Source organism: Phyllobates terribilis, unplaced genomic scaffold (assembly GCF_046119375.1).
Source record: "Phyllobates terribilis strain yellow unplaced genomic scaffold, ASM4611937v1 Scaffold_9__5_contigs__length_417890890, whole genome shotgun sequence".
Taxonomy (NCBI): Eukaryota; Metazoa; Chordata; class Amphibia; order Anura; family Dendrobatidae; genus Phyllobates; species Phyllobates terribilis.
The window spans coordinates 367,299,547-367,360,494 of record NW_027362769.1 but is presented as its reverse complement, the minus strand read 5'-3'; the positions used below and the strand labels follow the sequence as shown (position 1 = coordinate 367,360,494).

Here is a 60,948-nt window from a genome sequence, read left to right as displayed (position 1 = left end):
TGTCATTTGGTGGTGATGAGAAGTCTGGCCCAATCCAGCCCTTGTTCATTTTGATAAGGGTCAGCTTGTCAGCATTGTCAGTTGACAGGCGAGTGCGCTTATCAGTTATAATTCCCCCAGCGGCACTAAAAACACGCTCCGATAACACGCTAGCGGCAGGGCAGGCCAGGACCTCCAAGGCATACAGAGTGAGTTCATTCCAAGTGTCCAGCTTGGATACCCAATAATTAAAAGGCACAGAGGAATCACGGAGGACGCTGGTACTCCCTCACCATCTTTTGAAACTTTCCACTCCTTGTGAGAGTACCCTGCGCCTCAGGGCCTGTAAGCTGGGCAGGTCTCAGAAAACTGTCCTAGAACATTGACAGTGTTCCCCTGCCTCTGCTGGATTGAAGTTGCGTCTGTCTCGCCTGTATGCCTTAGTTGGGCAGCGAACTGTGACCTCTGCCGCTAGCGTGTTCAGATGGGAATTTTTTTAATAGTTCTGCAGCAAGGGCCTTCTGGTACTGCCCCATTTTTGTAGACCTCTCCAACTCAGGAATAAGAGAGTGAAAGTTCTCCTTGTAGAGGGGGTCTAAAAGTGTCATCAACCAGTAATGACTGTCACCCAACATTTTGACAATGCGAGGGTCACGGTTAAGGCAACGTAACATAAAGTCAGCCATGGGTGCCAGACTGGTAACGGGCAAGACTTCTGTGTCCTCACCAAGATGACGACTGATAGTGTTGAGCGATCACTAAAATGCTCGGGTGCTCGAAGCTCAGGCCGAGCTTACCGTGATACTCGGGTGCTCGACCCGAGCAACGAGCCCAATGTTAGTCTATGAGAGACCCGAGCATTTTTGCGGCAGCACCCCCGGCAGTCTGTAGAAAGCCTAAAAAGTGTCCAAAACGATAGTGACAGTGCTCAAAAGACATGGGGGCAGCATGGGGATCGCCCCTGGAAGCATTTCTGACCCCCAGGTCACTGCTGTCAACAACGTGGTCAGAGGTATTAAGCCACTTTTGCGGGCTCACAATAAAACCTTCAAAAACGAAACTGAAACGGTTTTCCTGTGAAATATGTTAAGGAATTTCCTTTCCAGAGTAAAAACTTGTGTATAAGGGAAAATAAATAACCAAAAACAAAAATACTCCTCCACACCTTGGGCTATGTTCACAAGTAGCATTTTTCATGCGTTTTTGCACTTTTGTATTGCTTTCAACCGTGACAAATGCGTTCACCAGGAAATGTCATTTTAACATTTTACAACCTTATCTGGCCATGTGCTGTGTGACACATGCATACAGTGCTGAAAAGACAAGGGATCAGCATGGGGAAGACCCCTGGAAGCATCTCTGACCCCCAGGTCACTGTCTAAAAGTGTGCCCATCAGAAGTGATCCTTGCCGCATCAGAAGATGCAGACTTGCAACTATCCCCGTGCAAGTCCTTGTCCCAGGGCAGTGTTCAATTGTACCTCCCCCATTCCTTGCAATGCAAGCGAAAATATGCAGCCAACCACCCACCCACCCGCAGGCTGCAATACCATACTGCTAGCTTTCACTTGAAATGGGGCCTTTTAGTTTGGAGGAGGCCAAAGCTGGCCACTACCTCATGGCCGCTTCGGCAGCGAGGTATCCATACTCTGTCCCCAGCCGCCCGGCGGCCAGGTGTCCACGCTCGGTCCCCAGCCGCCAGGTGGTGGCCAGGTGTCCATACTCGGTCCCCAGCCGCCCTGATTTCTCCTGTCACCTTCCCCCACACTTTTCTTAGCCTGGCCTGCTTTAGGGCAGCATTGGACGAGCCCATCAGAGAACCAGACTCCTCCAGTGGGCCCTGGCTTCTCCATCAGGGGAGTTGAGAGTGCCTAGGTGAGGAGCATGATGATGATGATAGAAGTTAGCATCTGCTTTGTTTTCTTGGAATGCAAGCGCATGTATGTAGTAGCGGCTAGGCCTGAGGTGGTCCGCGTTTTGGCGCATATCCTACCTCCACCGAGGATTGCTGGATGTTTTCCTGCTACTATCCCAGTTCTATGACTCCCGTTAAAACAAAGCTTCAGGTGATAAATGATGGATGAGGTGGTGGCAAAGGAGAAAGAGCAGGAGGAACAGGGACCATTCACATCAATATCAGGTCAGTCAACCAGATATGTCTTGTAGGATATGTTTCTGTAACAAAAGGAGCGGTTCGGCTACACAGTTATAGGGCATACAGTGAGTGCAATGCCTACCAAAAATTTCGAGCCACTCCAATGCCCCTTGGAAATGACATGGAGGTCAAAGGGCGTTAACTAAACCTTTTTTTCGATTTATAGCAACTGGGTCTCCCGTGCACTGTTGGCCTAAGCAGTGAATGGAAGGCTTTCCAAAAATTATGAGGAACTGCAATGCCCCTTACAAGAGCCATGTGTGGCACCCCAGGGGTCTGGTCACCACAGTAATAGAGATATTACGTCGGAGAGCAAGTGGGAGGTTTCCTGGTCAGGATCCCTTAAACATGCAACATCCTCCTGCCCCAGTCCTGGGAGGGGAGAATTCTGCCCTTATAAACTGGATCTGGGGCGGGGTTGAGTGAGTCAGAGAACAGTCAGAGTCAGAGTGAGAGCAAGGGAAAGTAACAGCAAGGAGCTCTGTAGGAGCTAGGAGCTAAAGACCAGGGGCTGGAAGCTGAGCAGAGCTCGCCCTGGCAGAAGACAATAGGAACCGGGCACAGGAGTCCGAAGCTGTGAGGACTTATATATCCAGCAGCAGAAACCAGCCGGCAGGGGATTTCAGGTCCTCTGGCCATAGAAGCCCGGAGGCTCAGCCACAAGCAAGGGACCAGCACCGCCGTCGTGGAGCGGAGGCTAACAGAAGGCCCCAAGTCACCAGCCATACGGGTGAGCACTACACGGTACACTCAGGGACGTGGGCTACTTCTACCCGCTTACAGCAAGGTAGCCAGGAAGAGTGCAGACAGACAGGGAGGCCTACAACTCCACCTGGCCAGGGGAACTCCTGCTTGCTCACAGACTGCCAGGCCTCTTATGCTATCCAGTACTCCCGGGAGGGTCTACCTTATAATCATCAGTAAAGACCCTGAACTGCACTGCAAAGACTCTGAGTCGTTCCTGCTGCGCTCGTGCACCATCACCCCCATCATCCACGCTCACTGCCCTGAGGCTATACTCCTCCCGAGGGGAGTTATCCCATTCTATGCTGCGCACACAACACCAGCCTCAGCGGTCTGCCTCGCAGCGGTGGTACTCCCTGACCGCAATCCACGGGTGGCGCAGTCGGATAATTAACTTCAAAACCTAAGAAAGACTGCCACTGGTTTGACCAGCCTGAGCCACGGGACCGGGTCACCGCCACGGAGACTACAGACCACAGAGACCCGGCACCGGGTATCCCACACACGTGGACACACGGCCCAGGGGGCGCGTCACATGCAGTACAGCATATTACAAACATAAGTCCCATTATTGGGGAGTGGGTGTCCCATAGTATTTGCTTATGCCTTGCAAGCAAAAGCTGCCAAAAATTAGGACGGAGCAACTTGCAATGCCCCTTACAAGAGCCATGCAGTACAGCATATTACAAACATAAGTCCCATTATTGGGGAGTGGGTGTCCCATAATATTTGCTTATGCTTTCCCAGCAAAAGCTGCCAAAAATTAGGACGGAGCAACTTGCAATGCCCCTTACAAGAGCCATACAGTACAGCATATTACAAACATAAGTCCCATTATTGGGGAGTGGGTGTCCCATAGTATTTGCTTATGCCTTGCAAGCAAAAGCTGCCAAAAATTAGGACGGAGCAACTTGCAATGCCCCTTACAAGAGCCATGCAGTACAGCATATTACAAACATAAGTCCCATTATTGGGAAGTGGGTCTCCCATAGTATTTGCTTATGCTTTCCCAGCAAAAGCTGCCAAAAATTAGGATGAAGCAACTTGCAATGCCCCTTACAAGAGCCATGCAGTACAGCATATTACAAACATAAGTCCCATTATTGGGGAGTGGGTGTCCCATAGTATTTGCTTATGCCTTGCAAGCAAAAGCTGCCAAAAATTAGGACGGAGCAACTTGCAATGCCCCTTACAAGAGCCATGCAGTACAGCATATTACAAACATAAGTCCCATTATTGGGGAGTGGGTGTCCCATAGTATTTGCTTATGCCTTGCAAGCAAAAGCTGCCAAAAATTAGGATGGAGCAACTTGCAATGCCCCTTACAAGAGCCATGCAGTACAGCACATTACAAACATAAGTCCCATTATTGGGGAGTGGGTGTCCCATAGTATTTGCTTATGCCTTGCAAGCAAAAGCTGCCAAAAATTAGGATGGAGCAACTTGCAATGCCCCTTACAAGAGCCATGCAGTACAGCACATTACAAACATAAGTCCCATTATTGGGGAGTGGGTCTCCCATAGTATTTGCTTATGCTTTCCCAGCAAAAGCTGCCAAAAATTAGGACGGAGCAACTTGCAATGCCCCTTACAAGAGCCATGCAGTACAGCATATTACAAACATAAGTCCCATTATTGGGGAGTGGGTGTCCCATGGTATTTGCTTATGCTTTCCCAGCAAAAGCTGCCAAAAATTAGGATGGAGGAACTTGCAATGCTGGCACCCTGGTGGTATAGTGGTGGTGGAGGCTGAGGATAAGGAGAAGAAGATTAAACAGCCGAAACGAGGAAGCGTATACCCATGTGTGGGTGTGAAGCGGTGCATGTGAATACACCTCACGAAATAACACAGTGGATTTGACTTTATGTTACTCTGCTGTCATTTGGTGGTGATGAGAAGTCTGGCCCAATCCAGCCCTTGTTCATTTTGATAAGGGTCAGCTTGTCAGCATTGTCAGTTGACTGGTGAGTGCGCTTATCAGTTATAATTCCCCCAGCGGCACTAAAAACACGCTCCGATAACACGCTAGCGGCAGGGCAGGCCAGGACCTCCAAGGCGTACAGAGCGAGTTCATTCCAAGTGTCCAGCTTGGATACCCAATAATTAAAAGGCACAGAGGAATCACGGAGGACGCTGGTACGATCGGCAAGGTACTCCCTCACCATCTTTTGAAACTTTCCACTCCTTGTGAGAGTACCCCGCGCCTCAGGGCCTGTAAGCTGGGCGGGTGTCAGAAAACTGTCCCAGAACATTGACAGTGTTCCCCTGCCTCTGCTGGATTGGAGTTGCATCTCTCTCACCTGTACGCCTTGGTTGGGCAACGAACTGTGACCTCTGCCGCTAGCGTGTTCAGATGGGAATTTTTTTAAGAGTTCTGCAGCAAGGGCCTTCTGGTATTGCCCCATTTTTGTAGACCTCTCCACCTCAGGAATAAGAGAGTGAAAGTTCTCCTTGTAGCGGGGGTCTACAAGTGTCACCAACCAGTAATGACTGTCACCCAACATTTTGACAACGCGAGGGTCACGGTTAAGGCAGCGTAACATAAAGTCAGCCATGTGTGCCAGACTGGTAATGGGCAAGATTTCCGTGTCCTCACCAAGATGACGACTGACCATGCTCTCCTCCTCCTCCCCCCTGTCCTCAGGCCACCCACGCTGAACCGACGGTATGACACTTGTACAGGTACTACCGTCTACAACGCATGATAGCAGCTCCTGTTTTTCCTCCTCCTCTCCCTCATTGTTCCCCAATGCACGTTGGGATGAGATGAGGCTGGGCTGTGTGTAATCTCCCGCTACGGCTTCTTGATCCATCTCATCATACTCTGGCTGCAATGCCTCCTCTTTAATTCTCTGCAGAGAGCGTTGCAAAAGACAGACAAGTGGGATGCTGACACTAATGATGGCGTCATTGCCACTCACCATCTTGGTGGCCTCCTCAAAGTTTGTCAGGATGGTACATATTTCAGACATCCAGGTCCACTCCTGAGGTCTTATGTGTGGAGTCTGACCTGAATATCGACGGCCTTGTTGCAGCTGGTACTCCACAACTGCTCTCTTCTGCTCACAAATCCTTTGCAACATGTGGAGGGTAGAGTTCCAACGTGTGGGGACATCACACTCCAGTCGGTGTGCCGGAAGCTGCAAACGCTGCTGCAACACAGCAAGGGCGGCGGAAGCTGTAGCCGACTTGCGAAAATGAGCTGACAGGCGGCGTACTTTCACGAGCAGATCTGGCAACTCGGGGTACGATTTAAGAAACCACTGAACCACGAGGTTAAGCACATGAGCCAGGCATGGTACGTGTGTGATCTCACCTCGCCACAGAGCCGTCACCAGGTTACGGCCATTGTCACACACGACCATGCCGGGATGTAGGTTCAGCGGTCTCAGCCACAGATCTGCCTGCTCTTTCACAGCTGTCCACAACTCACAAGCAGTGTGAGGTTTATCACCTAAGCTTATGAGTTTCAGCACAGCCTGTTGCCGCTTGGCGGAGGCAGTACTGCAATGCTTCCAGCTTGTAACTGATGTGGTGATATCTGAGATGGAGGCTGAACATGAGGAGGAGGAGGAGGAGGAGGATGCGCAGGAGCTGTACACTGTGGGGGCAACTCTGACTGACATAGGGCCCGCAATCCTCGTGTGGGGAGGATGTGTTCCGTCCCAAGGTCCGACTGGGTCCCAGCTTCCACTATGTTTACCCAGTGTGCCGTCAGAGAGATGTACCGTCCCTGGCCACAAGCACTTGTCCACGTGTCCGTTGTCAGGTGGACTCTCCCAGTAACTGCGTTGTTGAGGGCACGGCAGATGCTTTGGGACACGTGCTTGTGTAGTGCGGGGATGGCACACCGGGCAAAATAGTGTCGGCTGGGGACCGAGTACCGAGGGACGGCCACCGCCATAAGATTGCGGAAGGATTCCGTCTCCACCAGCCTAAAAGGCAGCATTTCCAATGCAAGCAGTCGTGAAATGTGCGAATTTAGGACTGTGGCCTGTGGGGCGTTAGCTGCGAATTTCCGCTTTCGTTCAAAGGTCTGGGATATGGACAATTGAACGCTGCGGTGGGACGTGGACGTTGATGCTGTTTCTTGAGAAACTGCCATAACAAGTGAAGACTGAGAGGAGGGGGCATCTTTACATGCAGTATGGACAGGGGATTGCCTTGCACACACAACAGGGGGTTCTATTGCACGCACAACAGTGGAAGAAGCAGTGGTGACACCCGCTGACACTGGTCGTGGACCCTGGGTTTCGCCCCACAAAGCCGGGTGCTTTGCTGCCATGTGCCTGATCATGCTGGTGGTGGTCAGGCTGGTAGTTTTGTCACCCCTGCTGATGCCGGCATGGCAGGTGGAACATATGGCCTTTTTGGGGTTATCAGCAGAGGAGGATGCGCAGGAGCTGTACACTGTGGGGGCAACTCTGACTGACATAGGGCCCGCAATCCTCGGTGTGGGGAGGATGTGTTCCGTCCCAAGGTCCGACTGGGTCCCAGCTTCCACTATGTTTACCCAGTGTGCCGTCAGAGAGATGTACCGTCCCTGGCCACAAGCACTTGTCCACGTGTCCGTTGTCAGGTGGACTCTCCCAGTAACTGCGTTGTTGAGGGCACGGCAGATGCTTTGGGACACGTGCTTGTGTAGTGCGGGGATGGCACACCGGGCAAAATAGTGTCGGCTGGGGACCGAGTACCGAGGGACGGCCACCGCCATAAGATTGCGGAAGGATTCCGTCTCCACCAGCCTAAAAGGCAGCATTTCCAATGCAAGCAGTCGTGAAATGTGCGAATTTAGGACTGTGGCCTGTGGGGCGTTAGCTGCGAATTTCCGCTTTCGTTCAAAGGTCTGGGATATGGACAATTGAACGCTGCGGTGGGACGTGGACGTTGATGCTGTTTCTTGAGAAACTGCCATAACAAGTGAAGACTGAGAGGAGGGGGCATCTTTACATGCAGTATGGACAGGGGATTGCCTTGCACACACAACAGGGGGTTCTATTGCACGCACAACAGTGGAAGAAGCAGTGGTGACACCCGCTGACACTGGTCGTGGACCCTGGGTTTCGCCCCACAAAGCCGGGTGCTTTGCTGCCATGTGCCTGATCATGCTGGTGGTGGTCAGGCTGGTAGTTTTGTCACCCCTGCTGATGCTGGCATGGCAGGTGGAACATATGGCCTTTTTGGGGTTATCAGCAGAGTCTTTAAAAAAATTCCAGACTCTGGAAGACCTACCGCTTGTACTGGCAACGTCCCTCGTGTTGGTGATACGGGGAACGGTTGCCTGCCTTCTGTCTGCGGCCACCACACTGCTTCTTCCTGCCTGTTGGGGTACTCTGCCGCCCTCCCCCTGTGTGCTGCTGGCCTCACTCTGCATGTCCTCCTTCCACGTTGGGTCAGTTACTAGATCATCCACCACCTCCTCCTCTTCCACTTGCGCACCACGATCCTCCTCCTCACTTCCTGGCAATTGTGTCTCGTCATCGTCCACCTCTTGTGACAGATTGCCAACGTCGACTTCCTGTGGCCGTGGCTGTTCAAATATTTGGGCATCGCAACATGGGATCTCCTCTTCCACTACTTCAAGCGTATCAGGCGAGGGGCCCAAATATGGAAATGGACCAGTGAACAGCTCTTCAGAGTGTCCAAGTGAGGGATCACTTGCTGTCTGACGACACTCGGCATGGTGGGAGGAAGGAGCATCAGGGTGAGGAGGAGTATGCGGTCGAGACTCACGGCTACTAAGAGTTGACCATGTGGAAGACAGACCGGAGGTGGTGGTGCCCAGGTAACTGGAAGTATTGTCTGCTATCCAATTAATAACCTGTTCACACTGATCAGTTCTCAATACTGGTGTTGTTCTGTGCTTCCCTAGTAATTTGGTCAAGAAGTGGGAGCGAGAAGATGTGGCTGTTGGTTGTGGCACATTTTCACCTTGGCCACGGCCCCGTCCTCTGCACGAACCATCACCAGAACGTCCACTTCCACGTCCCTTGCCACGCGCCTTGCCCATTGTAAAGGAAGTAAAATAGCTTACACTTGCACTATCAATGGAAAAAGGGTAATAAAGAGTAGATTAGAACCGTGGAAGAGGAAAACCACAGTTATTGTTTACTGGGGTATACCACACTTTTTTAAATAGAGATATTTGCGGCTGAACAGTGAGCGACACACTCAAACTGCTTTTTTTTTAGATACCAAACGCCCAAAACTGGATAGTACAGCGATTTGACCCGTGGAACTGCGAAACCACACTGGGATGTCGGGCCTACACAAGACTATTTTCAACAGATATATTTTTGTGTCACAACAGTCAGGAGACACTACTGTTTTTCTTTACGGAAAAAACTAACAAAACCTGAATAATAGAGATTTTTTACCGTGGGATGGCAAAACCACAGTTATTGTTTATTGGGGTATACCACACTTTTTTAAATAGAGATATTTGTGGCTGAACAGTGAGCGACACACTCAAACTGTTTTTTTTAGATACAAATGGCCCAAAAGTGGATAATACAGAGGTTTGAACCGTGAAACTGCAAAGCCACACTTGTATTTCTCGGGCCTACACCAGACTATTTTCAACAGATATATTTGTGTCTGAACAATCAGGAGACACTATTTTTTACGGCAAAAAATGCCAAAAGCAGGATAATAGAGATGTTTTACCGTGGAACAGCAAAACCACAGTTATAATTTACTGGTGTATACCAGACTTTTTTGAATATATATATATTTGCGGCTGAACAGTGAGCGACACACTCAAACTGTTTTTTTTAGATACAAATGGCCCAAAAGTGGATAATACAGAGGTTTGTACCGTGGAACTGCAAAACCACACTTGTATTTCTCGGGCCTACACCAGACTATTTTCAACAGATATATTTGTGTCTGAAAAATCAGGGAGACACTATTATTTTTTTTTTTTACAGCAAAAAATGCAAAAAGCAGGATAATAGAGATTTTTTACCATGGAACAGCAAAAGCACACTTCTGTCTCTCTGGCCTACACCAGACTATTTTCAACAGATATATTTGTGTCTGAAAAATCAGGGAGACACTATTATTTTTTTTTTTACAGCAAAAAATGCTAAAAGCAGGATAATAGAGATGTTTTACCGTGGAACATCAAAACCGCAGTAATAATTTACTGGTGTATACCAGACTTTTTTAAATATATATATTTGCGGCTGAACAGTGAGCGACACACTCAAACTGTTTTTTTTAGATACAAATGGCCCATAGAACTGCAAACCACACTTCTATTTCTCTGGCCTACACCAGACTATTTTGAACAGATATATTTGTGTCTGAAAAATCAGAGGCACACTTTTTTTTTTGGGGGGGGGGGGGGCACCAAAAGGTTAATAGGTTAATAAGATGGGTATTTGTACATTGTGAAGGAGGAAAAAAAAAGAGGATTTAGATAAAAAAAAAAAAGGATTTTTCCTGGCCCCCGGGACCTGGAGCTAAGTCCAGCAATTTCAGCAACAGGAGCAGCACACAGGACTGTAATGCAGCGTTTGCTGGTATAACCACTGCGTCTCCTATACAGCCTGCCTGCCTGATATACCTGGGATGGATATTAGTCCTGAGAAGGACTGTTTGTTTGATCTGGCAGCCTTTACAGACCCTACACTAACTATTTTGCAGGATATATCTCTCCCTAAATCAGCAGCGCTGTCCCTACACTGTCTGATCCGGAGCGACTGTGTCCAAGATGGCAGCGCCCGGTTTTAAATACTCGAGGTGACGCTGTGCGGCCAGCCAATCACTGTAATGCCCACAAACAACATGGCTGCAGCATTACAGTGACTGGCTGGCAATCCCTGCATGTTCATTGGCTCTGTAAAGAGCGCCAAACATGCAGGGCGGAGACCCGAGCCCCCGCCCGAGTAACCCGGAAATGCTCGGTGCTCGCCGAACATCCCGAGTAGCGTGATGCTCGGGCGAGTACCGAGCAGTGTCGAGCATGTTCGCTCAACACTAGAGCCTATACATTCTCCTGCCTCCAATAATATATACCTGACAGGAGCCCATACATTCTCCTGCCTCCAATAACATATACCTGGTAGGAGCCCATACATTCTGCTGCCGCTGCCTGGGGCGGCGCCGGGGCCGTCCTCCACAGTGCGCACAGGAAGCCTGAGACTTGACCTCCTTTTCACGCACCAGCAGTGTCGCTCTGCGAAGAGGAGGCGGAGGGGCACTGCGGCAACAGGCAGAGCAGGGAGATCGCTCTCCCTGCTCTGCCGCTGCAGAGGACCCATCACTAATCATATCGGCAGTGCTTGGGGGAGTGGCCATAGGGACCCGGGGCCCACCGGGGGTCTTCCCGATCCTCCGGTGGGCCAGTTCGCCCCTGCTCACTACAACAAGCGCTCCACCATTACCTCCCGGGAGATCCAGACCGCCGTGCACCTGCTGCTGCCCGGAGAGCTGGCCAAGCACGCCGTGTCCGAGGGCACCAAGGCCGTCACCAAGTACACCAGCACCAAGTGATCTGCTAAGTCTGCTGCTCCGCCATCACCATCACCCCAAAGGCTCTTCTAAGAGCCACCACACCATCTACATCAGAGCTGTGGCTGCTCCTGTGTCCTCTCCTGTCTACGTCTATTCACGGGGTAAATGGCAGGTGGCGCTAGTAGAGCTGATTAAGCCCTTCTAGACTGATAGTGAAACCTATGAATGAGTTCCTTCACAGCTCTGATCCTTTCAGTAATTTTTGAGCGAGTTGTCGTGTGTTCAGTGGCTTTTAACTCAACCACTTGCTCCCCAGATCAGATATTCCGGGGTCTCCTTTATATATATATATCTGAGTCACAGAAGAGCAGATCTCACAACTTTCCAGCCTTTACTTAGTAATTTTCCTCCTGCTGAAGTCCTAGATTCCTCTTTTATTGCCCCCATAAAGTATGACACCCCATAAAAGTGTCCCCCAAACACAGTATGACACCCACAAGGGGAATGCCTCCACATGCACAGTATAATGAAGCTATTGTACCCCACCTCAAATCCCAAGGCAAAGTTTGGTGACCCCATCACAGTATGATCCCCCAATTGTGACCCCCACACAGCCCTCCATACAGCATAATGGGCTTACATACAGTATAATAGCCCCTACACAGCCCTCCAAACAGTATGATGGACCCCACACAAACCTTCACACCATATAATTGCTTTCATACAGTATAATGGCCCCCTACATAGGCCTCAAAATATTATAATGGCCCCACCTAGCCTTCCATATAGTATAATATGCCCTCCATAATCCTCCATATAATATAATGCGCCCCCCATAATCCTCCATATAGTATAATGTACTTCCCATGGTCCTCCATAGAATATAATGCACTCCCCGTAGTCCTCCATACAGTATATTACACACCCCATAGGGTAAAATGCAGCCCCCATATAGTATAATGCACCCCACAGTCCTGCAATATTATGGGCACCACGTACTCACTGATTTTAAAATACTGTATAAAGCCAACCAGAGTATAAGCCAAGGCCCCTAATTTTACCACAAAAAACTGGGAAAACATATTGACTTGAGTATGCATGGCCTCCTCATCCCCCAATCCTGGTATGGATGCCCCCCCTCATCCCCCAATCCTGATATGCGTGGCCCCCCTCATCCCCCAATCCAGATCCAGATATGCGTGTGTAGCACCCCGAGGACTCGGCTGCTACAGGGGTATTGCACCTCGACCCAGAGGTGTGGTATTCCACTCCCGGGTAAGGATGGAGTGTGGAACTGAGCTTAGTAGGCTGCATGCACTACATACATCCCATTTCCGGGGGACAGAACAACGGTACTCCCACCAGTATATGTGCAGGTACGACAGCGTCTGTCCCTGGCTGGAGTGGGAGGGGGGGTGGAACATCCCAGTAGTGTAGGGGCAGATAGGGGGAGTAGTCTGGGTAAAGCTAGGAGCCCATTGGGTGCTGGTCACCTGGGCTCACACATGGAGGGAGTATATAAGGTGGGCACCATCTTAGAATAGGGTCTTTGGTCAGAGAGCCTGAGGAGAAGCAGAGCAGAGGAGCTCAGCCAGGAGGGCTGACAGGGAGCTGTGGCTCCGGCTGGGCCCAGCTCCAGAGCAAGGCCTGCAGAGAGAGAGAGAGAGGAGTAAGAAGGACCCAGAGAGAAAGACAGAGGGAACCCCAAGAACCCAGAATCAGACCAGAAAGGGTGAAGGGTTGGCAGAAAAGGGCACCGGATCCCAAGCTGGCAGAGGCAGAAGTAACCCTTAACCAGGAACCGGAGGTCGTGGTCAAGTTTTGCCACGACCCTCACCATATCCACCAGGAAGGCACACCACGAGTAGGGCCAGGGAAGCCAGAGAAGGTTCAACCACTAAGAGGCCCGAGGGAGCCGGACAAAGGTGGATCCCTGGTGGGGACGGCCAGGAGAAAGAGTGAGAGGGAAGCTCAGGACCACGCTCCGGAACTGCCTGGGGGTTAGCCGAGTCCCGCACCTGGTGGACGCAGCACGGCTCGGGTGGTCACTCAAGGCCAGAGTGACTAAAGCAACATCAGTGAGTAAAAACCCTGAAACTGCACCTCAAGTCTCTGACTCTCCTTTCTACAACATAACTACACCCATCATCCACACCTGCTGCCCTGAGGCCATACCTCTCCCGTTGGGGGTTATACCATCACTGCTGCACATATACCACCGGCCTCATCGGACTGCTTTGCAGCGGCGGCTTCAAAGCCGCACTCAACGGGTGGCGTAGTCGATCAAATTAACATCTGCTGCCATAGACTGCCACTTAGTTTGACACCCTGGGCACGGACCGGGTCACCGCCACAAGGACTACTACCCCCATACAGATCCGGCTCCGGGTATCCCTTGAACATGGCCCAGGGGGTGCGTCAACTTTTGGCGTAGTCGGCAGGATTACGTGCCCGCAACCACCGGGTACTGCGTGCCTGAAGAAAAGTTCGCATTTACCTCAAAAAGAAGTCTCCCGCCGGTTCCGGAGGGTCCCCGCCATCGGACGCCATCTCGGATCGGTTCCCGCCATTTGCCCGTCATCTGCAGTCTTTTCCCGCCATCTGCAGTGTTTCCCGCCACTGGGAAGCGATTCCCGCCATCTAAGAAGATTTCCCGCCCTGGCAGAGCGGACGCCATTATGGGCGTGCCAGAGGGTGGCAAGAGACCACCTCCCATCGTGGGCCAGGTCGAAGAATGGCGCCAAAAGCGGAGACCGCCCCCACCAGCAGAGACTGCAATGATTGAGATGTCCATCAGCGTGGGGGGTCTGCCCCTGGAACTGACAATCACCAAGTTGCCCCAGGACCACCCTCAATGGGGGCGGATACAGAACAAAAGAGAGAAGATGGGAGCAGCTTGGAGGAGTCTAGAGAGAACACACCCGGAGATGGAGGGAGAGTCAGGCAGCACCGACCCTGTGGTCAGGAGCCTGTTGCAGGCCGCCACTACAGAAGGCCTGCTGGAGATCCTGGCGCAGCTCCCCGGAGATCGGGAGCGTGCACAGACCGCGCTGGAGGGCCTCGCACGGAAGATGGCCCGGGTACAGCAGGAAGCTCTGGCGGAGTGGAGCAAGGAGATGGCCCAGCAGGCTGGAACCCGCCAGCGAAGCACACCACCCACGACAAGGAGCATGTCCGCCTCTGAGGAAGGTGCAGGAGGGACGACGGCCGGAGACGACGCCGCGGAGGGAGTTGAAGAAAAGGGAGCAGGTAATGGGGACGACAACACCCCGTGCCCGATGGTCGCAAGCTTGCCCCCACTCACCACTCACGTTGCTGCATCGTCACCGCTCTGAGCTAGGCCTCAAGCGGCAGGAGCCGCGGCCACGCCCCCTGCTACGTCATGCGCCTCGACTCAGAGCGCGGCCAAGCAAGAAGCGCCCCCGGCCTGGTCGCAAGGCCAAGTACCCCCGGGCGCCGCCGTCTTCACAGCGCCCTCTACCTCCATCATGCCACCGGTCTGGTCGCAAGGCCTGGTAGACCCGGGCGCCGCAATCTTTAAAGCGCCCTTTGTATTCAGACTACCTTCGGCCTGGACGCAAGGCCAGGAGCCCCTGGGCGCCGCAAACACCACAGCGCCCTCTGCCTCCACAGCACCCCATCTGGGCGAAGACCGCTCCGCACAAAACACCACCCAGGACGGGCTGCTCTTCGTGTGGCCACCTGAATATATTCACCCTCGATTCCGGAGAGAACGGCCTCTGGATGAGCCTCTAATTCCGGCTCCTGCGCCCGCCAAACTCGATCCGCTTCCGTTGGAGGACGCCCAATTTGAGTGGGACCCTACCGGTGAGGACCTGATGGGATTCACCGAGGAGACCCGGGCAGCCGCAGCCCAGCGTACGGAGTGCTGCTGGCAACAATTGGAGGCTTTTGCGAAGGAGCGACGAGAGAGGCGGGTCCGCGAGGAGCGGCTCCAAGTCCAGAGCGCCGAGCAAAAGCGCCGGGCCCGCAGAAACCCCCGTACTGCCCACGGTCCCCGTGCCAGCGGGACTGTAATAAAATTCCAAATGGAGCACGGGTGGGGTTTTATACGGGACCACAGAACCCCCGGCGACGTCTTTGTCACTGGTGACATAGAAGAACAGTGACGACGGCGGCTCTTGCTGTAGAAGCCGCATGTAGACATGGTGTGACCCTGTGCCAGTATCCGCAGCCAGAAAAGAGTGTGAACAGAGACCCTGCCCCTCTTTATGAGGGCGGGATTACTGGGTGTTGGGTTGATTTCGTGAATAATGATTGGTCGCAGACATCACACGTGTTTTGGCGGCTCATGTTAATTTATGAACTAGCCAATAGAGTTGTAGGGAGCGTGTTCACATGACGCGCTAACAGGAGCAGAGGAGTATAAATATCCCGCTCTCCTCTCCTCTCCTCACTTCTGTTCTCCTCTATACAGAGCTATGGCCAGAACTAAGCAGACAGCTCGTAAATCCACCGGAGGGAAAGCTCCCCGCAAGCAGCTGGCCACTAAGGCCGCCAGGAAAAGCGCTCCCGCCACTGGCGGAGTGAAGAAGCCTCACCGCTACCGGCCAGGGACAGTCGCTCTCCGTGAGATCCGCCGTTACCAGAAGTCCACCGAGCTGCTGATCCGTAAGCTTCCCTTCCAGCGCCTGGTGAGAGAAATCGCCCAGGACTTCAAGACCGATCTCCGCTTCCAGAGCTCGGCCGTCATGGCGCTGCAGGAGGCCAGCGAGGCTTATCTGGTGGGGCTGTTTGAGGACACAAATCTGTGCGCGATCCACGCTAAGAGGGTCACCATCATGCCCAAAGACATCCAGCTGGCCCGCCGGATCCGTGGGGAGAGAGCTTAGATCCGTCCTACACGTCTGACTATAACACAAAGGCTCTTTTCAGAGCCACCAAATCCTCCATAATAACGAGCTAATCCCTCACATCTGCTTCTCTACCCTGATTATTGAATGTCAGCTTTATATAATCTATTTGGAGTCTGGACTGTGTTGTGAAAGAATCTAGAAAGCATGCGCAGATTTCTTGGTGTATATGATGCGATCATTATAGGACGTCCATTATCCAGCGCTATCTCCTGTGAACACTCGCTGACTCCTATCAGCCGCACGGGTCTGATCCTGAAAACGCATCAGGATTAAGAGACTAATATCCTCTGCGGCTCTGTAGTAGGTTTATCTAGATAATATTAACCTACATTTTATAAAATCCCCACCTCCTTCTTTCAAAGTTCTCTGTAAACTGCAGTATCTCGTTTCTTTATATTCCCGGCATATTGCTGGTGTGATGGAGTCACCATTGTTAGAATCAGTTCTGCACTTTGTGTTTATAGAAAGCGGATACTGTTCCCTGGATCCTGGAAAATGATAGAAATTCCTGTATGGAACCAAGAGACCATTGATCGCTCAACACAAGCAAATTTCCTGATATCCGACAGTCCTGAAACTACGTGATCCAGAAGGACAGAAAAAGCCATCAGCCCCTGAGCGGGAACTTCATATTCGGTAACTATTAACATTAGCTCCTCCCCTTCCTCTGCTGATTGGCTGAACACAGGACGTTAGGGAGTTTGAATTTCCCGCTCCTTGTAGTTTCCGCAGCTTCTACATGTAATTGTGTTACTACTTCTGCTGTGAAGAGAATTGTCCGGTCTATAGATAAAACTCCACTGACCACATTCATGTAATCACCTTCCAGATCACAGTGTATTCTCCATTGGATATGGGACCACTGGAATGAGAATCAATCAGCTGCTCAGTGATTTTGTTATTTATACGGTTCCTTTTTTATTTGACCTGAGCTGTTGTCATTATCTTCTACATGAAAATAACAAATGTTCTCTAAATGCAAATCTTCATATGAAGAAACAAGTGATATCTGAGTTTTATGATCTCTGACAATTACAATACAAGTGTTATTAGGAGAAAGTAAATATTGTCATTTCTGATGAGCGGAAAATCCCAGTGGTGGCAAAATATTAAGTATCTGAGCAGTGCTGCTGACCGCGGCTTCCTCCCTGCACTGTCCTTAGAAGAGGCAATAATCCTGGCTGCCACAATCCTCCTCAAATCACCGCACCCCAAGAGCAATTCTATCAGAAGTGACAAGCCCATCTTAGAAATGTCAGAGCTCAGTCAGGATCCTATAGATTAGTCACCGGGAGCAGCCAGAATGTCACATGTAGATTGTACAGAATGCACGGGATGATGAGGGGAGTAGTAAGGTGCGGAAATGACCCTTCCTGGACATTAGTGAATAGCATGTTACGAATATGCTGGTATGATGGAAGTGGGGGTTAATCACTGTCAGTGCCGTTATAGAGAAGCTGCACAATGAGCAGGAAATTCAAACTCCCCAACAGTTCAGTGTTCAGCCAATCAGCAGAGGTAGGAGGAGCTAATGTTGATTCTGTAAGACCCGCCCTGGAAACGCGTCATCTCTGCAGTCTTCTCTCTGGTCCACCCAGACGCTATATAAAAGAAGAGTCCGTGCGGTTTAGTCACAGTTTTCTGCTGACTATTTGGAAGATGTCTGGTCGCGGTAAAGGAGGGAAAGGTCTCGGGAAGGGCGGTGCCAAGCGGCACAGGAAGGTGCTCCGTGATAATATCCAGGGCATCACCAAGCCTGCCATCCGCCGTCTCGCTCGCAGAGGAGGCGTCAAGCGCATCTCCGGCCTCATCTATGAAGAGACTCGCGGTGTCCTGAAAGTCTTCCTGGAGAACGTGATCCGTGACGCCGTCACCTACACCGAGCACGCCAAGAGGAAGACCGTCACCGCTATGGACGTGGTGTACGCGCTCAAGCGCCAGGGCCGCACTCTCTACGGCTTCGGAGGTTAATTGTATTCTCTGCTCCATCCTGACAACCCAAAGGCTCTTTTCAGAGCCACCACATCTTCTAAGTGAGGCTACAATCTCCTGCTGGCGAGTAATAATCCCTGTGCTTCTGTGAATGTCAGTGCGAGATTTATACACTGTTTAATAGGAATTAAAATACTCAGTCATTGTTCACAAGGAGCTCCGAGAATACTGGCACTGAAGGGTTAATAGTTTCTTGTGGTTGGAATGATTTCTAGTCAATCACCGATTACGTCCAATACAGGAATCTGTAGATCTCCCGAGTTATGGAAGCAGTATCCGCTTTCTGTAATACAAGGTACATTCCTGCTCCCATCAATAGCGATGTTCCGAGTGCTGCTTGGAGAAAACCTTGAATGATGGTGAAGATTGTTAACCCGAAAATAATTAATAATTGAGGCCCACCCTTCTCTCTACGATCACTGTGATTGGGGTAAGCGGCTCTGCGCCGTACAGTGGGGTAGAGCTTCCCCCAGACCAGATAGCGTTCTCCCTACAAGCAGAGGAGCCGGTAATATGACAAAAGACAAAGAACGATTGAGCGGGAAATTAAAAACAGCCAACGGATCTGTGATCAGCCAATGACAGACAGACATCCTCAGGCGCCGATCAATACCGGATACAAGTATTTCTGCCACTGTTTAACTCTAGTAGCCGTGTGTTTTGTTGATCCCCACTCCGCACTTACACATGCTTTACAGAAGCGGGGTCTTCCCCAGACCCCACGACGCTCACATCAGGCTCCTTGTAGAACCTGTGAGACTTCTCCTCAGTTGGATCGGAGCGAACACCACAGGGTATCAATGTAGATTAGTGGGTGAATGAGGAGCCTCCTGGATGTGTAGATGGAGCGGAGTAGAAGCATCAGATCACTGCTGAATATACAGATAACGGCACTGAATGGAATTAACCCCTCTCCCGCCATCCCCTACTTGAGGATTGAATGGCGCTCATAGAACCCACTACCAAAATAAGTCAGATTTTTAAAAGTTCGCTCTTCTAGAATTAGGACCTTGTTATCCTCAGGTGATCGGGGTGTGTCACCCCAGGCCTGGATGCCACAAATATTATAGGCTGTGTCTGAGAGCAGGAGTTAGGTTCCCTGGTCAGGGACAATTAGCATACAGCACCTCCTGTCCCAGGCCAGTAGGTGGAGCTGGCTGCCCTTATAAAAGCTGGAACTGAGGGCAGGGTTAGAGAGAACTGGACGACCTAGCTCAGGACTGAGACTAGTCCCAGAGAAGGAGGGACAGTTCAGCTGTAGCCAAGGAGTCCGTGAGGCAGAGGAGAAGCTGCGAGCCAGGGACAGAGGCGACGAGAGCCGGTTCTGGATGAGAGAACTACACCAACGGACATTGGGGTCCGAGGCTGTCAGGGTTGCAAGCCCAGCAGCAGAGAACCAACCCGCGAGGGATTTCAGGTCCCTTGGCCAAAGAAGCATGGAGGCTCCGCCACACAGAGGGAAACGGTACAGCACGAGGAAGCAAAAGGTACCCAAGGCCCGAGTGGCAAGCCATACAGGCGAAGTACATGGCCAGCTCAGGGACGTGGGCTATTACACCACGAAAAGGGGGATAGTCAGCAAGGGCAGAGTGAGAACGGTAGGCCTTCACACTCACCCTGACCAGTGGGGCTCGCCCGAATGCTCTCAGACACCCAGGCCCATTCCTACCCGGTACTCCTGTCGGGTCATTAGTAATACCTACAATAAAGACCCTGGACTGTTTGAAGCGGATTCTGAACTCTTATTATTGCGGCCTGCACTATCACCACCAGCATTCACATACGCTTCCCTGAGGCTACACTCTTCCCGTTGGGAGTTATCCTATCCCTGTGCTGCACACCAGCATCAGCGGTCTGCCTTGCAGTGGCGGTCATCCCTGACCGCAACCCACGGGTGGCGTAGTCGGACATTCATAACTCTACAAATAGACTGCCACAGCATTTGGTCTGACCACCCTGAGCCACGGGATGGGGTTGCCACTACTACCCCCATCATCGCACTAAACCCCGGTTCCGGGTGCCCCACGGCTCAGGGGGCAAGTCAGGGGCAGATCTAAGCTCTTTTCCCACAGATCCGGAGGTCCAGCAAGTTGTCTTTGTGCAAGTTTGTAAACAGTTTAGTGAGGAAGGCTGTCAATTGTATGACTTACCTTATTAGCAGCCGCATTGTATGTATGAAAAACTGGCTTCTCACGGGCAAGGACCTAATGTTCACCCTTCCCCGTTGTCCCTTATACTCTTCAGTATAGACTATATCACTGTCCAGCATGAGTAAAGCAACCATTGCGCTATAACAGGAGTAACATGTACGAGGACCAAGCTATGAGTCCTCTGCAGCGGCCCTTAAAGGATCAACAGTCGGCCCTCACTATTGTTAGAGGGCCATCAACCGGCTATGCTTTGTTGTTCCCATTATTAAAAAGTGGGTCTCCTTTACTGTTATTGCGTATGCAGTAACTGTCAATTCCCGACGCCTGCACAATGGAACCCTGCGGTACAGTGCACGGCGAGACGGGGCCAGGATGAAGCAAAGCGCGCCTTATGTGAGCGGCATTTTGCGCATGCCCGAGTAGTGAGGTAGAACAGAGCTCATCACAGGTCCCTGTGACGTGCAGGGCAGTGGGATAATATGGTAACTAAGCATATAGGCGGATATTTTGGGGAACAATAAACAGATGGGGATTTATTGGTTTCCGGGGGACACCAATCCTGTGGAAAACAAAGTAGATGAAAGCACTTTTCTCTGAAATCAAACCTCTACTATGGGCCATACAGGTATGTATAGATTTTCTTTAACTTGTATGCCCATAGTAGAGGTCTGATATCTCCCAGGGGGTGACAGAATCCCTTAAAATAATGTGTCTGTTGTATTTCAAATAAAGTGTTTACTCTGTGTCTGTGTGTTTATTTAATTCTTTATTTTATTTAGGTTTGGTAATGAAAGGGTCTGATTGACATTGTGTCATCACGAAACAAAAGAGCTAGGTGTCAGCTAATCCAATTCACCCAATTTTCATCAGCACTCCCATTCATGTAATTTCTGGGGCAGCTGAAAGCTGCTACTTTTAGCCTAGGAAGGTGCCATTAGTCAAACATGTTCCCTGACTATAATAACAGCTCACAGTTGTTTCATTAGCCTATGACGTAGCATATTTTTTCTGTCTCAAAAACACGGTGTTCTATTGCCGCACTTTTGTTGTCGGTACATGTGAATCCACCGCATAAAATGAAACTTCAATCGGTTAAAATCTGCAGCAGAAACTAGCTACAGAAATTGACATGCTGCGGGTGAGTTTGGGGATATGGCCACGATCAGGAGCCGCTGCAGGTTTGACGCTGCGTGTTTTTAAAGGATGAAACCTGCAGCGTTGAGATGTTACAGGATAGTGGATGGGATTTCTAGAAATCCCATGTCCACTATGCATGCATCTGAGTGTGCGTATCACCCGTGGACATTGTCATGTGGCGCGTCTTTCAGGACCGCAGCATGTCAAATTCTCTTGCAGAGACGCTAGTCTCCGTAACCGAAATGTGACCTCTAGAATGCATTAAATGTGGTAAATCCGCATATTTTAGTGAACACATGTGGATTTACCTGCGTTCAAAAGAATGCAACGTTTTGGAAGAATATGTGTCTAAAGCCCTGCAAAGTCTGAATCATGGGCACAGAGCCTAAAATTTTTAAAAAATTATGGCATGGGCTCCTGAGTCATTTTTATAACCAGCAAAGGGAAAGCCGGCCGCTGGAGGCTGATATTAGTAGCTTGGGAAGGGGCCATTAGCCCAACAATGTTCCCTGGCTATTAATAACAACCTATAGCTGTTTGCTTAGCCTTTACTGGCTAGATTACAGTGGGATCCCAGAAAAAAATTGACATAGGGTCCCCCTATTAATTCTAACCAGAAGAGTCTATACAGACAGCTGCATGCTGATATTAATAGCCAAGGAAGGGGCCATGGATCCTGTCCCCTCCGCGGCTAATAATATCACCCCTCAGCAGTCCCAGAAATGGCGCACCCGCTTTTCTCACTGCCCTGTAGCAGTGGCGAGTGTGGTAATGGGGTCTGGGTTCATGTCAGCCTTGTATTGGCGGCTGACGTGAAGCTCAGGTTAGTAATGGAGGGCGTCTATAAGACGCCCCCATTACTAACCGTGTAGTAAAGTTTTCACCGCTTTGTAAAATAAAAAAAAGTTTTCACTGCTTTTTAAATTAAATAAAAGACAAGGCCAGAATAAAGTATTTTAATGAAATAAAAATACCCACGGTTTTAATATTTTTTTTATTATATGCTCAGTCCCCGAAACCCTGATCTTCAGCTGAGAGCTCATGTGACCTCAGGTCCTGGCGGCGCAGCAAAGTACACTGCTGGAAGCGAGCACTCTCCCAGCAGTGTACCGCCGGCCTCCGGGCTGAACACGTCACCGGGGACATTGTAAGGACCAGGAGGACATCGGGAGCTGTCAGACAGGTGAAGATAGTGATTTTTTATTTTTTCTTACACAGCGCGCAGCCCCGACTCGGCTGAGAACACTGCTGATCCCCTCAGCCGCGCCGCTCTCGCTATTATCAGCGGGACTGGTGGTCGGATGATGGGAGTAGTCGCCCTCCCCAGCCAATCCGGGTACCACTCTATGTGCGTTTCTGCAGCGTTTCCCGCCCATTGACTTTAATGGAACCGCAGCAAATCCACAAGTATAAATATTAGTAGATGGTGGCCCGATTCTAACGTATCGGGTATTCTAGTATATATATGCGGTCAAGCCGAGCGCAATCAGCAGAGCGTTGTTTAAATTTGGAGCCAAAATCACTGATTGGTCGCGACCGCCGACCGCGACCACTCAGCAAGGCGGTGTTTAAATTTGCATTTGTCAAAACCTGACAAATGCAATGGACGAGAGAGTTCAGAAGCTCCTTTCGAACAAGGGGTCCTATGTGCAAATGTAACATCACCTAGAATAAAGTTTTGAGTTGAAAACTGTTTGATTTCAGTTTGTAATAACCTGCTAATGCTTATAATTTCAAAAATGACCATTTTTTTTGTTCTTTATTAAAATGAAAAGGTTGAAAACTCTGCTGTGCATAATAATTTGGAACATGCATTTTGAGTGCAGTTTGAGTTTTTTATTTTTTTTTAAAATATACTGTTATCATAGGCAGTTTGTACAAAAACCTTTCAATCGTACTCTAATAGTTATTTGACTGGAAAATTACAATGACTGCAATTCATATAGGTAATTTGGGAAAATCTGAGAAAATATTATTTGCATAATAATTTGGAACACAGTGTATATAATTGTTGTGTAGTCTGTGCACTATATACAGCTGTGCTCTGTGTGTAGACGCTTCATTTTGTGTCTTCTCTCAGTAGTTCACCTTTTGCACAATAGTGGGGTGTACTTATATTACAGGTCAGGGAGGCCATCACCTGTGTTACCCTTCTGGGCTCTCAGCAGCTGCAGATCGTCTCCACATCGTACAATCCGCTTTCTGTACGACAGACATTATCCGGGCAGAGAAGCACAACTGGAGTGCGGAGCTTCACTCTGTTGGGAGGAGACGGGGCCCATGTTCAGTGTCAGTGGATAAAGAGGGAGAGGACAAGAGGAAGAGCAGAAGAGCGATCAGTACCTGAGCAGGAAAGAATCTCCTGAGGAGGATGTGATGACTGAGGATCTAACTGCATGCCTGACCTATACTGCATGCCTGACCTATGCTGCATGCCTGACCTATACTGCATGCCTGACCTATACTGCATGCCTGACCTATACTGCATGCCTGACCTATACTGCATGCCTGACCTATACTGCATGCCTGACCTATACTGCATGCCTGACCTATGCTGCATGCCTGACCTATGCTGCATGCCTGACCTATACTGCATGCCTGACCTATACTGCATGCCTGACCTATGCTGCATGCCTGACCTATACTGCATGCCTGACCTATACTGCATGCCTGACCTATACTGCATGCCTGACCTATGCTGCATGCCTGACCTATGCTGCATGCCTGACCTATACTGCATGCCTGACCTATGCTGCATGCCTGACCTATACTGCATGCCTGACCTATGCTGCATGCCTGACCTATGCTGCATGCCTGACCTATGCTGCATGCCTGACCTATGCTGCATGCCTGACCTATACTGCATGCCTGACCTATACTGCATGCCTGACCTATAGGCTCCTGACAGCAGAGTGTAATGTTTTGAGCAATGAACTCTCAGCAATCTGCAATCCACAATCGTACGAGTCCTGTCACAAATCTGCCTTTAGCTGTAGAATTGATCTGTAAATGGATTACTGGAAAACTGCTGAGGAGATGATCGGGGAGACATAATGAGATCTGCATGGGAAAGTAGAATTGATCTTTCTAGAAATGTTTCTTGTAGGATAAATCCCCGATCAGTATATAGTCCTCCACAATAGTGATTGTGATGCAATGTACTGAAGAAAAAGATCTGCTGCCCTAATCCCGAAACTCTACAGACTCCTGTATGTGATGTAAACGAGGAATAATCGCTGCACACATGCAGGTGTTCCCGATATCGGCCCGACATAGGACCACGTGTTATATGATGACAAAGAACAGAAAATCCATCAAGCACTGAGCGGGAATTCACCCATTGGTAACATTAGCTCCTCCTCTTCCTCTGCGGATTATGAATTTCCCGCTCATTGCAGTTTCCACAACTTCTAAATGTAATGATGTAATTTCTTCCTCTGTGAAAAGAAGTGTCCGGAATTATAGATAAATTCTACACAAATATCTCATGTTATTCGGAGAAACAAGAACTAACCGAATCAGGTTATACCGGATGGAGGAGACCCCGGAATATCAGATCTGGGGAGCAAGGGGTGGAGTAAAAAGCCACTGAACACAGGACTCGCTCATAAGATTACTGAAAGGATCAGAGCTGTGAAGGAACTCATTCATAGGTTTCACTATCAGTCTAGAAAGGGTTAAATCAGCTGTACTAGCGCCACCTGCCATTTACCCTGTGAATAGACAGAACACAGGAGCAGCCACAGCTCTGGAGACGGGAGAGGACACAGGAGCAGCCACAGCTCTGACGTAGACGGGAGAGGACACAGGAGCAGCCACAGCTCTGACGTAGACGGGAGAGGACACAGGAGCAGCCACAGCTCTGACGTAGACGGGAGAGGACACAGGAGCAGCCACAGCTCTGACGTAGACGGGAGAGGACACAGGAGCAGCCACAGCTCTGATGTAGACGGGAGAGGACACAGGAGCAGCCACCGCTCTGATGTAGACGGGAGAGGACACAGGAGCAGCCACCGCTCTGATGTAGACGGGAGAGGACACAGGAGCAGCCACCGCTCTGATGTAGACGGGAGAGGACACAGGAGCAGCCACAGCTCTGATGTAGACGGGGTGGTGGCTCTTAGAAGAGCCTTTGGGGTGATGGCGAGCAGCAGACGGAGCAGATCACTTGGCGCTGGTGTACTTGGTGACGGCCTTGGTGCCCTCGGACACGGCGTGCTTGGCCAGCTCTCCGGGCAGCAGCAGGCGCACGGCGGTCTGGATCTCCCGGGAGGTGATGGTGGAGCGCTTGTTGTAGTGAGCCAGGCGGGAGGATTCCCCTGCGATGCGCTCGAAGATGTCGTTGACGAAGGAGTTCATGATGCCCATGGCCTTGGAGGAGATGCCGGTGTCGGGGTGGACCTGCTTCAGCACCTTGTACACGTAGATGGCGTAGCTCTCCTTCCTGCTCTTCCTACGTTTCTTGCCGTCCTTTTTCTGAGTCTTAGTGACGGCTTTCTTGGAGCCCTTCTTGGGCGCTGGCGCAGACTTGGCGGGATCAGGCATGGTGAGTATACAACGATCACAACTCCGAGGAGAGAGAACAATGTTCCTGCTCCTCCAGCACAGCGGTATTTATAGCCACACATGCAAATGAGCACTGCTGCCTGCTCCTCTCCTACTGGGTAAGAAAGTCATGTGACCTGTGTAAGCTGCGCCCGCTGAGTCCTATTGGTGTTTCCACACGTCTGCTCTCCATTGGCGGCTTCAGATCCATCCAATGATAAGGTAGGAGGTCGGGGCAGCAGCGGATAAAAAGCGACTGAGGAGACAGAAGGGGCATTATTCTAGAGTTCACTTCTTTCTCTGCTTTTGACTATTTGGAGAAGATTACAGCGATGTCTGGACGCGGCAAACAAGGAGGCAAAGTCCGTGCTAAGGCAAAGACCCGCTCATCCCGGGCAGGACTCCAGTTCCCAGTCGGCCGTGTGCACAGGCTTCTCCGCAAGGGCAATTATGCCGAGAGAGTCGGCGCCGGCGCTCCGGTCTATCTGGCCGCTGTGCTGGAGTATCTGACTGCTGAGATCCTGGAATTGGCCGGCAATGCCGCCCGGGACAACAAGAAGACCCGCATCATCCCCCGTCACCTGCAGCTGGCGGTGCGCAATGACGAGGAGCTCAACAGGCTGCTGGGTGGGGTGACCATTGCCCAGGGAGGCGTCCTGCCCAACATCCAGGCCGTGCTGCTGCCCAAGAAGACCGAGAGCAGCAAGGCGAGCAAGAGCAAGTGAGCGCCGCTCCTCCACATCTGTTCGAACAACCAAAGGCTCTTCTAAGAGCCACCACATCCTCCTCATCAGAGCCGGCACCGCTGGTGGATAAGAGAACCATCGCCTGCAGCGTCAGATAGAACTACACGATACATTGTTTACTATAGAGTAGAAGCATTAAATGCACAGGTCGATCCTGCTACATGTTACTGGTGTGGTGATGGTGCAGCGATTACTTTTACCTGGCTGGGCAGTGATCTAGTATATTCAGCACATTATAGAAGGGATGATTGGTAAATATTTGCATAGGGGAAGATTAAGCATGGAGTCCAGTCATTTTTATTCCAATAAACCTATAAATTGGACGATTATTTTTGCCTGGGTTTTCTGAGCTCCACACAATCCTCATGTAGGGGGAGAGGGGGTTAATTCCAATCAATGCCGTTATCTGTATATTCAGCAGTGATCTGATGCTTCTCCGCTCCATCTACACGTGCAGGAGGCTCCTCACTCACCCACGTATTCTTTGCGGATTCCCTGTGGTGTCGGCGCCGATCACTCCACAGACTAAGACAAGTCTCTGAGGTTCTACCAGGAGCCTGATGTGAGCGCTGCGGGTCTGGAGTGGGGGAAGGAGCCGCTTGTGTAAAGCATGTGTGTGATCAGCAGTCACACGGCCACTAAGGAGTTAAACGGAGGAGGAAACCCTTATATCTGGTTCCTAGTCATTGGCTAAACAGATCCGCGGTCATCACATAGGAGTCTACATACCGGGTACACAGGGCGGCCATCTATCCAGCTGCCTCATGCAGTGAATATTCGCTGCCCCTGCGTCCTACACTGATCTGAAAAAAATATCATGTAGCAGAATCAACACATTCATCTCATGGCAAGACTTGGATTTCTGTTCTGTAATAACCGCATCACAGCAGGGTATGAGCTGTGTGCACAGAGCTATATGTATCACCACTCCCCCGCATCCACTGTGTGTAATATTTATGTTATAGATCCATAAGAAGACACATCACATCACCCAAAGTCAGCGGTGTCAGCTCCAGAAGTGAAAGACTGCGGAGCAGACACACCAGTACATGTCAGGAGTGTATAACAGACACGTCCCAGGCTGTAACAGCTACCAATATTACAGGCAGCCGCACAAAGGATCTCGTACTCTGCATATACACTGAGCCTGGTGCTAATCAGGACATACAGTCCACAGCTCTGCGCAATTATTAACGTTTCCGACTCCCCAGTATGTGGAGCACGAAACTTGATACCAGAGCGATCTACCAGCAAGAGGAGAAATCAGCAGAGCGCAGATCACCCCCAGCACAACAGGAAACTAGCCTCTCACTTAGATTTGGGTGGCTCTGAAAAGAGCCTTTGTGTTGCCAGGGTGGAGCATCTTGACAACCCAAAGGCTCTTTTCAGAGCCACCACATCTTCTAAGTGAGAGGCTACAATTTCTTGGGCTGGGCACTGATCTCTCATGTGCTCTGTATTCTTGCTGGTAGGAAGCTCGGGTGTCTGGTTCTCATCAGTGCAGGGTTCATGCTCCGCATACTGAGGTGTTAGATAATGTAAACAGTTGTTTAGATCGATGGACTGTAATTCTAACACTAATGGGTTAACTCTGATCCGGGATTCCGGTTAATGTCATGTGATGTGTATGGCGGTTGGTTCTGTGACTTGATGATTGGTTGGTTGTAAGATTTGAAATTCCCGCTTTGAGGCTGATTTTTTTCATACAGTGTGTGGTCAGTACTGGCGACTATAGGACGATCTGTGTTGTGTAACGATCGCTTGCTCTAGACTGCCTCTGGATACTAGGTCTCTAGGTTTTCCGGATTAGGGGAGCAGTATTCTGATAGAAGACCCGGGGTTCAGCGAGGGTTAATGGGTATAAAGACTGAAGCCGCATCAACCAGATGAGATGGTGTCTTGTCTGCTCCCCCAGTCTTTCCACTCTGGAGCTGACACCACTGACTTCGGGTGATGTTTCTTCCCATTGATCTATAACATAAATATTACACACGGGTGTATGGGGAGGGGTGGTCGTACATATGTACCTCTGTGCACACAGTCCATACCCGTTGTGATGGGTTTACCACAGAGCATTAGATCCAGGTCCTGCCGTGAAATGAATGAGTTGATTCTGCTACATATTTCCGGATCAGATCCGTGTGGGTTACAGATGGCAGCGAATATTCACAGTGAATATCGATGTATGAGGCAGATGGATGGATGGACGCCCTGTGTACCTTGTATGTAGACGCCTATTTGATGCCCGTGTTCTGGGAACTAAATACTGGGGTTGACGGCGGCCTCTGAAGGTTAATACCCTCACCAGAATAATGATGGCGGCTCATCCTCCACCAGCCGATCAGGGGAGCGATCACCGTGTTTGGGTGACAAGCGGATCCGGAGAGCAGGACCCTGTATTCCCAGTGGGTACAGCTGCCCCCAGACCGGATTGCTCAGATTGCGATCTCCACTACAAGCAGAGGGGCCGGTAATAATCCGACGGATTTAGAACAACGATTGAGGGGAAATTCAAAACTGTGATCAGAGAATGAACGAGAGACCTCAGCCAGCGCCGACCAATACCCCATACAAAGAAAAAACCTGGGAGTCTGAACTGAAACGTAAATTGATGTGCATGCAAAATGTAAATGCATGTTCACATAAGGCCACTAGACAGAGAAAAACCAAAGACAAGCAAAATACCCAAATAACTGGAATTAAATCGATAAATCTCAAGTGCATAAAAATAATGATAAATAATAAAGGGTATTTAGTTAACATAATTTTGATCAAAATAATGTAAAAGCCATCCCGCACGTCACGGCAACCCTTATGCGACAGTCCTAACTCTAATATTAAAACCTTACCATTTGTCAAGTGACATACATATGGATAAGGGCAGAGAGACTGAACCCTAGTAGAAGCATGGACCTGAGAGGCAGAATGAACCTTTCAGCTCAGACAAAGGGCGGCCACACCCTTATATGCACTGAAGCACACTAAACTACAAAGAAAAAACCTGGGAGTCTGAACTGAAACGTAAATTGATGTGCATGCAAAATGTAAATGCATGTTCACATAAGGCCACTAGACAGAGAAAAACTAGTATTTCCTCCATTTAACTCCTTAGTAGCCGTGTGTCTGCTGATCCCCGCTTCACACTTATTTTCATAAGTGGAGACTTCCCCCACATCAGACTCCTGGTAGATCATATGTGGCTTGTCTTAGTCTGTTATAGGATCGGCGCAGACACTACAGGGAATCCGGATAGAATATTACGTGGGTGAATGAGGAGCCTCCTGCCTGTGTAGATGGAGCGAAATAGAAGCACTGACAGGGATTAACCCCCTCTCCCGCCATCCTGTAACCGCAGATTGAGTATCGCTGGTAGAACCCAGATACAGTAGTTAGAATGATCTTATTGAAGTAGGACTCTGTGCAGTGATCGGGACAGATCTAATCTTTCTCCACAGATCCGGAAAGCCAGCTGGACGTCTTTGGGCATGATTGTAAACCGTGTAGCGTGGAAGAATGTGGATTTTAAGAAATGGCTCATTTGTAGACGATGCTGAAGTTGGTTTCTTATTCGTCCAGTTTCTTTTTTTTCAGGATTAATTACAAAAACAAAAAAATACAGTAATAAAATTTATTGCAGCGAAGTCCCCTTATGTGAATACTCTTAAAAGGGGCTACAGAAGTCATAAAACTGGCACAAAAATGAGCATCGAAGTGGGCAATGAAGGGCGATATTGGAAAGGTTAAATTACTTTGGGCGAAGGACTAGGATGCCCCACATCTAACTCAAGTTACTGCAGTCTGGCACAAATGGGTTATGGGCATCACAACGGGCATCAAAGTGGGCAACTAGCCACTTTTCACAGATTTGAATAAGCAACTTGTGTTTTCCATGGGTTAAATTACATTGGGCCACTGATAACACACCACCATTACATACATTCTGATGGCGCGCATAAAATTCAGATCACTCTAGGCTGGCCCAAAAGGGTTTTGGGCATCAGAACGGGCATCAAAGAGGGCAAATAGCCACTTTTCACAGATTTGAATAAGTAACTGGTGTGTTTTAGGGGTAAAATGATTTTGGGCCACTGATCTCACACCACCACTATATACATAGTGATGTCCCACGTCAAAAACAGGTCACTCCAGACTGGCCCAAATGAGTTCTGGGCATCAGAACCGGCAAATAGACATTTTTCACAGATTTGAAGAAGTAATTTGTGTTTTTCAGGGATTAAATTACTTTGGGCCACTGATCTCACATCAGCATTTCATATCTAGTGATGGCCCGCATAAAATTCAGGTCACTCCAGCCTTGCCAAAATGGGTTCTGTGTATCAGAACGGGCATCAAAGCGGGCAAATAGCCATTTACTAGTGTTTTTCAGGGGTTAAATGACTTGGGCCACTGAGCTCACACAGCCACTACATAAAGAGTGATGGCCCGCATAAAATTAAGATCACTCCAGCCTGGCCCAAATGGGTTGTGGGCATCAAAGCGGGCAAATAGCCAGTTTTCACAGATTTTAATAAGTAACTGTTGTTTTTCAGGGGTTAAATGACTTTGGGACACTGATCTTACACCACCAATACACAGATAGGGATGGCCCACATCATAAAATAGTATCTGATACTAAAACAACTTTAGTGCACACAGCTTTCAATATCACAATAGCAACAGAAAAAAAAACAAAAAACAGATTTTGTGCTCTGCAATAAGAAGCTCTGCAGACTGCGCAGAGCACAATTTCAACCCAACTAAATGAAAAGATGCACTGCGCTTGCTTGATCACATTAGCAAGTGCAAAAAAAGATTCAAGGTATACTGAGACATGGAGCTCTATACCAGCGGTGCACAGCACTATTGTATGGCACGGGGCCTCTGTTTCTGTCAGTATCTCAGTACTTGCACAAGAACATCAAAAATGTGCTGCACCAGCGGTTGCAGAGGTACACAGGCCAGGAATTATCTACACTATCTGACTACCACACAAGCGCCCATCTATCTAGCTCATATCTCTCATTACACAGGAGAACACTGAGCTGCGTCTGTCTCCAGCAGTGACATGGATATAATGGCGCTGAGGGAACATGGCCGCTTTTTATATTGAGAGGACATGTGATTTCTGCAGCCAATTGCAGAAGCCCTTATGTCTGGACAGTGTAGATGCTTCTTGCGTTATGATTGGCTGGCCGCGCTTTCCTCAGTTAAAGTTACCGCCCACAGGAAAAAAAACAAAACAGTGTGCCGCTGATCTGACCTGTTCTAAACTCTCCACAGCCCCCACAATCACCTGGCACATGTCACCGCTCATCATACACTTGCACTATGCTAACAAAATTGTTCAAAACGCCGTGGTTGCCCTGTATTCACGATCCCACGCAAATTCGTCGAACTTTTCCGATTTTAGGAAAATTTGCTCGCCTTTGCGAACACGAATCCGAATGTGCCATATTCGTGCCGAATTTGAAACTTTCGAACATTCGCCGAACAAATTCGCTGAACACTAATACCCATGTCTGGGTGTGAAGGGGTGCATGGGAATAGACTCTTCAAAAAAACCCACTGGATTTGAGTTTATGTTACGATGCTATCATCCAGAGGTATCGAGAAGTCTGGCCCAATCCAACCCTTGTTCATTTTGATGAGTCAGCCTGTCAGCATTTTCAGTATTTTCAGTTGACAGTTAGATGCTCCTATCAGTTATAATGCCCCCGGCGGCACTAAAAACCCGCTCTGACAAAACGCTAGTGGTAGGGCAAGCCAGGACCTCCAAGATGTAGAGAGACAGTTCATGACACGTGTCCAGCTTGGATACACAATAGTTGTAAGACACAGAGGAATTACGGAGGACTCTGGTACGGTCAGCAAGGTACTTCTTCAGCATCTTCCAAAACTTTTCCCTCCTTGTGAAACTACCCCGCTCATAAGGGCCTGGGCGCTGGGAGGGTCTGAGAAAACTGCCCCACACCTTTGACAGTGTTCCCCTGCCTCTGCTGGATTGGAGTTCTGTTTCTCTCACCTGCACTCCTTGGTTGTCCAAGGAACTGTGACCTCTGGCGCCAGCATTGTCAGCAGGGGATTTTTTTAGTAATTCTTCAACAAGGGCCTTCTGGTACTGCAACATTTTATTAGACCTCTCAGTCACAGGAAGGAGAGATAGAAAGTTCTCCTTGTAGCACGGATCTAGAAGTGTGACCAACCAGTAATTACTGTTGTTCGAAATACGTACAATGCGAGGGTCACAGAAAAGGCAGCGGAACATAAAGTCAGCCATGTGCGCCAGACAGCCAACAGCCAAGACTTCCCTGTCCCCACAAAGAGGACAACTGTCCATGTTCTCATCCTCATCCTGGTCCTCCTTCTTGTCCTCCCCCTTTTCAGTCCATCCACGCTGAACAGACGGTATGAATGTGGTGTGGATAGTACCGTCTTTAGCGCAGGAAACCAGTTCCTGTTCCTTCTCCTCCTTTTCCTCCTCATTATCACCCAATCTGCATTGAGATAAGGTGAGACTGGGATGTGTGGAATCACCCTGTAAAGTTCCTTGCTCCATCTCATCGTGCTCCGCCTGCAATGCCTCCTCTTTAATTGTGAACAGAGAGCGTTTCAGTAGACAGAGAAGCGGGATGGTGACACTAATTATGGCGTCATCGCCGCTCACCATCTTGGTGGAGTCCTCAAAGTTTTGGAGGACTGCACAGATGTCATACATCCATGCCCACTCATCAGCTCTAATGTGCTTAGGCTGACCTGAATTACAACTGCCTGTTGAAGCTGGTACTCAACAACTGCCCTCTGCTGATCACAAATCCTTCCTAACATATGCTGAGTTCCAAAGTGTGGTGATATCACACACTAGTCGGTCAGCTAGAAGCTGCAAACGCTGCTGAAGCACTGTCAGGGCAGCAGAAGCTGTAGCTGACTTTCTGAAATGGGCACACATGGCATACTTTCAAAAGAAGCTCAGGCCGCTCTGGGTAGGTTTTGAGAAACCGCTGAACCACGAGGTTAAGCACATGGGCCAGGTATTATACGTGTGTGAGGTTGCCAATCCTCAGAGCCGCCACCATGTTCCGGCCATTGTCACCCACGACCATGCCTGGCTGTATGTTCAGTGGTGAGAGACAAAGATCTGCCTGCTTTGTTACAGCTTTCAACAACTCTGCAGCAGTGTGCAGTTTGTCGCCTAAGCAGATAAGCTTCAGCAGAGCCTGTTGCTGCTTGGCCGAGGTAGTGATACAGTACTTTCAGCTTCCAGCTGATGTGGTCCTTTTTATAGATGGAGGCTGAAGAGGAGGATGAGGTGCAGGAGCTTTAGAATGTGGGGGCAATCCGGATTGACCCGGGGCCCGCAATCCTCGGCGTCGGGAGGATGTGTACCGTCCCAAGGTCCGACTAGGTCCCGGCTTCCATTATATTAACCCAGTGTGCCGTCAGTGAAATATACCATCACTGGCCAACTAGTCAGGTGCTTTGCTGTCATGTGCCTGAGCATACTGGTGGTGGTCAGGCTGGTAGTTTTGCTGCTCCTGCTGATGCTGGCATGGCAGATGTTGCAAATAGCCTTTTTTGGGGTTATCTTGACAGTCTTTAAAAAAGAGCCAGACTCTGGAAGACTAACAGTTGGACTGGCAACTTCTCTCGTATTGGTGTTTTGGGGAACAGTTGCCTGCCTTGTGTCTGTGGCCACCCCACTGCTTCTTCCTGCTTGTTGTGGTTATACGCCTCTCTCCCTCTCTGCACTGCTCTCCTTGCTATGCATGTTATTTTGCCAGGTTTGGTCAGTGACTTCATCGTCCACCACCTCGTCTTCCACGTACGCACCCTGGGCCTCTTTCTGACTTGCTGGCAATTGTGTCTCATCATCATCCACCTTTTGCGACAGTAATTGCACTTTCCCACCGTCGCCTTCGTGTGATCGTGGCTGCTCAAAATTTTGGGCATCACTACATGCGTTCTCCTCTTGCCCCGATTGAAGTGGACAAAGCGAGAGGCCAGAATCTATCAATGGAAATGTGAGCAGCTGTTCGGAGTATCCAAGTGTGAGATCACTTGTCTCTGGACACTCGGTATGGTGGGAGGAAGGAGGATCAGGGTGAGGATTATGTGGTCCAGAGTCACGGCTACTGAGACTGGACCATGTGGAAGAGAGGGTGGTGGTAGTGGCAAACTGATTGAAGCATTATCTGCTATCCAACCAACAACCTTTTCACACTGCTCTGTCTTCAAGAGTGGTGCTCCGCAGCCCCCTAAAAAGTGGGACAGGAAGCTAGGTTGACATGTGTGTGCTTGTTGTGCTCCCTCAGCAGGCACAGTTTCATCTTGCCCACGGCCTTGGGCTCTGCGTACGCCATCAGCATCACGTCCACTTTCCCGTCCCTTACCATGCACCTTGTCCATTTTAAATGGAGTATAATATTTTGCAGCTTCCAAAAATATCAGGATTAATATCACAGTAATATCTCACCACATGAGATGGACAACTTTCTCTACTTGTATAATGCAGGTAAACAGTATGCAACAGCGGAGACACAGGGGGAACAAATGTATATTTCTTTTATTTAACAACTAATATAAACTGTAAAACATGTACTATATGGTAACAATTTGTTTACAACATTTGACAGTAAAATCAGCCGTAAACCACATAACAGAATAAATCAGAATACACTAGAATTCAGGGGCTGGTAGTTTAAAATGATCTATTGGAGGGAAGGGGAGTTAGATTGTCATTAACTATAGTGGGCAAGGGGTAGTCTTTTAAATCTTTGGCAATACTCTGTTCCTATCACAACTTGCTGCCCGTTTCCCCCGTAACTCTCTATCCACTTTTGCAATGTCGCTCTGGCGTCTGCTGGTCCCAGTCTAACTATTGTCTTTCCCTCTATCCGTTCCCGGTACCGTATGTCCCTGTCAGAGGTAGCGTCTCGTCTCGCGTGTCATTCCTGGTCACTGACCTGACCGTGAATCTCCCATCTGACACCTCCGGAGCTTCTGCTACGTCACTAGTGCACACGTCTGAGAACCGTGCCACCGAAACCTGTTCCCTTTCTGTCGACCGACATCACCCGGCTGAGGAACCTTGACTGTAGTGATGGGTCGGTCGCGAATAGTGATGAGCGAGCACTAAAATGCTCAGGTACTCGTTGCTCGGGTCGAGCAAATTGGAATACTCGGGTGCTCGACCTGAGCAACGAGCCCAATGTAAGTCTATGGGAAACTCGAGCATTTTTCAGGCGGCTCTCCCCAGCAGTCTGCAGAGGGCCTAAAAATTACCCAAATCGATGGGAACAGTGCTCAAATGATATGGTAACAGCATGGGGAAGACCCCTGGAAGCATTTCTGACTCCCAGGTCACTGCTGTCTGCAATGTTGTCAGAGGTATTACGCCACTTTTACGGACTCACAATAAAACATACAAAAACGAATCCAAAATGGATTTTCCTGGGAAATATGTCAAGGAACATCCTTTCCAGGGTAATAACTTGTGAATATGGCAAAATAAATAACCAAAACCAAAAATATTTCTCCACACCTTGGGCTATGTTCACACGTAGCGTTTTTGATGCGTTTTTGCACTTTTGCATTGCTTTCAACCAAGACAAATGCAATCACTGGGAAATGTCATTTTACAACCTTATCTGGCCATCTGGTGTGTGACACATCATCAGAAACATGCATACAGTGCCGAAAAGACATGGGAACAGCATGGGGAAGACCCCTGGAAGCATCTCTGACTTCCAGGTCACTGCCTAAAAGTGTGCCCATCATAAGTGATCCTTGGCTCATGCAAAGATGCCTCCCGCCATGCACCTGTCGCTGCAGACTTGCAACAATCACCGTCCACGTCCTTGTCCCAGTGCAGCGTTCAGTTGTCCCTAACCCATTCCTTGGAATGGAAGCGCAAATATGCAGCCAGCCAACCACCCACCCACAGGCCGCAATAATATACTGCCAAATTTTTGACAGCTGCTTGCACTTGAAATGTGGCCTTTTAGGCTCATGGAGGGGGAAGCTGTCCACAATCTTATGGTGGCGGCGACCGAGTATCCATACTCCATACTATCCATATTTGGTTCCCAGCCGCCACTATTTGTCCCGGTGTCTTCTCCACAAGCACGGGTGCCACAACATTACCCGTGCCCTCCCCAGTGAACTTACTGGGAAGGACCGCCTAACCACAAACACATGGACAGGTGAATGTGGCCAGGGACGGTACGGAGCCAGTCCACAGATTTTTTTTGCTGAGTTGTATTTCACCACAGCCATATTAATAGAGCCTATACATTCTCCTGCCTCCAATAATATATACCTGACAGGAGCCTATACATTCTTCTGCCTCCAGTAATATATACCTGCCAGGAGCCCATACATTCTCCTGCCTCCAGTAATATATACCTGCCAGGAGCCCATACATTCTCCTGCCTCCAATAATATATACCTGGTAGGAGCCCATACATTCTGCTGCCTCCAATAATATATACCTGACAGGAGCCCATACATTCTCCTGCCTCCAATAATATATACCTGCCAGGAGCCCATACATTCTCCTGCCTCCAATAATATATACCTGGTAGGAGCCCATACATTCTGCTGCCGCTGCCTGGGGCGACGCCGGTCCATCCTCCACAGTGCGCACAGAAAGCCTGAGACTGACCTCCTTTTCACGCACCAGCAGTGTCGCTCTGCGAAGAGGAGGCAGAGGGGCACTGCAGCAGTAGGCAGAGCAGGGAGATCGCTCTCCCTGCTCTGCCGCTGCAGAGGGTCCATCACTAATCATATCGGAAGTGCTTGGGGGAGTGGCCATCGGGACCCTGGGCCCACCGAGGGTCTTCCAAAAGGGGGGGCCAGTTCGCCCCTGCTCACTACAACAAGCTCTCCACCATCACCTCCCGGGAGATCCAGACCGTCATGCGCCTGCTGCTGCCCGGAGAGCTGGCCAAGCACGCCGTGTCTGAGGGCACCAAGGCCGTCACCAAGTACACCAGCGCCAAGTGATCTGCTCCGTCTGCTGCTCCGCCATCACCATCACCCCAAAGGCTCTTCTAAGAGCCACCACACCATCTACATCAGAGCTGTGGCTGCTCCTGTGTCCTCTCCTGTCTACGTCTATTCACAGGGTAAATGGCAGGTGGCGCTAGTAGAGCTGATTAAGCCTTTCTAGACTGATAGTGAAAACTATGAATGAGTTCCTTCACAGCTCTGATCCTTTCAGTAATTTTTGAGCGAGTTGTCCTGTGTTCAGTGGCTTTTAACTCAACCACTTGCTCCCCAGATCAGATATTCCGGGGTCTCCTTTTTATATATTTATCTGTGTCACAGAAGAGCAGATCTCACAACTTTCCAGCCTTTACTTAGTAATTTTCCTCCTGCTGAAGTCCTAGATTCCTCTTTCATTGCCCCCATAAAGTATGACACCCCATAAAAGTGTCCCCCAAACACAGTATGACACCCACAAGGAGAATGCCTCCACATGCACAGTATAATGAAGCTATTGTACCCCACCTCAAATCCCAAGGCAAAGTTTGGTGACCCCAACACAGTATGATCCCCCAATTGTGACCCCTACACAGCCCTCCATACAGCATAATGGGCTTACATACAGTATAATAGCCCCTACACAGCCCTTCAAACAGTATGATGGACCCCACACAAACTTTCACACCATATAATTTCTTTCATACAGTATAATGGCCCCCCACATAGGCCTCAAAATATTATAATGGCCCCACCTAGCCTTCCATATAGTATAATGTGCCCTCCATAATCCTCCATATAATATAATGCGCCCCCCATAATCCTCCATATAGTACAATGAACTTCCCATGGTCCATAGAATATAATGCACTCCCCCTAGCCCTCCATACAGTATATTACACACCCTATAGGGTAAAATGCAGCCCCCATATAGTATAATGCACCCCACAGTCCTGCAATATTATGGGCACCACGTACTCACTGATTTTAAAATACTGTATATTTTATAAAAGCCAACCAGAGTATAAGCCGAGGCCCCTAATTTTACCACAAAAAAATGGGAAAACGTATTGACTCGAGTATGCATGGCCTCCTCATCCCCCAATCCTGGTATGGATGCCCCCCTCATCCCCCAATCCAGGTATGCGTGGCCCCCCTCATCTTCCAATCCTGGTATGCGTGCCCTCCTTATCCCCTAATCTTGGTATGTGTGGCCCCCTCATTCCCTAATCCTGGTATGCATAGCCTCATTATCCCCCAATCCTGGTATGTATGACCCCCTCACCCCCTTTCCTGGTATGCATGGTCACAGTTATCTCACCGGAGATGTTTATGTGTTTGGTTGGGGGATGAGTCGCATTGTGAAGCTGGCGCCTTATCAGAGCTCTTCCCTCCATTACCTGCTGCAGCGTCACAGCTACACACAGGGTCAGACACGATATTACACAGGTGATTGCAATCAGCCCCCTATGTGGATCATCTACTGATGTGGATACGTATTCACCCCCAATACTCTGCACATACGGGGTGTACTTATATTACAGGTCAGGGAGGTGGCGGTCAGCGGAGGCCATCGCCTGTGTTACCCTTCTGGGCTCTCAGCAGCTCCAGGTCGTCCCCACATCGTACAATCCGCTTCCTGTACGATGGATATTGTAGTAAAGATCCCTGTGATGGTGACAAGAGCCGGGAATAGGAGGAACGAGCTCCCGCAGCAGTTTTATCTTCGCGGATACACAGTGATGCGCAGATCGGGAGGACGAAGGCGATGATCCCGGGACCTCCTCTCGGCTCTTTCCCGGCATCTCTGCTGGTGACGGCTACAAACGGTCAGTGGAGATGATGGAGAAGAGGAAGCGACAGAGAAAGCGCGCTCTGCTGTCCGGTGTTAGCCGGTAAAGGGCTTTTATCCCGGGCAGGGAAGCACAAGGGGAGAGCGGAGCTCCACTCGGGATCAGCTAGAAGGAGGCGGGGCCTGTGCTCAGTGTCAGCCAATAGATGCTCAGGACGATGCAGCTCAGCAGCCAATCAGTGCGCAGTAAGCCTGTACATATAACAGGCGCCTCCAGCTCCGGTCTCAGCGTTTTCCTATCAGGAGATATTTGTGTTCTAGTTCTGCAGCACACGATGGCAGAGACCGCACCAGCCGCCGCTCCCCCTCCCGCAGAACCGGCCGCCAAATCCAAGAAACTGCCGAAGAAATCCGCCGCCGGGGGCGCCAAGAAAAGCAAGAAACCCTCCGGTCCCAGCGTCTCCGATCTGATCGTGAAAGCCGTGTCCGCCTCTAAGGAGCGCAGTGGGGTGTCTCTGGCCGCCCTGAAGAAGGCTCTGTCTGCCGGAGGATACGATGTAGAGAAGAACAACAGCCGCCTGAAGCTGGCCGTCAAGTCTCTGGTCACCAAGGGCGCCCTCCTCCAGGTGAAGGGCAGCGGCGCCTCCGGGTCCTTCAAGCTGAACAAGAAGCAGCAGGAGACTAAGGACAAAGCGGCCAAGAGGAAGTCAGCAGCTGCGACCAAGCCCAAGAAGCCTGCTGCAGCCAAGAAAGCCGCCAAGTCTCCGAAGAAGCCCAAGAAGGCTCCGACCGCGGCCAAGAAGAGCCCGAAAAAGGCCAAGAAGCCCGCAGCAGCTGCCAAGAAGGCGGCCAAGAGCCCCAAGAAGCCAAAGGCCGCTCCGAAGCCCAAGAAGGTGACGAAGAGTCCGGCTAAGAAAGCTGCTAAACCCAAAGCTGCCAAGAGTCCTGCTAAGAAGGCAACTAAAGCCAAGAAGCCCGCAGCTAAGAAATAATCCAAAACCGCCCTGTTATTACACCACAAAGGCTCTTTTCAGAGCCACCACCTTGTCCCCTGCAGAGCTGTATAATCAGTGCCACCACCTTGTCCCCTGCAGAGCTGTATAATCAGTGCCACCACCTTGTCCCCTGCAGAGCTGTATGATCAGTGCCACCACCTTGTCCCCTGCAGAGCTGTATGATCAGTGCCACCACCTTGTCCCCTGCAGAGCTGTATAATCAGTGCCACCACATTGTCCCCTGCAGAGCTGTATAATCAGTGCCACCACCTTGTCCCCTGCAGAGCTGTATGATCAGTGCCACCACCTTGTCCCCTGCAGAGCTGTATGATCAGTGCCACCACCTTGTCCCCTGCAGAGCTGTATGATCAGTGCCACCACCTTGTCCCCTGCAGAGCTGTATGATCAGTGCCACCACCTTGTCCCCGACAGAGCTGTATGATCAGTGCCATCACCTTGTCCCCGACAGAGCTGTATGATCAGTGCCACCACCTTGTCCCCTTCAGAGCTGTATGATCAGAGCCACCACCTTGTCCCTGGCAGAGCTGTATGATCAGTGCCATCATCTTGTCCCCGGCAGAGCTGTATGATCAGTGCCACCACCTTGTCCCCGGCAGAGCTGTATGATCAGTGCCACCACCTTGTCCCCGGCAGAGCTGTATGATCAGTGCCATCATCTTGTCCCCGGCAGAGCTGTATGATCAGTGCCACCACCTTGTCCCCGGCAGAGCTGTATGATCAGTGCCCGTATATCCTGCCTCTTCTAGATTATAGTGTGTACAGGGAGCGGCTCCAGTGTTATAATGAATAAGCTTTTCCCCACATCTCCGCATAGAGCTGCGCTGTGTCCCGATCACACCAGTGCAGGTGACCGATCAGTGTAATCAATGGAGGGAAGGGGCCGATGTCCTACAGAAATCTACATCATCCTAATCAATCACCACTTGTAACCTGCGTCTTTATTAGTGAAAGGATTAGTGTGCGGTTATTACTTCGATGTGAGAATTGGAGAACCAGTGATTTGACTGATGATAGATTAGAGCCTGTACAGCTCCGTGTACTGGTGACATAGAACAGTGACGACTGCGGCTCTTGCTGTAGAAGCCGCATGTAGACATGGTGTGACCCTGTGCCAGTATCCGCAGCCAGAAAAGAGTGTGAACAGAGACCCTGCCCCTCTTTATGAGGGCGGGATTACTGGGTGTTGGGTTGATTTCGTGAATAATGATTGGCCGCAGACATCGCACGTGTTTTGGCGGCTCATGTTAATTTATGAACTAGCCAATAGAGTTGTAGGGGGCGTGTTCACATGACGCGCTAACAGGAGCAGAGGAGTATAAATATCCCGCTCTCCGCTCCTCTCATCACTTCTGTTCTCCTCTATACAGAGCTATGGCCAGAACTAAGCAGACAGCTCGTAAATCCACCGGAGGGAAAGCTCCCCGCAAGCAGCTGGCCACTAAGGCCGCCAGGAAAAGCGCTCCCGCCACTGGCGGAGTGAAGAAGCCTCACCGCTACCGGCCAGGGACAGTCGCTCTCCGTGAGATCCGCCGTTACCAGAAGTCCACCGAGCTGCTGATCCGTAAGCTTCCCTTCCAGCGCCTGGTGAGAGAGATCGCCCAGGACTTCAAGACCGATCTCCGCTTCCAGAGCTCGGCCGTCATGGCGCTGCAGGAGGCCAGCGAAGCTTATCTGGTGGGGCTGTTTGAGGACACAAATCTGTGCGCGATCCACGCTAAGAGGGTCACCATCATGCCCAAAGACATCCAGCTGGCCCGCCGGATCCGTGGGGAGAGAGCTTAGATCCGTCCTACACGTCTGACTATAACACAAAGGCTCTTTTCAGAGCCACCAAATCCTCCATAATAACGAGCTAATCCCTCACATCTGCTTCTCTACCCTGATTATTGAATAATATCTTTATATAATCTATTAGGAGTCTGTACGGTGTTGTGAAGAAATCTAGAAAGCATGCGCAGATTTCTTGGTGTATATGATGCGATCATTATAGGACGTCCATTATCCAGCGCTATCTCCTGTGAACACTCGCTGACTCCTATCAGCAGCACGGGTCTGATCCTGAAAACGCATCAGGATTAAGAGACTAATATCCTCTGCAGCTCTGTAGTAGGTTTATCTAGATAATATTAACCTACATTTTATAAAATCCCCGCCTCCTTCTTTCAAAGTTCTCTGTAAACTGCAGTATCTCGTTTCTTTATATTCCCGGCATATTGCTGGTGTGATGGAGTCACCATTGTTAGAATCAGTTCTGCACTTTGTGTTTATAGAAAGCGGATACTGTTCCCTGGATCCTGGAAAATGATAGAAATTCCTGTATGGAACCAAGAGACCATTGATCGCTCAACACAAGCAAATTTCCTGATATCCGACAGTCCTGAAACTACGTGATCCAGAAGGACAGAAAAAGCCATCAGCCCCTGAGCGGGAACTTCCTATTCGGTAACTACTAACATTAGCTCCTCCCCTTCCTCTGCTGATTGGCTGAACACAGGACGTTAGGGAGTTTGAATTTCCCGCTCCTTGGAGTTTCCGCAGCTTCTACATGTAATTGTGTTACTACTTCTGCTGTGAAGAGAATTGTCCGGTCTATAGATAAACTCCACTGAGCACATTCATGTAATCACCTTCCAGATCACAGTGTATTCTCCATTGGATATGGGACCACTGGAATGAGAATCAATCAGCTGCTCAGTGATTTTGTTATTTATACGGTTCCTTTTTTATTTGACCTGAGCTGTTGTCATTATCTTCTACATGAAAATAACATTCTCTAAATGCAAATCTTCATATGAAGAAACAAGTGATATCTGAGTTTTATGATCTCTGACAATTACAATACAAGTGTTATTAGGAGAAAGTAAATATTGTCATTTCTGATGAGCGGAAAATCCCAGTGGTGGCAAAATATTTAGTATCGGAGCAGTGCTGCTGACCGCGGCTTCCTCCCTGCACTGTCCTTAGAAGAGGCAATAATCCTGGCAGCCACAATCCTCCTCACATCACCGCACCCCAAGAGCAATTCTATCAGAAGTGACAAGCCCATCTTAGAAATGTCAGAGCTCAGTCAGGATCCTATAGATTAGTCACCGGGAGCAGCCAGAATGTCACATGTAGATTGTACAGAATGCAAGGGATGATGAGGGGAGTAGTAAGGTGCGGAAATGACCCTTCCTGGACATTAGTGAATAGCATGTTACGAATATGCTGGTATGATGGAAGTGGGGGTTAATCACTGTCAGTGCCGTTACAGGTATATTCAGCAGTGATCTGATGTTTCTATATGAAGTGTAGATCACTTGCAGCTGGTGTCGTGTCTGCCCTTTTATTTACAGACTGTTTTTGAAACATTTCTCATCACAGGTAAAACATATATAATTAGAAGCTGCGGAAACTGCACAATGAGCGGGAAATTCAAACTCCCCAACAGTTCTGTGTTCAGCCAATCAGCAAAGGAAGCAGGAGCTAATGTCGATTCTGTAAGACCCGCCCTGGAAACGCGTCATCTCTGCAGTCTTCTCTCCGGTCCACCCAGACGCTAAATAAAAGAAGAGTCCGTGCGGGTTAGTCATAGTTTCCTGCTGACTATTTGGAAGATGTCTGGTCGGGGTAAAGGAGGGAAAGGTCTCGGGAAGGGCGGTGCCAAGCGGCACAGGAAGGTGCTCCGTGATAACATCCAGGGCATCACCAAGCCTGCCATCCGCCGTCTTGCTCGCAGAGGAGGCGTCAAGCGCATCTCCGGCCTCATCTATGAAGAGACTCGCGGTGTCCTGAAAGTCTTCCTGGAGAACGTGATCCGTGACGCCGTCACCTACACCGAGCACGCCAAGAGGAAGACCGTCACCGCTATGGACGTGGTGTACGCGCTCAAGCGCCAGGGCCGCACTCTCTACGGCTTCGGAGGTTAATTGTGTTCTCTGCTCCATCCTGACAACCCAAAGGCTCTTTTCAGAGCCACCACATCTTCTAGATGAGAGGCTACAATCTCCTGTTGGAGTAACAATCCCTGTGCTTGTGTGAATGCCAGTACAAGCTTTATACGCTGTTCATGAGTTAAAAATGTTCACTCATTGATAACTGAGGATACTTGCACTGAAGGGATGAGTTTGTTGTGGTTGGAGTGATGTATAGTATTTGACGGGCTGATTGCGTTCCTTACAGCAATCTGTAGATATCCCGAGTTATTGAAGCAGTATCAGCTTTCTTTAATACAAGATACGCAACTGCTCCCATCAGTAGTGATGTTCCGAGTGCTGCTTACAGAATGGAAACATAAGATCCTGTGATTGAGGACGGGGCTTGTATCAGGCTCAGTGTATATGGAGGCCGCTGAAGGTTCATGACCTCACATAAATGATTAGTGGAGAACCATCCTCTTTTCGATAAGAACCATTACCGTGTTCGGGGAAAGCTGCTCTGCGCTGTATTCTCAGAGGGGTAGAGCTGTGCTCAGACCGCATTGCTCAGATTGCGATCTCCGCTACAAGCAGAGGGGCGGGTAATAATCCGACGCACAAAGAAAGATTGCGCGGGAAACTCAAAACCACCAATTACAGACATCTCAGCAGGCGCCAACCAATACCAGATACAAGTGTTTTCTCCACCGTTTAACTCTCTATTAGCCGGGTCACTAAAATTAGTATCTGCGCTACGAAATATAGCAGGATCAACCTATTTAATGCTTTACATTTCTGATCTATAGTAAATCATACAGTAGAACATAGAATAGATCGTGTTGTTCTCTCTATATAGTGTGGACCATCGCCTGCTATCAGCGGTGCCGGCTCTGATGAGGAGGATGTGGTGGCTCTTAGAAGAGCCTTTGGTTGTTCGGACAGATGTGGAGGAGCGGCGCTCACTTGCTCTTGCTCGCCTTGCTGCTCTCGGTCTTCTTGGGCAGCAGCACGGCCTGGATGTTGGGCAGGACGCCTCCCTGGGCAATGGTCACCCCACCCAGCAGCCTGTTGAGCTCCTCGTCATTGCGCACCGCCAGCTGCAGGTGACGGGGGATGATGCGGGTCTTCTTGTTGTCCCGGGCGGCATTGCCGGCCAATTCCAGGATCTCAGCAGTCAGATACTCCAGCACAGCGGCCAGATAGACCGGAGCGCCGGCGCCGACTCTCTCGGCATAATTGCCCTTGCGGAGAAGCCTGTGCACACGGCCGACTGGGAACTGGAGTCCTGCCCGGGATGAGCGGGTCTTTGCCTTAGCACGGACTTTGCCTCCTTGTTTGCCGCGTCCAGACATCGCTGTAATCTTATCCAAAATCAATCTCCAATAATGCCGTTTCTGTCTCCCTTTTATCCGCCGCTGCCCCGACCTCCTACCTTATCATTGGATGGATCTGAAGCCGCCAATGGAGAGCAGACGTGTGGAAACACCAATAAGACGCAGCGGGCGCAGCTTACACAGGTCACGTGACTTTTTGTTCATGAGTTTGAAGTTCCCGCTCAGTGGCTGATGGCTTTTCTGTTCTTTGTCCCCATATAACACGAGGTTCTATGACCGACTTATATTGGTCGTTTACATCCCATACAGGAGTCTGGAGATTTTAGTTGAGCAGTCTCCGCTTTCTATAATACAAGACCCGGGGTCAGGGATGCTTCGGTTTCCTTTCATAGATATATCGAGTGAATCAGCCAAAAGCTGTGATGTGCCCCGTGTGTCTGACCTCCCTTTATACGATATACTAGCCAGGGACGCATCCTACATGCGATATTTCAGGGAAGACCAATTCTGCTTTGACCCCACCATATCCCCCCGATCATCTCCCCAGTAGTTTAATCCAGTAATTCATGTACAGATCAATTGTACAGCTACAGGGAGGAAGTGTGTGACAGGACATGTACGATCATGTATTGCAGATTGCTCAGAAAATTACACTGTTGTCCGGATCCCATAGGTCAGACATGCAGTTAGGTTATCGGTCATCACACCCTCACAGGAGCTTTATTCCTTTTCTATAGATTCCTGCTCCGTTACTGCTCGTTCTTCTGCTCTTTCACTTGTCCTCCTCCCCTTTATCCAGTGTCAGGACGGGCGGCTCTCGGGCAATATATCCACATGTAGAAGCTCCAAGAATGAAGAGGAGAACAATGAATCCCTTGTTAAGAGGAGAAATATCCCAATACAATCTCTAGATAACTTCCTCTAATACCAGATGTAGCGATGTATAACGAATATAGGGGATCTCGGTGACACATTGAGAAAACAAACAATAAGACTCAGATCTGAGCATCAATCTCCATCTGTATAATAACAACGATGAAAATAGTAAGTCCATTAAAGATCAGAGAACTTTAGTAGTCTGGAAAGAAAAGTGTTAATATACTATAAGATGAAATCACTGCGGAAGTGCAGAGAGCTCCGATCACCAATCTGATTGTAAGAAGATGAAGTCTCCCCGGGGAGAAGTGGCCTCTGTGCTGTCAGTGCAGCTGCCGCCTCTTACAGGTTGTTGTTCCTGCAGGATATGGGGAGATATTAGCGGCTGGGCTCAATCAGGAAGACGGATGAGATGAGATCTTGGTTCTGGATCCTTTTCTATCATTATATGTATAATAAATTATGTTTCTAATGCAGATTGTAGAGAATAAATGATACAGCAGAAACATGGACAGCAGTAAGAAGTTTCTGACATTTGCAATCTGTCACCAAGTCATAACTCTGCAGCAATGTCATACATGATAGATACCTCTGTGCACACAGTACATAGCTCTCTGTGCTGCGATTACTACACAGCAGAAATCCTATCATACTGCAGTCAGATGAATGTGTTGATCTTGATATTAACAGGATCAGATACGATTGTGTTGTAGAGGCAGCGAATACTCGCAGGGAATGTGTCCGTATGAGGCAGCTGGATGGACGCCCTGTGTAGCCGGAATACGGACGTCTGTGTGATGACCGCGTCCTGGGCACTGGAGTCTCGGATGGATGGCGGCCTCAAAAGGTTAATAACCTCCCAGAATAATAACAAGGCCGGCACATCCTCCACCTGCCGATCAGGAGAACGATCACATTTGTTCGGGGGCAGACCGCTCTGGAGGAGAGGACCCTGTATTCTCAGCGGGGTAGAGCTGCCCCCAGACCGGATTGCTCAAATTGCGATCTCCGCTATTAACAGGAGTCGTTAATAAATAATCCGGAGGACAAAGAACAACGATTGAGCGGGAATTTCAAAATCACCAACGGATCTGTGATCAGCCAATGACTGACAGACATCCTCAGGCACCGACCAATACCGGATACAAGTATTTCCTCCATTTAACTCCTCAGTGGCCGTGTGTCTGCTTATTCACCCCTGAATTATACTGGTGCCTTGTCTGCTCCCCCAGCCCATGCTGAGTTCGGTCCCACTCATCCATTATGTGGCAGATGATAAATACAAACTATCTTGGGATGAACAACTGGATTCTGATACATGAGATCTTCAGGATCAGACCCGTGCGGGTGATAGGGGAGAGCGAGTGTTCACAGGAAATGTCCCAGCTGTAGATGGACGCCGTGTAATGACCGGGTCCTGTGCACTAAGACCCCGGCATAACACCCATCAGGCTGCTGGTAGATTATGTGAGGATATGGTCTCACTATCCATATTTGTAAGCCAAACCAGGAGAGTGATAAATGCAGAATATATGCACTGGTATGTATTATACCTTTTCTCTGATTGCTCCTCATCTGGTTTTGGCTTCCAAATACTCAAGAAAAAGACTGACAAAATACTGATCGTGTGACAGTAGCATTATTCGGTCTGTGGTAGGATCGGCGGGGACAATAGCGCCACAGATATTAAAGAGCTGTAGAGGATAATACGTGACTGGTGTAATACCTAATGTCTGTACTCATGGTGTAATGTGCACTAGTTACATATTAGCCTGTAGGTGGTATAATATATATATACTATAGGCACAGACATCCCATATTATACACAGAATAATAGGAGGCTGGTATAATATCCATAGCTAACAACCCTCCCCTATTCCCTGGGCCTGTCCCGATTTGAGGGCTCAGTCCCGTCCCGGCTCAACTCTTCTCCCGGCAGGGGCGTTGCTAGGCACTGGGCTTTTTTTTTCCAGACATGCAGGCTTTACATGCTGTGTGTGACTCCTTGTAGCTCCGCCTCCCGCTCCCTGCTCCTCCCCGGCATCAGTGCAGAGGAATTCTACTGTGCAGAGAGACCGCACAGCATGAGGAGGTGAGGGGACAGGGGGCGGGGCCAAGTCTGCGGAGGACATGACAACAAGGTGCTGTCCTGAGGTGAGGGGGGAGACCCTCAGCCTCTCCCATCTGTAGCTGCTGTTATTACAGGATGGGAGGGGGCTCATGCAAAGTCACCAGCAGCTCTGCAGTCGGGACTAGGGGAGATGGGAAGGGGATTTAGGGACACTGCAGGGCTGACAGCTCTCCTGCGTACAGCCCATCCTCTGCTGCTGATTGCAAACACCAGGCCCCACCACTGCCACTGGAGACATGATGGAGAAGAAGTGAATATATACATGTCATGTTGTGCCCGCTGTGTGTATGATGGTTGTGCCCGCTGTGTATGATGTGTGTGTGTGATGGTTGTGACCGCTGTGTGTATGATGTCCGTGTGATAATTGTGACCGTTGTGTGTATGATGTCCGTGTGATAATTGTGCCCGTTGTGTGTATGATGTCTGTGTTATGGTTGTGCCCTTTGTGTGTATGATGTCCGTGTGATAATTGTGCCCGTTGTGTGTATGATGTCCGTGTGATGATTGTGCCCGTTGTGTGTATGATGTCCGTGTGATGATTGTGCCCGTTGTGTGTATGATGTCCGTGTGATGATTGTGCCCGTTGTGTGTATGATGTCCGTGTGATGATTGTGCCCGTTGTGTGTATGATGTCCGTGTGATGATTGTGCCCGTTGTGTGTATGATGTCTGTGTGATGCTTGTGCCCGTTGTGTGTATGATGTCTGTATGATGTCCGTGTGATGGTTGAGCCCGCTGTGTGTATGATGTCCATGTGATGATTGTGCCGCTGTGTGTATGATGGTCGTGACGCGCCCCCAGAGCCGTGGGGTACTCGGCAGCCGGGCCTATGGATGCTGGTGGGGGATATCACGGTGGCTGGCCCGGTCCGTGGCCCAGGGCGGTCACCAAAAAGGGGGGTAATATTTATAGGGGATTTGTGCAGTGTTCGTGACGCCACCTGTGGAATGCGGCTAAAGGGAGCCGCCGCTGCGGAGCAGTCCTCTGGAGCTGGTGTTACGGCAGCAGGGATGGTGTGGCTCTCCACAGGTAGAGCTTAGCTCCAGGGCAGTGTAGGTAGTGTAACTTGCTCTGGGCGTTGTAGTGCCAGGAGGCAAGAGGGCGCAGATGAAAGAATGGACGGAGGCAGTACGGTGCAGTCATCTGAGTTTTTACTCACAGTTCTTATGACAGTTCCACTGGTGCACTGTACGGGTGCTAGCCTCCCACGTCGCTCTGCATTCACCAGGCAGTGGTTCAGCTCTTCGTCAGGCAGATTTGAAGCACCTGACAGAACCCCACTTTCTTGTGTTCACGCTGGGTCTTTCTCCCTCCTGCCCTGCGCTTCCCCACTCTCAATCCTGCTCGGGTGCTCTGAAGTCCCTCCTGTCTTGTTGGAGTTCCTGGACCTGCTTGACCCTCACGGGGATTAGAATGAGGCTTCGGCAACTGACTATATAAGCCAGAAGCCTCCGGTTTTCCCAGCCGAGACTTAGAGTAACACGGCTGGACCAGGGGCCGGTCCTCTTCTTGCGGCCTACGATCCCTCTGTCTTCTGACAGATTCGGGACGTACGGGTGCCGTCCTGCACTCGCCGTACTCCCTAGGATCCCTTCTGTAGATCGGAGCCTACTCATCTGCTCCCCTCCTGGGCCTCTAGGACTGGGCCCTACTTGTGGAGCAGAGCTCCTAAAGAACCTCTGCTCCCAGACTGATTTCCCTCACTCACTGAGCTCTACTGCACTGCCACCCTAAGATGGCTTCCCTTTTTATATGCCTCCTGTAATGGTGCTCCTCTAAACTATTTCCTCCACCCACACCCACTACTGATTCCCCCTACCTCTGGGTTCCCCTCCACTCCAGCCAGGGACAGGGTTCAGCTTTGCGAATGCATGTTGCCCCTCCAGCCGGCCTTGAGCAGTGTAGTGTTGAATGTGGGTGTTGGGGTTCCGGGCAGCACTCCCTCCTTACCTGAGAGAAGGAGATACCACACCTCTGGTTGAGGTGCAGTACCTCTGTGGCGACTGAACCCTCAGGGGCGCCACAGTTGTGCCCGCTGTGTGTGTGATGTGTGTGTGTGTGTGATGGTTGTGCCTGTTGTGTGTATGATGTCCTTGTGATGGTTGTGCCCCCTGTGTGTATGATGTCTGTGTGATGATTGTGCCCGTTGTGTTTATGATGTCCGTGTGATGGTTGTGCCCGCTGTGTGTATGATGTATGTGTGTGATGGTTGTGCTCGTTGTGTGTATGATGTCCGTGTGATGGTTGTGCACGCTGTGTGTATGATGTCCGTGTGATAGTTATGCTCGCTGTGTGTATGATGTCCGTGTGATGGTTGTGCCCGTTGTGTGAATGATGTCCGTGTGATGGTTGTGCCCGCTGTGTGTGTGATGGTTGTGCCCGTTATGTGTATGATGTCCATGTGATGGTTGTGCATGCTGTGTGTATGATGTATGTGTGTGATGGTTGCGCTCGTTGTGTGTATGATGTCCGTGTGATGGTTGTGCACGCTGTGTGTATGATGTCCGTGTGATAGTTATGCTCGCTGTGTGTATGATGTCCGTGTGATGGTTGTCCCCATTGTGTATACGATGTCCGTGTGATGGTTGTACTCGCTGTGTGTATGATGTATGTGTGTGATGGTTGTGCTCGTTGTGTGTATGATGTCCGTGTGATAATTATGCTCGCTGTGTGTATAATGTCTGTGTGATGGTTCTGCCCGTTGGGTGTATGATGTCCATGTGATGGTTGTGACCGCTTTGTGTATGATGTCCGTGTGATGGTTGTGCCCGCTGTGTGTATGATGACCGTGTGATGGTTGTGCCCGTTGTGTGTATGATGTTTGTGTGATGATTGTGCCCGTTGTGTTTATGATGTCCCTGTGATGGTTGTGCCCGCTGTGTGTATGATGTATGTGTGTGATGGTTGTGCCCGTTGTGTGTATGATGTCCATGTGATGGTTGAATCATAGAATCATAGAATCATAGAATGGTAGAGTTGGAAGGGACCTCCTGGGTCATCTGGTCCAACCCCCTGCTCAAAGCAGGATTCACTAGATCATCTCAGACAGATGTCTGTCCAGCCTCTGTTTGAAGACGTCCATTGAAGGGGAACTCACCACCTCTCGTGGCCGCCTGTTCCACTCATTAATCAACCTAACTGTCAAAAAGTTTTTTCTAATATCTAATCTGTGTCTCCTCCCATTTAGTTTCATCCCATTGCTTCTAGTCTTTCCTTGTGCAAATGAGAATAAAGATGATCCTTCTACAATGTGACAGCCCTTGACATATTTGTAGACAGCTATTAAGTCTCCTCTCAGTCTTCTTTTTTGCAAGCTAAACATTCCCAAATCCTGCAACCGTTCCTCATAGGACATGGTTTGCAGACCAGTCACCATTCTGGTCGCTCTTCTCTGAACTTGCTCCAGTTTGTCTATGTCTTTTTTAAAATGTGGTGCCCAAACTGTACACAGTATTCCAGATGAGGTCTGACCAAAGAGGAGTAAAGACCGATAATGACTTCACGTGATCTAGACTGTATGCTTCTGTTAATACATCCCAGAATTGTATTTGCCTTTTTTGCTGCTGCATCACACTGTTGACTCATGTTCAGTCTATGATCTATTAGTATACCTAAGTCTTTTTCACATGTACTGTTGCATAGCTCTATTCCTCCCATTCTGTATATGCTTTTTTCATTTTTATTGCTCAGATGTAGTACTTTGCATTTTTCCCTGTTAAAAACCATTCTGTTGGTTGCTGCCCACTGCTCCAGTTTATTTAGGTCTTTTTGAATCCTCTCTCTCTCTTCTCTAGAATTAGCTATCCCTCCTAGCTTTGTGTCATCAGCAAATTTAATCAGTTTACCCTCAATTCCTTCATCTAAATCATTGATAAAGATGTTGAACAATACAGGTCCCAGGGCGGAGCCCTGTGGTACCCCACTTGAGACATTCATCCAGCTGGATGTGAAGCCATTTACAACCACCCTTTGAGTCCGATCACTAAGCCAGTTATGAATCCACCTAACAGTTGCCTGGTCCATTGCATACTTGGTCATTTTTTCAATAAGGATGGTGTGAGATACTTTGTCAAATGCTTTGCTGAAGTCAAGATATACTATATCTACAGCATTTCCCTGATCCACCCAGTCAGTGATTCTGTCATAGAAGGAAATTAAGTTAGTCTGACATGACTTGTTAGTTACAAACCCATGCTGACTCTGGTTAATGATTAATGATTAATGATTAATTAATCATCTGGTTAATGACTCTGGTTAATGTTGTGACCACTTTGTGTCTGATGTATGTGTGTGATGGTTGTGCTCGCTGTGTGTATGATGTCCGTGTGATGGTTGTGCCCATTGTGTGTATGATGTCCGTGTGATGGTTGTGCCCGCTGTGTGTATGATGTATGTGTGTGATGGTTGTGCTCGTTGTGTGTATGATGTCCGTGTGATGGTTGTGCCCTTTGTGTGTATGATGTCCGTGTGATGGTTGTGCCCGCTGTGTGTATGATGTATGTGTGATGGTTGTGCTCGTTGTGTGTATGATGTCCATGTGATAGTTATGCTCGCTGTCTGTATTATGTCTGTGCAATGGTTGTGCCCGTTGTGTGTATGATGTCCATGTGATGGTTGTGACCGCTGTGTGTATGATGTCTGTGTGATGGTTGTGCCCGCTTTGTGTATGATGTCCGTGTGATGGTTGTGCCCGTTGTGTGTATGATGTCCGTGTGATGGTTGTGCCCGTTGTGTGTATGATGTCCATGTGATGGCTGTGACCACTTTGTGTCTGATGTATGTGTGTGATGGTTGTGCTCGCTGTGTGTATGATGTCCGTGTGATGGTTGTGCCCATTGTGTGTATGATGTCCGTGTGATGGTTGTGCCCGCTGTGTGTATGATGTATGTGTGTGATGGTTGTGCTCGCTGTGTGTATGATGTCCGTGTGATGGTTGTGCCCGCTGTGTGTATGATGTATGTGTGTGATGGTTGTGCTCGTTGTGTGTATGATGTCCGTGTGATGGTTGTGCACGCTGTTTGTATGATGTCCGTGTGATAGTTATGCTCGCTGTGTGTATGATGTCCGTGTGATGGTTGTGCCCTTTGTGTGTATGATGTCCGTGTGATGGTTGTGCCCGCTGTGTGTATGATGTATGTGTGATGGTTGTGCTCGTTGTGTGTATGATGTCCATGTGATAGTTATGCTCGCTGTGTGTATAATGTCTGTGCAATGGTTGTGCCCGTTGTGTGTATGATGTCCATGTGATGGTTGTGACCGCTGTGTGTATGATGTCTGTGTGATGGTTGTGCCCGCTTTGTGTATGATGTCCGTGTGATGGTTGTGCCCGTTGTGTGTATGATGTCCGTGTGATGGTTGTGCCCGTTGTGTGTATGATGTCCATGTGATAGTTGTGCCCCTTGTGTGTATGATGTCTGTATGATGGCATGCCCGCTCTGTGTATGATGTGTGTGTGATGGTTGTGCCCGCTGTGTGTATGATGTGTGTGTGATGGTTGTGCCCGCTGTGTGTATGATGTATGTGTGTGATGGTTGTGCTCGTTGTGTGTATGATGTCCTTGTGATGGTTGTGCTCGTTGTGTGTATGATGTCCTTGTGATGGTTATGCTCGCTGTGTGTATGATGTCCGTGTGATGGTTTTGCCCGTTGTGTGTATGATGTCCGTGTGATGGTTGTGCCCGCTGTGTGTATGATGTATGTGTGTGATGGTTGTGCTCGTTGTGTGTATGATGTCTGTGTGATGGTTGTGCACGCTGTGTGTATGATGTCCGTGTGATAGTTATGCTCACTGTGTGTATGATGTCCCTGTGATGGTTGTGCCCGTTGTGTTTATGATGTCCGTGTGATGGTTGTGCACGCTATGTGTATGATGTCTGTGTGTGTGTGTGATGGTTGTGCCCATTATGTGTATGATGTCCATGTGATGGTTGTGCTCGCTGTGTGTATGTTGTCTGTGTGATTGTTGTGCTCATTGTGTGTATGATGTCTGTGTGATGGTTGTGACCGCTGTGTGTATTATGTCCGTGTGATGGCTGTGCGCGCTGTGTGTATGATGTGTGTGTGTGTGATGGTTGTGCCCGTTGTGTGTATGATGTCCGTGTGATGGTTGTGCCCGCTGTGTGTATGATGTATGTGTGTGATGGTTGTGCTCGTTATGTGTATGATGTCCGTGGGATGGTTGTGCACGATGTGTGAATGATGTCCGTGTGATAGTTATGCTCGTTGTGTGTATGATGTCCATGTGATGGTTGTGCCCGTTGTGTGTATGATGTCTGTGTGATGGTTGTGCCCTCTGTGTGTATGATGTCCATGTGATGGTTGTGCCCGCTGTGTGTATGATGTCCATGTGATGGTTGTGCCCGCTGTGTGTATGATGTCTGTGTGATGGTTTTGTCCGCTGTGTGTATGATGTCTGTGTGATGGTTGTGCATGCTGCGTGTATGATGTCTGTGTGATGGTTGTGCACGCTGTGTGTATGATGTCCATGTGATAGTTGTGCCCGTTGTGTGTATGATGTCTGTATGATGGCATGCCCGCTCTGTGTATGATGTGTGTGTGATGGTTGTGCCCGCTGTGTGTGTGATGGTTGTGCTCGTTGTGTGTATGATGTCCGTGTGATGGTTGTGCACCCTGTGTGTATGATGTCCGTGTGATAGTTATGCTCGCTGTGTGTATGATGTCTGTGTGATGGTTGTGCCCGCTGTGTGTATGATGTATGTGTGTGATGGTTGTGCCCGCTGTGTGTATGATGTCTGTGTGATGGTTGTGCCCGCTGTGTGTATGATGTCTGTGTGATGGTTGTGCACGCTGTGTGTATGATGTCCGTGTGATGGTTGTGCCCTCTGTGTGTATGATGTCCGTGTGATGGTTGTGCCCGCTGTGTGTATGATGTCCGTGTGATGGTTGTGCACGCTGTGTGTATGATGTCTGTGTGATGGTTGTGCATGCTGTGTGTATGATGTCTGTGTGATGGTTGTGCCCGCTGTGTGTATGATGTCTGTGTGATGGTTGTGCCCGCTGTGTGTATGATGTCTGTGTGATGGTTGTGCCCGCTGTGTGTATGATGTCTGTGTGATGGTTGTGCCCGCTGTGTGTATGATGTCTGTGTGATGGTTGTGCCCGCTGTGTGTATGATGTCTGTGTGATGGTTGTGCCCGCTGTGTGTATGATGTCTGTGTGATGGTTGTGCCCGCTGTGTGTATGATGTCCGTATGATGTCTGTGTGATTTTTAACATAGCTCTTTGAAATAGAACAGGGGTGGGAGATTAATGTTCCCAAGGGGCCACATGAGAGACCGTGACTGTTGTGGAGCCCGAACCAATAGGTTCAAATTAATTTAGCTCAATATTAATATTAACATATTAATTTTATTTTTTTTGCATATTTATATTATCACTTAATATAGAGCAGATTTAAGTATGCTGACATCCCCCTATATACAGTATGAGCCCCCACACAACTCCATACATACAGTATTAGCACACACCACAGCTACCTACAGTATGAGCCCTCGCATAGCCCCCAATATACAGTAAGAGCCACCACAAGAAAGCCAGATGTCGTATAATGAATCTACATAAAGATGAGAAAGTTCTGGCGGCTCCGACTGTGAATGAGGAAGAAAAAATAATCCTCAGGTCCCAACAAGAGTTGAGCAGGACTCACAGATGACGCCGCACTGCCCCGGAAGATAAGAGATTCATGGCCTCCAGTCCAGCCGCCAGGTAGCACTGACCTGGACGCCCGACTGGAGTCCCCGGAATCCATCTGCTCATCTCTAGTCCCAACTGCCCTGGATACAGTGGACAGTACTGGATTTGGGTCTGCTCCTTGCAGTCTCGGCCGTCTGCTGAATTTCCCTCACTACCAGCACCCCTCTGACAACTCCTCCTGACGGGCGAGAAAGATAATGGTAAATGGGCGTGGATTGGGGTGTGACCAGGGGCGTGACCAAAATTTGCCGCACATAGCCTCTTTCTGTCCCCCTTTCTGTTCTTCAAAAGTTGAGAGGTATGAATATCTGATGTCTGTATCACAGTATATCGCATACCATCACATATTATGCTGTATACTGTATGTGATGTACTTTGATACAGGCATCCAATGTTATACAGAGGATAATATGTCACTGGTGTAATATCTGATGTCTGTGCTCATAGTGTGGTATATAACTGTCACATGCTATTCTGTATGTAATATCTGATGTATGTAGTCATAATATATCTTATTCCAATACAGATAAGCGAATTGATTCTCAGGACACTGGTCAAACAGTCCCATCAGTAGTCTGTGGCCACCAGACCAGAGCCCCGCGAGCCTCCTCCTGCCTGCCGGCATCTCTGACTCCTCTTTTGATTATAGTCTTTGCATGATGTCATCTTTTTGGCGTGACACATACATGACATTGTGCCTGTCTACAAATCAAAGGAAGAGAAAGAGAATGGTGTCCGGTAGGAGGCTGTCAGGGCTCCTATCCAGCAGCCACTGAATATTCATCTGACCATTGGATCAGGGTCCTGCAAATTAAGTTGTTCATCTCTATATATCAGTCATATATTCTCCTATGTATATTGTATTGTATGTGGTATAATATGTTCATTGTGTGCACAGACATCAGATGGGACACACATGATAATTAGTGACTCATACATCATATACTATAATGTGGATTTGACTTTTACATTGATGACTTGCTCGATCAAGTATGTAGGAAATAATACACAAAATAATAATTCATAGGTATCTATCTGGCAGACCTGTGCTTATGTGTGACCACCTTTAGGCTGTGTGCCCACTATGCGTTTTTTAAGCGTTTCCGCAATGGCAATTCCGCTGAAGAAACGCTTAAAAAACACTTGGTAGAAGGTCTGCTATGTTCCTAATGATAATCCGCATGTGCTCTGCACATGCTGCGGAAATTTCCGCTGCGGATTATCATTGCAGAAAAATCCGCAGCACTACCAATTATTTTGTGTAATTGCAGCGTTTTCGCCGCCATTGACTTGCATTGAATCGCATAATATCCGCATGACTAGATGTGCACATGCGGGTATTTAGCGATTCAATGTGCAGATGGTACCCGGGTTTGGAGAAGAAGAGACTCTCCTCCAGACCCGGGTACCATAGCACCTGTAAAAAAAAAAGAATTAAAATAAAAAATATACATTATACTCACCTTCTGATGTCCCCCGGTCTCCATAGTGATGCGTCCTGGCTTCCTGGCAGCTCGTGATGGTCTAAAAGGACCTGCCATGACGTCATTTAGTCATGTGACAGGTCACGCGACTGCTGTCGTCGGCGGTCGCTTGACCCGTCACATGACTAAATGACATCATGGCAGGTCCTTTTACACAACCGCGAGACACCTGGAAGGCCGGACGCATCGGATAAGGAGACCAGGGGCCGTTAGAAGGTAAGTATAATATTTATTTTCTATTTTTTTCCAATCTTTTACGGTCACACTATATAAATCCATACCGGTTGCATGGATTTATATAGTGTGACCAAGTTGTCAAGCACTTTCCAAGTGATGCTAAAATCGCTTGTAAAGCGCTTGACAACCCGCATGCGGAAATGCATGTGAAGTACGCTTCACTTATGCTTGTCCCTGGCAGGAAAAACGCATGTACAATCCACTTCGTTTTTTCTGCCAGGGAGATGCAGAAACGCTCAGGAAAAATTCTCAGCATTTCTGCATTGTGGGCACTTAGCCTTACTCTGTTTTTTAGGAGTCTAGAAAAGCACAGCGTACCTTGGATTACTTGCATTACACCTCTAACAACCTAAATCCGTTTTGTAGTGGTCAGACATTGTACATATTATGCTTATGTATTACCATTTTTAAATGCTCACCTGAACTGGACCAAGTGCTGTCATTTTTTTCCACGGGCAGCACTTAGACAATACGTTTGTGTGAATATAGCCTATGAATCAGCTGGTAATAAACATGTTAACCCCTTAAGCCCCGCGGGTGGTTTGCACGTTAATGACCGGGCCAATTTTTACAATTCTGACCACTGTCACTTTATGAGGTAATTACTCTGGAACGCTTCAACGGATCCCCCTGATTCTGAGAATGTTTTTTCGTGACATATTGTACTTCATGATTGTGGAAAAATTTCTTCGATATCACTTGCGTTTATTTGTGAAAAAAACGGAAATTTGGCAAAAATTTTGAAAATTTTGCGATTTTCAAAATTTGAATTTTTAAGCCCTGAAATCAGAGCAATATGTCACACAAAAGAGTTAATAAATAACATTTCCCACATGTCTACTTTACATCAGCACAATTTTGGAACCAAAATTTTTTTTTGTTAGGGAGCTATAAGGGTTAAAAGTTGACCAGCGATTTCTCATTTTTCCAACAAAATTTATAAAACCATTTTTTTAGGGACCACATCACATTTGAAGTCACTTTGAGAGGTCTTTATGACAGAAAATACCCAAAAGTGACACCATTCTAAAAACTGCACCCCTCAAGGTGCTCAAAACCACATTCAAGAACTTTATTAACCCTTCAGGTGCTTCACAGGAATTTTTTCAATGTGGAAGAAAAAAATGAACATTTAACTTTTTTCACAAAAATGTTACTTTAGACCCAATTTTTTTTATTTTCACAGGGGTAACAAGAAAAAATGGACCCCAAAATTTGTTGTGCAATTTCCCCTGGGCACGCAGATACCCAATATTTGGGGAAGAAACACTGTTTGGGCGCACGGCAGGGCTCGGAAGGGAAGGAGCCCCATTTGACTTTTTGATTGTAAAATTTGCTTGAATAATTAGCGGACACCATGTTCTGTTTGGAGAGCCCCTGTGTGCCCAAACTTTGGAGCTCCCCCACAAGTGACCCCATTTTGGAAACTAGACCCCCCAAGGCACCTTTCTAGATGCATAGTGAGCACTTGGAACCCCCAGGTGCTTCACAAATTGATTCGTAAAAATGAAAAAGTGAAAAAAAAAACACTTTTTCATTTTTACGAATCAATTTGTGAAGCACCTAGGGGTTCCAAGTGCTCACTATGCATCTAGATAGGTGCCTTGGGGGGTCTAGTTTCCAATATGGGGTCACTTGTGGGGGAGCTCCAATGTTTGGGCACACAGGGACTCTCTAAATGCAACATGGTATCCGCTAACAAATTGAATGGAAAATCGGCTCAAATTGTTAGCGGACACCACATTGCGTTTGGAGAGCCCCTCTGTGCCCAAACTTTGGAGCTCCCCCACAAGTGACCCCATTTTGGAAACTAGACCCCCCAAGGCACATTTCTAGATACATAGTGAGCACTTGGAACCCCCAGGTGCTTCACAAATTGATTCGTAAAAATGAAAAAGTGAAAAAAAAAACACTTTTTCATTTTTACAAATCAATTTGTGAAGCACCTAGGGGTTCCAAGTTCTCACTATGCATCTAGATAGGTGCCTTGGGGGGTCTAGTTTCCAAAATGGGGTCACTTGTGGGGGAGCTCCAATGTTTGGGCACACAGGGACTCTCTAAATGCAACATGGTATCCGCTAACAAATTGAATGGAAAATCGGCTCAAATTGTTAGCGGACACCACATTGCGTTTGGAGAGCCCCTCTGTGCCCAAACTTTGGAGCTCCCCCACAAGTGACCCCATTTTGGAAACTAGACCCCCCAAGGCACCTATCTAGATGCATAGTGAGCACTTGGAACCCCTAGGTGCTTCACAAATTGATTCGTAAAAATGAAAAAGTGTTTTTTTTTTCACTTTTTCATTTTTACGAATCAATTTGTGAAGCACCTGGGGGTTCCAAGTGCTCACTATGCATCTAGAAAGGTGCCTTGGGGGGTCTAGTTTCCAAAATGGGGTCACTTGTGGGGGAGCTCCAATGTTTGGGCACACAGGCGCTCTCCAAACGCAACATGGCGTCCGCTAACAATTTGAGCCGATTTTCCATTCAATTTGTTAGCGGACACCATGTCGCGTTTGGAGAGCCCGTGATGTGCCTAAACAGTGGAGCTCCCCCACAAGTGTCCCCATTTTGGAAACTATACCCCTCAAGGATTTTATTAAGGTGTATAGTGAACATTTTGAACCCAGAGGTACGGCACAGAATTTGTTTACATTAGGTCATCATATTGAATAAGTTGTCATTATTCTTGAGCGCAAGTGCTCGC

The 60,948-nt window shown here is 49.0% G+C and overlaps 7 protein-coding genes across 7 annotated transcripts; 5 read left to right on the top strand and 2 right to left on the bottom strand.

Annotated features, from left to right (window-relative positions):
• The first annotated feature begins 15,780 nt into the window (after positions 1-15,780).
• Positions 15,781-16,191, top strand: LOC141161407 (histone H3). The gene has a single exon (XM_073646217.1). The coding sequence runs from the start codon at positions 15,781-15,783 to the stop codon at positions 16,189-16,191; it is 411 nt and encodes a 136-aa protein (XP_073502318.1).
• A 1,683-nt stretch (positions 16,192-17,874) lies between these two features.
• On the top strand, positions 17,875-18,186 carry LOC141161406 (histone H4). The gene has a single exon (XM_073646216.1). The coding sequence runs from the start codon at positions 17,875-17,877 to the stop codon at positions 18,184-18,186; it is 312 nt and encodes a 103-aa protein (XP_073502317.1).
• A 7,453-nt stretch (positions 18,187-25,639) lies between these two features.
• On the bottom strand, positions 25,640-26,080 carry LOC141161171 (histone H2B 1.1-like). The gene has a single exon (XM_073645942.1). It carries the CDS (start codon positions 26,037-26,039, stop codon positions 25,659-25,661), a length of 381 nt encoding a protein of 126 aa, XP_073502043.1. The 5' UTR covers positions 26,040-26,080; the 3' UTR covers positions 25,640-25,658.
• Positions 26,081-26,371: 291 nt separating this feature from the next.
• On the top strand, positions 26,372-27,063 carry LOC141161170 (histone H2A type 1-like). Its single transcript, XM_073645941.1, has one exon. It carries the CDS (start codon positions 26,372-26,374, stop codon positions 26,762-26,764), a length of 393 nt encoding a protein of 130 aa, XP_073502042.1. The 3' UTR covers positions 26,765-27,063.
• A 12,784-nt stretch (positions 27,064-39,847) lies between these two features.
• On the top strand, positions 39,848-40,558 carry LOC141161169 (histone H1.11R-like). Its single transcript, XM_073645940.1, has one exon. It carries the CDS (start codon positions 39,893-39,895, stop codon positions 40,547-40,549), a length of 657 nt encoding a protein of 218 aa, XP_073502041.1. The 5' UTR covers positions 39,848-39,892; the 3' UTR covers positions 40,550-40,558.
• A 1,386-nt stretch (positions 40,559-41,944) lies between these two features.
• On the top strand, positions 41,945-42,355 carry LOC141161404 (histone H3). Its single transcript, XM_073646215.1, has one exon. It carries the CDS (start codon positions 41,945-41,947, stop codon positions 42,353-42,355), a length of 411 nt encoding a protein of 136 aa, XP_073502316.1.
• A 2,964-nt stretch (positions 42,356-45,319) lies between these two features.
• Positions 45,320-45,844, bottom strand: LOC141161168 (histone H2A type 1-like). Its single transcript, XM_073645937.1, has one exon. It carries the CDS (start codon positions 45,819-45,821, stop codon positions 45,429-45,431), a length of 393 nt encoding a protein of 130 aa, XP_073502038.1. The 5' UTR covers positions 45,822-45,844; the 3' UTR covers positions 45,320-45,428.
• Positions 45,845-60,948: the final 15,104 nt, after the last annotated feature.

Bases quoted from the DNA above. Each gene is read 5' to 3' on its own strand.
- LOC141161407 (XM_073646217.1), top strand. From the start codon at position 15,781: ATGGCCAGAACTAAGCAGACAGCTCGTAAATCCACCGGAGGGAAAGCT.
- LOC141161406 (XM_073646216.1), top strand. From the start codon at position 17,875: ATGTCTGGTCGCGGTAAAGGAGGGAAAGGTCTCGGGAAGGGCGGTGCC.
- LOC141161171 (XM_073645942.1), bottom strand. From the start codon at position 26,039: ATGCCTGATCCCGCCAAGTCTGCGCCAGCGCCCAAGAAGGGCTCCAAG.
- LOC141161170 (XM_073645941.1), top strand. From the start codon at position 26,372: ATGTCTGGACGCGGCAAACAAGGAGGCAAAGTCCGTGCTAAGGCAAAG.
- LOC141161169 (XM_073645940.1), top strand. From the start codon at position 39,893: ATGGCAGAGACCGCACCAGCCGCCGCTCCCCCTCCCGCAGAACCGGCC.
- LOC141161404 (XM_073646215.1), top strand. From the start codon at position 41,945: ATGGCCAGAACTAAGCAGACAGCTCGTAAATCCACCGGAGGGAAAGCT.
- LOC141161168 (XM_073645937.1), bottom strand. From the start codon at position 45,821: ATGTCTGGACGCGGCAAACAAGGAGGCAAAGTCCGTGCTAAGGCAAAG.